We start from the raw sequence: 72089 nt of genomic DNA, 5'->3' as shown, positions 1-72089 counted from the left end.
CTGTACCGTTGCAGAGCGACTTGAGCAGTTGGTTACTTGAACCCCAACTGGTGCATCCGGCGGCTCTATAAAAAAAGATGGTTGATCCCTCTGTCATAGCAATCGGTATAACACGAAAGTGAGAAGTGTTGTCACAGAAGTAGTTGATTGCATTAGTGCATTCGCATATCAAAGCTTGTATAATGTCTATTCTTGTTTGGCAGATGTAGCACAACCTGATGTGGACGCACTCACGTTGACGCCTAGTGGCACATCTCCGTACCGACGACTAACACACATGATCATAATTTAAGCCTTGCGGTAGCTGAAGTTCTTAACATATACGTGGACACCGCATATGGTGAATTCCGCGCCAATATGGCCTCAACAAGCACATAATAAACACTGATACTCGGTATGCACTCCTACAAAGCGGCGTGAAACGCGAAGAGAAACTCTACGCGCTTTGTGTCTTCCCTCTAGCCTGGCAGTTAATTCTCACGGTGCCAGCGGGGAACGCGGTGCGACAGCTGGGCGAGCATCGGAGCGCTATTTTTCGATATGAATGGACGCTATGACCGAGGCTTGCGCTGGCGCCACCACCTCGCGGTGTGTTTAACGAAACTACACTTCCATTGGAAACGCGCCGAATGGGACGGTCGCAGCTATAGTGTACTAGAATAAATTATTCTAGTACACTATAGTCGCAGCCATACTTTCCTAAAATTAACTAGAGGGAACTCTGGCGCTGCGGTCGTTCAGCCACCATGGGAATGATGGGTAGTACACGGATTTGCCTAGTCTTTGTACTTGCGGGCTTCGAACGCACTTGCGGCTTTGTTTATTGCTGTGTTTTGGTTTTCTTTCAGATAAAAGAATGGATCGTTGTGAACTTCGTGACCAGATTTGAAATGGTGAGCCTAAAAAAGTTAAGTGGTGAAGTGGAACTGTTGAACGTTTGCTGAACTTCATCTTGCGACAAAACGGATGCAGGCGACGCCCAGCCAAACGGAGCCGAAAGTACGAAGTTTAGACAAATCCGTGTACTACCGATCATTCCCATGCTGGCTGAAGCGCCATGCGTTGCAGCTCCCATAGATACTAGCGCCAGAGTTCCCTCGAGTAAGTATTGTAGGAAACTCTATGGTCGCAGCAACGGGGCGTTTTTTTTGTATTTTTTTAGCCTGATGGTACACATGGCACCACCCCGTTATAAAGAGGACGCTCATAGCATCCATCCATCCGTCCATACAAGAATACTGTGAGAGGAAAGCGTGCAAGATAAAAGGCGCGTTCATGTAGCCTCCGTTATTTGTGTGGCGGTAGCTCAGCGGGCTAAACGCCCACCAGCCATCGTCGCCGACCAAGAGGTCATGGGCTCGACTCCAGTCAACGGAACGTTTTCTTATAGCTTTTTGTTCTTTGCCGTTCGATGGCGTTCATTTTGCTGACGTATTTCTGTGACGGAAAAGCGTAATGAAAATTTTGGCGGACCCCGGCATAAAACACTTTCATGTTTAAAAAGTTCCAGTGATGTTTCACTACGCGAACGCGGGCGGTGCGTAAGCGAATCGATGTTATCCCCGTGTGCATTACCCGTAAAACGTCGCTTTACCTTAACAAGGATGGCTTTCACAGAATTCACGATGGACATTTGACCAATGGTGCATTGCTTGCGCGTCATTGGAGTTCACCGGTTACGCGCTGACCTCAGCCCCGGGAAATGAAATGCTTGTTGTAATTGAGTGAAACGCTCGTGTTTGATTGTGCAAACAGACACCATGGCAGTTAATGTAATCAGTATGCGAATGTTTTTCCGCCTACCTGCATTTTGCTATTGGCTAACAAGCATCACTTGAGCTAAACTTCGTCGCTTCGTATTTCTCACTCTCCCGCTTTGCCTCAAAGTGGCACTGCTTGTGGGGACACACTGCGCGACGGCGATTTGACATACAGACGCTGCAAGCAGCCTTCACTCGGTTGGTGACATGTCTCGGACTAGCTTGAGCGACCTCAGTGCCTGGAACTGCGGCCTGCGTAAACACGATGAATCGAGCAAGCTGCAAATTTCATGGAACCTCGATCAACACTTGATCGTATTTACGTAGAAACGCTTTGTATTAAGGAACGCGTAGCGAATTTGCAAGCGCAAACATAGACGTGCTAACAAGTTTTGCGCTGCGAAACTGGCGCGACAGTGTTGAAATAGGGAGGCCTCACTGCAAGGACTGCGCGTGCGCTGTTGTAATTGTCATCACACTTTTTGTATCAATTTTTTTTCCAACCACGTGACGTCACAATGGAAGCGTAGGACAATGGCATATACGAGAAAGAAGCGGTGCCATTGTAAACGTTCCATCTTCACGGCTTTGGTGTTTCCGAAATCCCCAACTGCTTCGACTTATGAATTTTCCGCTTGCACCATTCCTTTACAGGGGCCAATAAAGCAAATTATCGATCATAACCTGTATTATGTGGGTTAATCTTTGTGCTTCCACAAATAAGCTGGCTAAATTTTAGAGCATTCGCTCGAGGGCCTAATTTATAATAAAATATTTCGCGAGTGGCCTGAGAGTAGGGCAACTACAACGCACTTAATGTTGCTTAATGTGCGAGCGTCTGTATTCCGGGAACGATTTCGTTACGCGGTCAGCTGCGGGAGCAATCGAGCTGTTAAGCTTTCTTTAGCTTGGGATTGAAATTAAACGATTTGCTCCGGTTGAAACTTTCGTAAAAGACGACGGCTCCACTTCATTCAGCACATGAAGTCACACACGCCATTGCAAAACGGCGGTCGCCGGTGGTGGGCTCACTTTATTGCCGGCGATTTTAGGGCTTATTTTGCACTTAACTGTTTTTCGTGCAGTCCATTGTTCATATATGTATAGGCACAATAGACCCTCTACTTCAATTTTTCTCTGAAAACCACACATTCTTGGCTGGCATTGTCATGGCCCCTGTAACGTGGCGGCTAATGCGAAAGAGGAACAGGAATGAATAAATCGAGATCCGCCGTCCTAAGGTAGGAAATTTGTGGGCGTGTGTGTGCGCATATGTCTTTGGTTGGCCACGGCAATCTCGGCAAATGTTGTAGTCGGGGTCTTTCATTTTCTCTAAGTGGAAAACCTCGCCGTAGAGAACTGAGCAGGCATCGATCCCACGGCATCGATCCAAGCGTTTCTCCTGCCTCGTGTTGAAGTAACGGAGCTCACGTTTGGGTATACGTATATTTCTGTCTGTCTCTTCCAATCTTTCCTTCCTATCTCCCCAACTTCCAGTCCTGTCCACGCAAAGCGCTTCGCTTCCCTGGCGACCTTTGCGTCACCTTCTTTAGTATTCACGTCTCCGCTCATTGTTTTCAATGCAAACAGAATCGCAGATCTGTCGGCGGTATGACCAAAATTGTTTGTACTCGCGGACTTGGAACGAGATTTCTACGCGGGCATAAAATAACGTTTATCACGAGAAAGTGTTCGATATTAATGAGATACTTGTTTGTTTAGTTGTTAGTCTCTTGACTGTTTTTTTTTTCTTGTTTATAAGCCATAATCCACGACTTTAGTTTTTGTGACTTTACTGCGGAATATCTTAACAAAGCGGGGAAGGCGCAGGCAGCGTCATTTCAACATTTTGCTTTCAATACACTCTTAATAAAGTCCTGCTTAAAGTGGCAGTCTATAGCCCGGAAACGAGACGAAAAATTTAACGCCTATAGACTGTTTGTTTAGCCGGCACAACCTGTAGGCGGCGCCGCCCGTAGCTGTCCCTCGGCGTAGTAGCATTCTCAGCGGCTCATCTCATAGGCGGGACTCAATATAGGCCGGAGATTTTTCGTCTCAAATCCCGGCTAGTTGAAGGCCGCCTATAGACATCTCCTCGTTCCACGTGACCAGGTGTCCTGGCTACGGGGAGTCCTACCTACGGTGCGTCCCTGCTGCGGCGCGTCCTAGCTATAGGCGGTATACGAAGCGGCGAAAAAAAAATTAGGCCACCTTTTAAGCTGTATTCGAGGCATTTGGAGACTTACACACATGTTTTATGACATACATAGTCCATACACACATATTACAATCAGAAGTAAATCACAGAAAAATTCACAATAAAGACACGCGGATTCGAACTCGCGAACACTCGATCAGCCAACGCGTACGCTAACCACTACACCACATCACGCCGCGGCCACAGTGATAAGAGGTTTATATGCACCAATGTGTCGCTACAGGCTCTGGCGTATTATTGCAGTGGAGGTCGTTATTATGCATGTAGCGTTCACTGATACGTAAGGAGACATTTTCTAAATGACATTCGTGAAACTATATACGGCGTCACTCAAGTTATTGCTGGGAGCATGCTTCAAGCGAATTTGCATGGTGCTTGGTGAAGAAGATAAAACTGTACTGCATACATTTGGCACTGGCGCCTCAGTGACATTTAAAGAATTTTGGCGTGCATAATATCCGAGTTCTATTCATGTTGGCCGTCACCCTGTTGCCTTTCGTGGACTGAACGAGTTTTCAACGCCAAGATTCGCTTGCGCTGGAACGTGTGCTCGGAATCCATCTACGGCAACCGCACAGCGACGTAGCCGATTACCGACGGAGAATCACCGTGTTCTCAGTAACGTCGCTGGCCGCTTCACCGCCGACGGTTACCAGGCCGGTAGCCGATATCGTCACTAAGCCTATTCAGTTTATTTCGCGCTCATATGCCACGATGTTTTACCTGTTGCCGTCGTTGGCTCGACCCTCTCCCCGCAATAATTACACACTGAGATGAACATGCGCTGATAATCGTGGTATTGTCAGCCATATATACAATATGCGAACACGCCCGAGCAGGTGCGGTACGCCGTGCACGCACTGCAGATGAACTTCACTTGTAAAGGAACTTCTCTTGGCTCTAAACGTTGGATAGTGCACGTCGCTACCCCTCAAATGAATGACACTACCCAGTAGACATAAATTAGCTTCAATAAAAAATGTGGGCGACGTTTGCGTCGACTATGGAAGCGAGGAGCTGGCGCTGATTGCATGCAGCTTCGCAGTCACTCGGCGGACTGCACCCCGGAGGAAATGGCGTTTAAGTTAATTGGAAGCCACTCGCGCGACATACGTGACTCGTGAATGCGGCTGTGCACGCTGGAGACGCGGCTCGCCGTTCGTCGTTCTCAGGCGCGCACTGCACAGGCAGGAATAGGACGCTAACATGGACTGGATCTTATATCCGGCAGCACTTATCGCAGGAATATTTGTGGCGTTCTGTTACGTCTCCATGAGTGGCTATATTTTTGAGAACTTCTAGATTCACGCTGATATAGCGGTACCGCCGCACTATTTAAATCACCTCATACTCGTCTCAAAGCCGAGATCGCGCTAAAATCACACTGGATGATGCTATATTTTTCAAATAAGTTTACTGAAACATTTTCTCGAAGCCCGAGTCCATGCAATGTACTAAGTATAGTATTGGTCACTGGTGAGAAAGACACTTTCATGGGCATGCAGTGCCTAACTGTGTACAAGTCTCACCTTTTGATAAATGTTTGACAAATCGCGCCGTGATTAATACGGCTTAACACGCAAACATTTACGAGCTACATCCAAACAGCTGCATTTGCATGCGCACGCGACTGGGGAGAGTGCATGGGATAGCCTTTTGGAGTGTTTTACGTATACACGCACTTAATTTTTTATGTGCGGATTACTGAGAGGCGTTGCGTACAGCAGAAATCCAGAACATAGTAGAGTGGTGCATTAATGGAAAATGAATTTGACACCATCGAGTAATAGGTTCTAGTGTTGCAGAGTTCGCGCAGATTTTTTTATTGCGCACATACAAAGCGGTTGCGCCTCAGTGTGGCAGTCGTTGCGAGGAACTGAAACTGCTAAATTATGACATATTATCGTAAGAAAGTTAACGTAGAGTGGCCATTTGTCGAACATGAGGGTGTTTAACGAATTCTGAACTTTTTTAGCCAATGCGGCGATGTTATTACGAGGTACACCCACAGGCGTGCGCACTTCGCGCTGGCACATATGTACGTTCCAGAGGATGGTAATTTAAATATGCAAATATTGTTTTCCAGACTTAGACATTGCCTACCGCGGATTTAGGAGAAAAGAGTGAATGGTATTGCGAAATCTAGAACACCTCGTGGAAGCTCTACTGCCTGCATTTGATTTCGACAGCATGCGGTTACTTATAATAGAGCATTAAATTAGATATATACATTTCACGGCAAACGATTCGAGCATTTGTCCAAGGAAGCATTTTGTTTTTCATCATTACTATAGCCTATTTCATGTCCACTTGAGGACGAAGGTCTCTTTTATAATCCCCCATTGATCCTATCCAGCGTCTTCATTACTATTTTTGTGTGTTTGTGGCATGCACAAGAACGAAGAATGCAGTCAGGTTGCGGTATCCCTAATGCGGACTCCCTTGACGTCAAGTGGCACGCCGTGTAGTGGTTGACTGTTGGCTAACAGAGTTTTAGAATTGTGTGCGCAGACGTTGCGATGGCTGGGCACGTACGCTATACTGTATTCGGAAAGTAACGTGCGTACACAAGTGTCTAGTCTTTGACAGATGCGCAGTGGCAACAAACACAAGAAATTGTGTACACGAAGCTCTGGGTAGCGTATTCTAATACTGCCTAATTTTAACCACGTGGATTTTTTAACGTGAACCGATCACATCACATAGCGTGTTTGCGCTCATTTACCCCTTGATGGGTACCTAGATTGACTATTAACAGTGAGCTTTGAAACTATAAGCATGCGGTGTGTTTAGACATGCGTGTAAAAATTCGCATCGTTTGTTTTTAGTAGCGGTCGTTAAAGCATGGAAGCACCGCGTTCCCCATAAATGTACCGTTCAGCGGAACCATTTGAGAATGACTTGACGGACCATACCAGCTTCATAGTTCAACAGTACCTGCTGTGTCTAGCGCGTCCATGCGAGAAACAGGTACTGCTCACGTGTAAAAATTAGTATTTATAAAAAAAATACAAACAGCGCCAAAAGCAATGCTCAGCGCTGAAGGAAACGATAAACGTGCCATCCGATGTGTTTTCGGACAAATATATTCTGGTGCTTAACGAATACCTTTGATCTTGTCAATGTCTTCAGCAGCTCCCTGCCGTTAAAACACGTGGGAAACAACTGGGTTCATTATACTCAGCACAAGACAAAGTATTGAGAATACACAGTTGGATATGTGAGGTCGTCAATATAGTACATCGTCAAGCACCAAATAAGGACTTTCTCTAGAAGTGTGCCAACCGAAAGTTTCACATTCTCTTGCACTTGATCGCAGTAGAACGCCTTGTTGTCGTACTTCCTCCAAATTCTGCGGTCAGGCGATGAGCGGGCTGCTGTCATGTCAACCTGACGGAAAAAAAGAAAAGCAGAGGATACATGCGACATTGTGTTCTTAGATCACCTGGTGTTTTCGCCCATCACACAAAAACTGTAAACGGACGTTTTCAATCTGGTATACACATTGACGAATTTTGTGTAGACAGCGTCACAGAAGTTACAAATATGAAAGTGTTTTCAGAAGTTGCCAATGAAGCCTTTAATAGTGTTTTAACCATAAACTTACTACAGCTATGAGAAAAAGCTTAGCATGATTTCCTCAGAAATACCCATCGATCTCCACGAAATATATGCGGGCACTGCACATCTGACCGAGTGTGACTTTGACCTTGTTGAACTTATTCTCCATGGAACTTCCAGTTTTTCTTAAAAGTGAAGCTGTGTTTCGAATGTCGTCTGCAAGTGAAAACCACAGCATAGTCGCAATTTGATGAGAATCACGTACAAGGAAAGCAGTTTTACAATAGACTCACGATTCATTCGTTAAGTAAATAAAGTGGCAGGCAAACGTGGCTTAAAACTTGGTTGCACAATATTGCACAATATTGCAAACGAATTTTCTTCAATACCAGGTGAATGACAGTCACGACGAATATTTGAATGGTAGCAGCCAATGCATGATTAAAAATTAATTCGCTGCTGCAGGTCAATGCTCGGCTGCGGCTGCGATGTTTAGATGGGAGTGAAAAGCAAAAAAAATGAATAAAGAGCACAAAAAGAAAGATCGTGTGCTCAGTTACGGCATTGTCAGCAACGCCACGGCCGGTGTTACTGCTGCTGCTGCTGCTGCTGCTGCTGCTGGAAAACCTGCAAGGTGTGCGCTCCTTGCCAGTTGCTCTACAAAACTGCGCCTGGCTCTTGTGTCAGACGGTTTTGTCACCTGGAAAGGTATTCATATTCTGTGTATACTATGACGAGGATGAACAACAATTATATCCCTTATTACGACTGCTGTATGAACCTCACTTCTCTGTAATAACATTAACGGAGCAATCCAACATAAATAATAGTCTGCCAACGAAAACAACAATACTTTTATGCATCCACGGTTATATATCGCTGTTGCATCGCATGAAATTATGGATGAGAGAACAAAAATGCCATCAACTAGTTAACGTCTAATTACATACGACGCATTTTACTTTACCTTCATCGAGATCAGCAGTTTTCACAGGCACCACAGCTGGTGCATGATGCACTGATGTAATTGTCCACACTTGACTTGGCACTGCATAAGACCAATGGGCAAATGTGACCCGAAACCACACAAATCATTGAAGGGGCACAGTAAATACGCAAGTGTATTCACGAGCATGAATGAGGCTGGCTTTAAAACTTGTTAGAAATTAGGCAGCAAAATTTGTTTTAAAGACTGCCGCTATTCAGAAAGTCAAATTGCTGATTTTTCCTGTAGTAGGATTGATCGGCGGGCGAGTTGGAACTTATCCATCTTTGCGCAGCGCAGGAAATTGACAAGGCGAGACAAGGTCCCGTCCTCTTCTCTTGTGTGCCTTGTCAGTTTCGTGCGCTGCGCAAAGATGGTTGATTTTTCCTGCTAAAAACAAGAGATGCCACTAGTCGTATCTATGAGCGCCTCATCCAATGAAACGGTACTAACGTCTTCGGTGCTCATAAGTGCAGTTTTATTACTTTTTGATTGCGGTAAAACTTTTCCGCTTCCCAAAGGTAATCAAAGAAATGTAAGTGCGAAGTATAACGACCTATCATGAAAGGACGTCTTAACATCATTAAACTGCGAGCAAAAATGTGCTTCCTTTGATTGCCGCATTGTATCGTTGGCCATAAATGCAGAGGACAGTTGCTAGCCGAAAGATAAGCCATGCGGGAGCTAAAATTACACAGCTTGTAAAGCAACACGAAGTGATTTTCTCAGTGACGCCTGTCAAGAGCGACGAAAGCCTCTGAACTGTATGAGAGTTCACAATAAATGCGACCAGCACGACAACACGTGCGCGACTATAGAGGCGGATGACGATTACAACAAAGATAAGTACTTGTATACTCGTATATTTACTCCTACGCATACTCGCATAGTTATTTCAAAAGCCGTCAAAAGAATATTCTGGCAGCTCAATACCGTCATTCATATATATAAGCGCAAGCATGCAACAATGTGAACGCTAACAGCACGAGCACGTATGTGAAGAAAGAAGAACACTCACCCAGGCGGGTACGATGCGCCGGGCTGTGTGCGCAGTGTGCGCATCAGCGAGACAGAAATGGCGCGAAAGAGTCGTGTAATCAGGGGCGTAGCCAGAAATTTTTTTCGGGGGGGGGGGGGTTCAACCATACTTTATGTAGGTTCGTGCGTGTGTTTGTATGTGTGCGTGTATATATACGCAAGCAAAACTGAAAAATTTCGGGGGGGGGGGGGGTTTCAACCCCCCCGACCACCCCCTGGGCTACGCCCCTGCGTGTAATCCTGCAACTGCTTGCGTGTAGCCATTTCACGTGCATGGGGATGTCGCTATGTCCTCGCAACACCCCCTTCATATTGAGATAAGAGAATTTTTCCGTGGCGGCCGAGTACCGGCTCACGCGGCACGCTCAACAAACCACACCAACCTATTAAACATCCGCCGCTCTCGTGGAATGCGCTAAAACTAACCACTCGCGCCAAAAACGCAACCCCCTTCCCATCGCACAATATCTTCGAACTCTCGTTTTTACCTCCTTCCTTTCTTTTCTCTGCGCAAGCGGAGTGCAACGGAGAGCGTAGCAGCCCCTATTCTCTCTCACGCACGCAAGAGAGGGTGCGTAATTAGATCCATGCGTATACCTCCTCGCAGCATAGCTCGCCTTTGCGGCTGACGCTATCGGCGCATGCGTATACACCGACGCTTGCGCCGACAAGTTATAACACGCGGGAGCATACGCTGAGCTGTAGCCAGGATTCTCACGCGGCTCACACCGACGCGCCACTAATACTGCAGGCCGTCTATAAGGCGGCGGTGAAGGGTGCGCGTTTTTTATATACACTTGTCACGGCTAACTCCTTTTCGAATCCCTACTATAGCCGGGAGTTTTCCTGAGTTTTGAAACGTCCCGCCTACAGGGCATGCGTTAGCCAGTACTTGATTAAGAGTATGTAAGAGATATGGTACTAAAGAAAAATAAGTTCACTCTATAGTCAGCGCTTTGTTCTCCAATCAATTTTCGCGCTGTTTCGGGCCCTGAGGCAGAGCCATGCATATGTTCATACACATAATAGCTAATATGGGCCCATCATAATCATAGTAAATTTACAGCGCGAAAAACGAGAGACAAAAGAAGAAATACTACACAGGAAAAGCGCTGACTGCCAACTACAACATTTATTGCGCATGTCATCATCATCATCATCATCATCATCAGCCTGTCTACGCCCACTGCAGGGCAAAGGCCTCTCCCATGTTCCGCCAGTCAACCCAGTCCTGTGCTTTCTGCTGCCACGTTATACCTGCAAACTTCTTAATCTCATCTACCCACATAATTTTTTGTCTCCCCCTCACGCGTTATTGCGCATAACCCATGCTTAAATAACATCGCTGCGTACCACGTGAACATGAGGGGGCGAAAAGGTAAAAACCTATTACAAAAACAAAACAAACAGAAACTGTAGTAACTATCATCGTATGCCCAGATAGTCTATCTCTTATTGAATTAAGCTGATTGAGGCCTGAGCAACGCACACTTCTGACAGAGAGCTTATATGCGCAGCCTCCACGATTTCCCGCTGCGTCTGCCCCCTGTGTCGATACAGAATGGCCGTGTTACCAAATAAAGGCACACAACCACATCATATCATATCCCTCCTCATATCATATCTCATATCATATCATACCATCATATCTCTCCTCTGCCCATGCTGTTAACGCGACATATATGTATATATATAAAAGCCACATAGAAAAATAAATGATCAGACAAATATTCGAAGTGCGCGACCGTGCATTCAAACCTCGCTCCGCAGTGCTGCACCACGTGCCACACATCCTCCAGCATACTAACGTGAGCTATTGATGTACACCATTTACCGCTGGCGAGACGCAGAGCTCGGAGGTGCTTCAGCATGTCCATTACCACCCTCGAGATGGTGGGAGGGGCGCGCTTTAAAGCAACGCTCTTAGATTGTCTTCTCAGTTTGAAAACCGTCCTTGACACGCGCACGAAAATTTGGCCCCTTTCTGTACCCACTCGCGATGTGGAACGCCAGGCAAACAATGCGGCGAACGCCACTGCTTGGCAGGAAACGCAGACTAAAGGCTCCACGCGCCTAACGTTAAAACAGCGCCTCCGAGCGGCTGGTTCCGATGTACTATGAAAACAGATGTTACGCGAAGTAGACGGCGTACAAGACACTCAAGTAATGGTATTCTTATCAGAACATGTCATTTATGTTTGTCATACACTCATGTCCTGCTATGCAAATTGTGGTATATACATAACGCCAACCACACGGCCACGAGAGTACAGACACGGAGGCGGCTAGATTATGGTTTACGTGGCCTGCGTCTCACGAGTTTCATGTTGTGACCTGTCATTTATGTTCGTCATACGCTTATGTCATGCTGTACAAGCTTTGGACTACAATAAGTTCACGAAACGGCTGCGGCAGCACAGAGACAGCGCTGAGAATCTGGCAGTTCGCGCTAATGATGCATCGAACGCGACCGCGCGGCAAGAGACACAAAGGTGCCACTCCGCGCGCCGCAGTTAAAAAAAATGGTGAAGCTTGCAATAAGCCGCGCACGGCTTGAAACAGTGAAATTGAACGAATCTGCAGGCTAATCTGGTTGCTTCTAGCTTATATCCAGGCCTTAGCTAGGAGATGCAGGTTGTTTCTACGTCGATTCTCAGAGCAGAGACGTTCGAGTTTACCACATATATTCACAGACACGACACGGACGTCCAAACTGCAGAGACAGAACCTCGAGCTGACACCACGTGCTCGTACCTCTGATAGACCTACGGGTACTTATTCGTTGGCGCAGGCCTTCCATCGCCTCGGAGTCTTCTCGTAGCTGCTGTTGCCTTCTTCATTTTCATTGCATTCATTGCTTCGCCCTTGCGGCAAAATTCTAACTTCTGTATGAAAGTGAAACTTTATATCGGATGGATACACAACCAAAATAATTTGTTAGCAAATGTATGATACAACTAAAACACACTGATAAAGAAGTATTAAATATCCTGTACAGAATCTTTTGAAGATCAGGGCCAGAATTGACAATGATTCTGTTTTGTATACCTTTTTGGCCCGCTTCTTTAATGATGTGGCCACTATCACGATTAGCTGAAGTATTCTCTATTAAACATTTTGAGCGTAAGACAGTGGAGTATTCGGGCAAAGAAATCTCTCCATGTCAGAGAACAAATCCAGCGTAAATCTATTCTGAACTCATTTTGCGAGCGTGTGCTTCGAAGGACCTCGTGTAAATTAAATCTAGCTCTGTAAGAAGGCTTCGTTAGCCACAGGAGCTTGAAAGCGCGCCGCGAAGCCCTCTTCCATGTTGATGTCGATATGCCGGCCTGTGAAACTTTTGTTTCTGCCAGACTTGTGATACGCAGATAAAGAAGCAGGTCGATTTTCGGCGCCACCTCGTTCCTGCCTGCGACGGCCAACATTTGGTGCTTCGATGGGCGCGCCTGTTTCTGAAAAAGGACCTAGGTCACTGCTGGTAGTACGTCACGGCCTGCTCTGCGATATGCTGTTGATAATTTTTAGTGACCATTGCTCCACAGTGCAGCATACTCTGGTGGTAACACACGCTAATCGCCACTTCCGCCCACGAATAAAATTGTTGGGACAGGGCGCCACAGTAGTACAGTGGTTGCGCTGCTCGGCTAGTGATCCAAACTTCGCGGTTTAGATCCTGGCCGCGGCAGTCACGTTTTCGATGGAGGCGAAAATGCTAGAGGTCCGCGTTCTTAGATTTAGGGGAACGTTAAAGAAGTGAAGGTGGTCTAAATTTTCGGAGCTCTACGCAGCGGCGTGCCTTAATCATATCGTGGCTTTGGCACGTAAAATCCCACCAATATTATATTACTGAAATAGTTATATATTACGAACGCTGCAGCATTATATTACTAAAACACTGCAGCATTCTGTATTTCCAATCAGTGAACTCATTCGCTATGACATCAGCGCATCCTCACTGGAGGTACTACGTCTTATATATAAGAGTATATTTTCGACCACGCATCCCTCTCTACCCCCTCCTTCCACGCGATTTGTGAACAGTGGTGTCCTGGCTTACCATAATTACTTGCGTGCCACCATGACTAATTAAAACGCGCCAGTGTTTGCTATATGCAGGCTGATACAGGCTAAATGTTGAATGAATAATAGCTGGTGTTGGCTAGAAAGGGCTAAAAGAGATCCACTCCTGAGTAATATTCGCTTTGGTGTTGCCATCTGGTGTTGCTATATGGCTCCTAGAGTATGACCTTGGTTGGCTATTATCACCTACTATAGCAGCAACATTGCCTTCATTCAGTCTCACCGAGTAATTCAGCTCTTGCAAGCACATATACGTGAAGTACATGAGTTGCACCTGCCTGAGGTTTTCTTCTTCACAAATTCCCTCGATCGCGAAACTAGCTTAAGTAAATAAAGCAAGATTCGGCAGCATATTATACTCTGTCACACTCGAAGGCGAAAGCATCTGGCGCAATTCGTAATGCACTAGGTAATACAATGGGAAACACTTTCTGCTAGACGTGATGAGCCGCAGTGTCAGAGGCGCAATAAATTTGACGTTCCTAGACGATTCCAATGTTTCGCCCATCCACTGAAGCATTCTACGTCACGCGTGATTCGCAGTGCTTCCTGGAGCCGCACAACTTTGACTAAGTGATGATGCGATGTGATGACGTCCTCACCTGATGTTATGTGTTGAAATGACGTCACGTGACGTAATCACGATGACGTGATGATGATACAATTTTCTGCGACATGTGATCTCAGAACAAGGCGTCATCACTGATGCAGGTCTAATGACTATTTGTACCATTTCATACGCCTTACGGTGCCACTCAACGAGATACTTGAGGCGTTCACCTTCGAATGAATTAATTGATTTAGAAACGGAATGTAGATACACAAGAACGCAGGAAATGGCCATGCGCGTATTGATGCGCGTGGTGGTTCTCTGTGGGGGACAGTTAAAACATTCGAAAGAAAACGAAAACCTACATATATATGATGATGCTCCTGGGATGATTGGCACCTACCCACTCAGGGGGATCGGCCAAGAGTCGGGCGGATCATAAAGTCTGAAATTTTAAGTGCTAATAGACGTTACAATATCAATTAGAATGAACCTTTTTTGATGAATTCCAGTTTTAGATTAGACCCTGTTGCATAACCTCCCAAATGTCCAAAATGATTATGTCATTATGACAATTTCAAAATTATTAGTGGTGGATGTGTCGAATAAGACGATTTGATTCGCATATGAATTTCTCTATGGCACTGCATATATTCCCGTCCGAGTGCCCCAGCACACAAGCCCCAAATGACAACATTATAGTTGAAGTAACTGGCAGACCAAGGTGCCGCATTACAATTTTGATGGTTCGTTTTCTGAGACAGGAAAAACGTCGGCATTCCAGCAAGAAATGTTCGATTGTTTCTGCCCCATTGCAAAAAGAACATGTAGGAAAGATCGCCAAACCAGCTCTGTGCATGTATAAATTAAGAGTTGGGATCCTAGATCGCAATCTTGTCATTGCTACTTCTGTCTGCCTTGCTTTACACCATTTTCTGCTCAGAGGGAACTGAACGTGCTGAAAATTTGGTGATGAAGCGAGACTTGGAGTAAGCAATGATAAAGCGTGCTTTCTATATCTCGCCGCAGCGACGAACGCCGTAACTGGAATAGATCAAGGACTGGGCCTGCAAGGGAAGTCTTTGCCAAAGTGTCCGCAACTTCATTCGATGCTATTCCTTTATGCCCCGGAACCCAAAAAAACCGCAGGTTTCGCAGATGCTGTGGACCAAGTAGGCGCAATAATCTCAGAGTATGTGATTCAGCTGGGGTTGTTAAAGCAGGACACAGTGATAATGAATCTGTTACTATAGCGACTGAAGTTATGGAGACGGGAAGTTTACGCACGGCCAAAATGACAGCTAAGACTTCAGCCAAAACTATTGCTGTATGATCAGGGAGTCTTACAGAAAAGGACCAGTCTAGCTGTGTGGAAAAAACTCCAACACCGGCCTTTTCCTCGCACTGCAAAGCATCAGTTGCTATCACAACAGTCATGCTAATCTGATTTATGTGATCTTGTAAATGTCCATTCAGTATATTCCAAGCAAGTAACTTCGCGTTGTTAGGAAATATTTCATCATATAAAATTGCCAATGAACTCAACCTATTATTCATTACCATTATATCATTAAGGTTTATCTTTAATGGGTTCAATAGCCGCTGTGTAAGAATCACCTGTGGGGTGTGAAACCGAGGCCGCGAGACATTAAAAACAGTCCTGGCTGGCTTAAAAATAGCATATTGCTATCGTCTTATCGGCGATTCATAGAGCCTTACGAATGTTTGAACGGTTAATATTTTGAATCTAGTGTTCAAAGATGGCAATTCGGGATTCCTTATATAGAACTGCATTTACTACAAATTTTGGTAACCCAAGGCACCAGCCCTGTGCTTGGCGTTCAAGCAAAACTAGCGGATTTAACTTCCGCGCTGGTGCGCCGGAGAATAAGGCACATCCAAACTCCAGTATAGGGCGTATATACATGCTGTAAATCATTATCAATGTGTCTCTGCGCATGCCCCTTCGATGATTGCTAATCCTTCTGAGTATTCCCATCGCACGTGATGCTTTAGTCGCAGTATCTTCAATATGCATACGCCAGTTAAGCTTTCCATCATAAATAGTTCCGAGGTACTTCACTGTTTGCACTTGGGGAATGTCTGCTTGATGGAATGAAAGGGACACATTTATGTTGTCTAGCGGAGAGAATGACAGAACTGCACACTTCTGTGCATTAATGGTCAAACGAATACTGTCGAGCCAATATTCCAAGGCGGATAAGTATCCTTGTAAAAGGCCGTACAGTGACTCAATGTCATCCGCCGAGGCAAAGAATGCTACTATCATCAGCATAAACATACGTGTTTACGTTTCGATGACATGGAATGGAGCTAAGCAAGATATTAAACAATAGCGGTGACAACACTGCTCCTTGAGGAACACCGCGTGTTTGTCTGAATGTTCCAGTTGAAATACCACTCTGTACGCAGTAAAACTCCCTGTCCAGCGAGAATTCAGTCGTCCACGCAATAAAATAGTCAGGCAAGCCAATCTCTTTCATCCTTCCGAGTAAAATCGGCTACTCTAGGCTATCGTACGCTTTAGAGATGTCTAAAGTGACTAGTGCTGCATACTGTTTCTGACGCCGTGCCAGCTGGATTCTGCTCTCCAGATCAACGTGTGCACACCATATTGACATCCCTGGTCTAAATCGAATTTGACAGGGACTCAATAATCCTTTAGCGGTCACAAATTTGGTTATCCGTGCGTGTAATTTTCTCTCAATTATTTAAAAAATATTGGATGTTAACGAAATCGGTCAAATGTTATCAAGAGTATACCATTTATTTTTATCTTTAACCCTTTCAGGCCCAGTGATTCCAATTGGAATCATCAATTTTCAAGGTCACTCAGCAAGCACCTGGTAAAGATAAAGCGTTGTTCTCTTCCAAGAGCTCATACTTTGCATCTGCTCTACGTATGGTGCCAACCTGGTACGTACAACGAAGCGAGGTCACCTGTGAACAAAGAAATTACAGAAGCGGTCATGCTGTTCGCGCATTTCGCTGAGGCAGCTTCTTCTTTCACCATGCAGAGATAATGCATTTATTTTAGTTTGACGTCGAAAACTAGAATGTTGGCTATGGGGCATTATGCTATCCCATCGAAATAATTGTTTGAGTAATGAATTAAGTAAAAATAATGGAAATAATATTAAACAATAATTATTATTTAAATTAATATCGACATTAATTACTCTTCATTGAAAAGTGTGAGCAAAGTTTTTTTCATTTTTTAATTACCATGATCATGCACATCTCAAAATTTAAAAACCGATTGCTTACATTTAAAATAAATTAATTTGGGACTGAAAGGGTTAAGCAGTGGAATCATCTTCGCTACTTTCCACACTTATGGAATCCAAGCGTTTCTTATCGAATAATTCTATGGTATCCAATAAAACATTAGGAGCGACATCGAAAAAAATTTTCGACATCTTTGTAGTGATGCCATCAGGACCTGGGGCTGCCGCTGGTGAACCTGATACCACTGAAGGATACTCAGTCAATCACAACTCTTCGCCATATTCGCGACTGTGCCTGTCGCACAAAAGTTGAAGGAATGCAGGAAGAAAATCTAACCTCCAAACTAGGGGCGTAGCGGGGGGGGGGGGCTTGGGGGGGTTCAAATCCCCTTCCCTCCGAAATTTTCAGTTTTGCTTGCGTATATATACACGCACACATACAAACGCACGCACGAACATACATAAAGTATGGTTGAACACCCCCCCCCGAAAAAAATTTCTGGCTACGCCCCTGCTCCGAACCTCTGGCCATTACATCTAGAGAGTCTCCTATTTCTCGGGTAGTGAGCACAATTGGTTCTATATTTAAGGAACGAGGAATTAATTTGATTGATCTTAAATACCGGAACAACGCGCTCTTATTTGTATACTTTGAGAGAAATTCAAAACTGGCGAATATTGTATTCGTCCTTTGCTCTCGCTACTGTTTCGTTTGAATGTCCCTGCAATAAACTTGTGGTTTTTCCAGTTTCTTGGAGACTGATTGTACATGAGCTGCTTCCACGCTACTTTCTGTCGCTTATAATCCCTCGAGCAGTCGTCATTCCACCAATTTCTAGAAGTAGGGTCTTTCGTTCCCTGTATTTCGAACTCCCTTTTCTTTCGAGAGGAGTCGAGAATAGCGCAAATATTACGCGCGCTGCACGGATTCGCAGCTAAAGGTATAAAGGATTTCCGGAAATTTATTTTAAATCTGGTATAATCAATAAACGAACGAGCATTAACCTGCGCAGAGTACTGTGAGCAATTGATCTCGAATACCACTGGCATGTGATCGCTGCTGGTCCCAGCCTCAAATGTCTCCCAGGGTAATACCGAAAAGCCTGGAGCCGAAAATCTAAGATCCAATACCGATCTAAACTGACCCCGCAGAAACGTTAAGGATCCAGTGTTATGGCAACTGAACTGATTGGATGCCACCAAGTCCCATAGACGATTTCCACATTGCTCTGTTTTGAATCCCCATGATATATGATGAGAGTTGAAATCTCCAGCTAGTACGATCTTTTTTCCACAACTTAGAAGAATTGAATCTAAGGTCCGTGTATCCAGCACACCGAGAGGAAAATAAGCATTAACCAATGAAAATGTGAAACCTCCTGTGAAGAGTTAATTCTACCGCCAAAATTTCACTTTATGCAGACATTAGCTGAAATGATATTTATTATCTGTGACAAAATCTATTCGATACAAAGGTAAGCAAACACCACCTCTGGATGGAGTCGAAATGATCGCCAAATACACAAACTGTAGAATTTGTCAGGAGATAACCAAGCTTCTTGTGGTAGGACTACATCCAGATATATCTGGGAAACTAAAACGTTTAAATCTGTAGAAGCAGCAAATACTGATCGGCAGTTGCACTGCACCACTCTCATCTACCTTCCGGTGGCGAAAGCACCGCAGAGGCTACTGCCTCTTCCAAAATATTAGCTGTTGCCTTGACCTGCGGGAAAATTTTCTATGATTTCGAGCTGGGAATAGTATCAGTCGCCTTTAGGGGAAGAGCCCTTCGTTTCTGTACGCGCGAGTCAACATCCATGCTTGCGTATTCCTGTGAATCTGCTGTGTAGGCTTGCGAGCCCAGACAGCTACCGTTTTTGTAGGAAACCTTCAAATGGGATCTTCATGAGAAGGAGTCGCATTTAAACCATCGACTTGCGAGGGAATAGCGTTTCGGCTGAGACCCGCTAACCGAGTAGTCCCCGCTTTAGCCATTAGTCCCATTTGAGATGCCAATAATCCACTAAGGCATTCCGTCACACTTTCTACGACTCATTCCATCATTTTCGCCATAGCTTTTTCTACAGCTCCTGCTATCATTTGCAAAATATTTGCATCAGTCATCGCCTGGTGTCGTGCAGTTACGCTAGCATATCCATGTTCTCTTACCTTTACAGCCGAAATAGCATCTCTTCGTGAGCACCGCCTTTCATCCATAATCTCTAAGACTTGGATTTCCTGCGCTCTAGCTGGAAAGGTGGGTTCATCAGCTTTGCGAGCACCTCCACATAGGCATCGCTTGTGCGACTGAGCAGTGCAGTCGTTCGGGGAGTGACTATCTCCACACATACAGCATCGCATGCCAGATTTGCAACCTCCCAAACTGTGTCCATATCGCCAGCAGTGCGACATTGTAATGGACGCGAGGCAAGCGGATCTACTCTAAAAATTAGAGGCCACACTTTGATTTCCGAAGCGCATGATGTACCTGTACACGTGGCAATCACGGACTCTGTTGGCACTTGTTTGTTGTCGACCATTCTGTTACACAGGTAAATTGCTATCGCACCAGCTGTGGAAAGCTTCTCAAGTGTCTCTGCTGGTGTTAAAGTAGCGCCTACTCCGCGAACAATTCCCTTGGTGCAGGCAAGGTGCGGCGGGATGAAAGCACTCACTTCTATTGATCCAAATGACGAGCATTTTAGATCATACACACAAGCCTGGTCCGGCGATCGGCAGGCAATCCCACCTTTGCCAAACTGTCGGACATCAGTAATGTGACGATAGTGGCGCGTATTCACCTGGAGTTCCGCCTGCACCGCTTGTGGGTTTGTAAGCCGAATGGATTCTCCGTGCAGGGGCACTAGCGCTACAGGAATACTGCTCACACCACTGCGGTGATCAGGTGAGAAAGGTGAGATTTGACCAGGTGAGAAAGTGGCTGGCCAAGGCGGAGACCGCCCCGGGCTTCTCCAGGAGAATTTGTCGACATCAGTTGTGCGAGCAGCCAATAAAACAGTAAATCACCTTCCAACCACTACGATTTAGATCCGCCCGCACGAGCACGGCGGACAAAGAAACGACGAAGACAGGCGCTAACTTCCAACTATCGTTTATTAAAGCAACACACACATATATACCTGTCACATGTGATTACACAGATATCAGTCAACGCAAAAGGGGACACTTATATAAATAAAAGCAGCAAAACTACGCAGGACCTACACGTGCGGGTGAATTTCAGTAATCTAGTTCCTTTTTTGTTAGTGCGATGGATGTTTGCTGATGCAGCTTCCATTAGCAATCGCTGCCGCCTCAATGAGAGCCTGATGCTATCCTTAGGGTGAGATGCCAACACTGGTGTAGTGGCAAATAAAGGCACGCATTTACATTCTTCGCAATGAGCCGCCAAGAAACCATCACTGCCTTTTTTCACTTTCTGATTGTGCTCGAGCAATCTCACATTCAGGCATCTGCCTGTCTGTCCGACGTAACTTTGACCACAAGACAAAGGGATGTGATACATTGCGCCCTTCACACATTCGACAATTCGTTCGACAAACCTTAGACAAAAACCTTGGGTGCTCACTCAGCTGTCTTGAGGGCTTCCGAGCAGCAGCTCTATCAAAGGCAAATAGCGTTGCCACACGTACCTTTCTTTTTCGTCTATGATATTACACGGGAAGTAGTGTTAGTAGGACATAGTTGAGAATTTGTCACACGAACTCCCTTTGCTACTGCCAGTCACAACGGGGTAACCATGAAGTCACCAGATATGTAATATGGAATTCATAACTGTAAACACGAGTGTCATAAGACGTCGAAGTTATTCACGTGACGATTGTAGATTCGTGCTTAGGAGCGAGAATTTCAATTCGTTAAACAACTTCCTATGCCAAGCGCGCGTGTTCATAATACCTTCCCAGGCGTTACCCACGCGTGATGACTTCCTTGTTAAATACTTTACTACTTACAGTAAACGCAATAATAAAAAAAGTTTGCCTATGTATGCATATTTATATTTGTAAAAAATACACTCCTGCGTATGTAAGTTGCAAGACATGCTTAGGAAAAGAAATCACCGCTCATGACGACACTCCATATTGCGACATGAGAGCGCAGCAGGATTCGGTCGTTGGCGGCGCTGAGCCATGGCTCGAGCAGTTCTTTTAGCAGCAACGGCAGAGGAACCACTTCTCCCGTTGCGTCCAAACTGCTCCACGCGGAACGTACCGCTAGCGTCGCCTTACAGTGATCGAATAAGTGAATGTGCAAGGCTGTATTTGCAGGTGTGTAACAGGTCGGGAACATGTCCCCTGAACGGAAGCTGTACCAGCGCAATCTCCCGCGTTACAGTGTTCCAGAAAACTACCCGCTCTTGGCGCTCGCTGCCTTCAATCCTCCCCACTGCCATCCATTCGCTCGGTTAAGTAAAAGGACGGCGCGAAAGCCATCAAAGGGTGCGTAAGAGCTGCGCGCTAAAAATGGGGCGCATATTCACTGACCTTGGACAACCAAATAGATGTGGCTTGTATCCACCCCGTGGTAGTTCTTGGCTTTACATGAATACACTCCCGATTCATCCCGTGTTGGTTCTAGCATATCCAACAGCGAACACGATTGTCCATCGCATCCTCCGACAGTTTTTACCTGGTACCTTAAGGCAAACAACCACGTGACAACTGCGCTTACACTTCCGTGCCATATACCTCCTATGAGGATAACAACAGGGTGTATGTGATAAGCGTTGTTGAAACGTAAAAACTTCATTTCAGAGCATAATAACATGAGTAGCACCCGGTATCGCGTTCATAGTAGTCGTTAGCATTCATAAGATGAATATAATTGTGACTGACGGCTTGCTCACGTGTGTGTCTAAATCTATTTTGGAAATCACGGCTGCGTACACTGCCTGAAAACACTGTCACGAAAGCGTAGTATCATCAATGCCAACATGTTCGGAGCATCCTCCACAATGGCGCTTCCACACAGTGTTCCGTAGTGATCCCTCCGCATTCGATGTTTCTGTTCTGTTACACCTCTCGACTAGAGGCATGGTAGCATATTTCGCCAGCACAACTTACATCCTACGCTAGGGAGTATTCGGCACAAATATGTTAAATACACTTTTACTGCAAACGCATGCGTGACGCTGAGCATCCATGCCGGCATGTGTTTGTGCGTGTGTGCGTAGTAGAAAAAAAAAACAGCAAGTAAGCTGAACTTTAGTAAATAAAGAAGGGTTGCGTTGGCAGTACACGCTTCTTTGTGTAAATAGGCTTCTGAATCTTCTCCTAGAAGTTGGTAGTCAGGGGATTACCGACTGCCTGATCGTGCACTTGGATGTTTTCACCTTTCTTCACAAAGAGTCTCCAATGTTTTTCTTTGAACTTGGCGGAACTGGACCGAAAAGAAATGAACGAAGCACTTGCGCAATTGTTCAGCGGCCTTTGTCATTCCCACACAAGTCGATATTAACAGCAGGCGCTAATCCTAAAATATTTTATATAAGCGAAGTAAGATTGACCCTTCAATGAAGGTGCAAGACGATTTCACAAAGTCATACAACTTCTGGAGCCAGGTCTCATTAACCCTTCACTTCCAGCCGACCACACTAACAATAAGACATACACCGATTTATAAAACAAAAAATTACGCATTTTATGCAGGGTTTACAAGAAATATCGCTCATTATTTGACACTAGCAAATGCAAAAGTTGAGAAGCTGAGTTTGAAGCAACAATAAGTACATTTCGTATAGGTATCATTTTACTTCGCATTTATTTCGTTGAACTCGTGCAACAAAACAAACGACTAAACGAAACTGAGTAAATGCTAAGTATTTGATCCATTCGCGGTGATTTTCGAATTTAAAATCACACCAGAGCCAAGGGTGGACTTGGACTACTGGGTGTCAGCAAGGTATCAATCTATACGAGTATTATAAATCACGGCATAGAGAAAACTACACGAGTCAGCTAACATCTTAGCCAAAGCCATCCGTATATACCTTGCACCTTTAGGTGGGCCAGTCTGCTGATGCCTGCTCCAATGCCGTTGTCTGCTTCGCATAAACAGAAGCCTCCGTAAGCTTCCTCCACCTCACGTATCAGAAGGCTACCGTTGTAGGATAGATGGTTGCGAAAGTTGTACTGTATGCGCGAGAAGTTTCGAGGGCAGCTTCCTAGAAACAAAAGAAAAGTAAAAATAACACTGCCTTTAGAAGCAGCGTAAGACCTATAGCCCTGTGTTAGCTGTGGATACATAACTCATATTGGTTTCTCTGAGGATTATTAACGTAAGGTTATGTAAGCAAAATGAATAGATTTCTTGTTCTGTAATGCAAAATGCACAAAAACTTTCTCACCTTATGCAGGTACTCAAAGTAAGCTTTTTGCCGATTTTAAAAACATTTCCACTGATTGGTAGATGACATAAACCACCACACTGTTTTTTGTAAAAATGCCCTTGATGTTTCTGGAATATAAACAAATGATTATTTCCACTGCTCTTTTACAGCGCACGCAATATTTTCAGTTATTACAAGTGCTCACAAGAAACACATCAAGGGGCACCTTGTCACTTCAGTCTTGACCATAAATTGCATGTTCGCCTAAACTGGTGTCAACGTTACACTACTCCGCTTTTTTATTATTGCTTGGAAGCAGTCTCTCGGCGGGATTTAGTTTCTTAGCGAAAATTCGTTATATGTGTTATCACCAAATACTTGATAAAAAAGTGACGTAGGCCCGCATTCATTAACCTTCTTACGCTAAAGACGTTCGCCAAAGAATATTGAAGCGAATAACGATGCTGTACATATAATTCACGAAGGGAGCTGACCAGCGGCAAAAAAAAATGAAATGAGGCCCGGAGACTGCAGCAACTCATTTCTTTTAATTACACATTTAACGCAACTTAATGTTATCAGTATCAAAATTTGGCAAATGCAAGGACAAACATGCAAATTTCAGCTTCCTTTCACCTTTTTCCACGTCACGATGGGTGGCGGATGACCATCGGCGGAGCAGTGCAAGATCACCGTCGACGTTAAGACGGCCGACATATTTTGCGGCTCTATTTTCCAGCGAGGGCTCACTATACCAGGAGGGGTATTGCGGAAATAAACCAGCCCATCATCAATTTATTAAAATTCACATATTAAACGCTCCACGTAAATATCTTGGTCCTTCACTAGTCGCTTTTGCTTAACGACAAAATGGCACCGTATTTATTACGTGGTGTCTTGAGTATATCTGAGAAGTTTTCGTAGGTTTATTGTAGGCCTTTCATGCTAGCACTCCAATGTACAGATTTCTACGAAGCACGCGGTGATGTTGTTTATAAGAGAAGAGATCATAGTTTGGTTACGGAATACAGTTTAGAATATTGGAACATAAATTACGTCCAGCGTCATACTCATCAAGGAGAAAACTTATGTGCAAGCTCAACGGTTTTATGCTTCACATGTAGCTTCGTGCAATACTAAAAAAAAACTGAGCTTAGATTTATGCATGATAGAACAAATAAAATGCAGGAAATATTGTTTTCGCTGTAAAAACAATTTGAGAGATCGAACTGATATAGCATGCTTCTGATAATCAATAATATGTGGTCTTTTAACAAAACTGACTACATCGCACATTCGTACAGCAACGTGAAGAATATAGTATGCAAGCAAATAACTTGCGTAGAAACGCACTTTACAGCAAAACTAACTATTACCGAAAGCACTTTTGTAGTACGCCAACAGGTGAGTTTGTTTCCACCTACTTTAACCTACGCGCCTATATTCTGTTGGAAAAGCATGGCACCAGCGTGCTTGATCAGACCAGCTCTGGTTGTTTATACTGGACGCTTCTCGCTTTAAGAAATGACCTTCATTGCTAGCTTTATTTCGTGATACCAACAACTTCAATTGCTCTTGACCAACCAGATGCCAAGATTGAAGCTGCTGGTATTTTTGCACTGAGGCGGTCCTCTCGGTTCAAAACTAACATAGTGACAAAGATTGATTAGCCTTTAGGCTACTGATTCCTGAGACATATTTTTTTTATTTTATAGTTGAAACCCTCGCTACACCAACTTTCATGTGAAGACTGTGCAGGCTGTGCCGAAAACTTGAGAGTCATAGGAAAGAAACGAAGCTACGCATGATGGTCTTCAAAGGGGTTTTAAACCAATTTTCCAGGTAATCATTGAATAACCTAAGTATCAGGTAATTCCTCACGAATGAAGTAGCGTGAAATTCTTCGATTCCACCAAGAACAAGCAGAGTTACAGGGACTTCTTGCATGTTTTACCACTTTCTGGCTTCTTTTGACGAGCGTGCCAAAAGCTACACAGGCCAAGATGACACGGAAAAAAGTCACAGTTTCGCCTCAAAGTCGAAACAATCATTGCGATAGCAAGAAACTAATGCTATACGAAGTGAGGCTCGCCAATGGATACTCTCAGTTTGAACAGCGCTCCTGTTGCAAAGGCGGCCGAAGCAGCGATGGAAACTAGCGTGCTTTAAAGGGGCCATGACACGGTCGCCGAAAGATTTGTGGTTTCCAGCGAAAACTAGAAGTAGAGGGTCTATTATGCCTATACAGATTTCAAAAGTGGGCCGTAAACGCATATTTCAGTGCAAAACAAGCCCTAGAAGTCTCCGGCAGTAAACCCCGCCCACCGCCGGCGACCGCCATGTTCCAATGGCGCGTGTGACGTCATGCCAGCACAGAACGAAGCCGTCGTCTTCTACCAAAGTTTCAGCCGCTACAAATCATGCAATTTCAGTGTCAAGTTGAAAAACGCTAAAATATCTGGATATCACGAGCAACTGACCACGGAACAATATCGTTCGCCGCAATACAGACGCTTGCACAGTGTTGTGACGTCAGTCGAGTGGCTGGCGTGTGTGCTCACAAGCTACTGATGCTTGCGCATGCGCCAAGAGATAGCGTGTGCATACATACAGGCCGCAGTATCGTGTGGGCGTATATTGTGCGTTGTACTTCTTGTGTTGAGGCTGCAGTGTGCGCCTCGAGAATAAACACGTTCTACTATGTGCCCGATGTCATGCTACAACAACTGGCGACGAGGGTGGGAGGCGCCGCAGGCCCCTAGGAACCCCACTCCATCCAGGTCGAACTGGACTATGGCGACTACTGTTGGAAAGTTGCCCGAGTTTCAGCAAGATGACGGCAACTTCGAGGTGTATCTGGAGCGGTTCGAGGTATTGGCCACGGCAAATGACATCGCCGAAGACAAGAAACTTCACATTTTTCTCACGGCTTACGAGACGCTACGGAGCTTGTTGCTGCCTAAAACACCAGCTAAGACGTCATTCACGGAAGTCGTTGACGTTCTGAAGAAACACTACGCTCCCAAGCGCCCCCTGGTCACCGAACGGTATCGCTTTCATCAGCGAAAGCAAGAGCCGCATGAGACTGTCGCAGATATGGTAGTCGAAATGAAGAAACGAGCTGCGACATGTGAATTCGGCACCTTTTTGACCGAAGCGCTGCGGACCGGCTCGTCGCTGGACTACGTTCCGAGGGAGTACGGTGCAGGCTATTGGCCATGCCAGACAATGAAGTAACGTGGGAACGTACATGCAGCGTAGCCCTGGCTATGGAAGCGGCCACGCAAGACACGCAGGAAATGCTGCAAACCAGTTCCAAAGGAGAACCGGTAGAAACCGAAGACATCCACTGGCAACAGAAAGTGGCACCAGTGAGTAAAGCACCGACTCAAGCCAGCTGCGCAAAGGCAAATTGGACAGCAAAAGAAGGAGCGAAAAGAATGTGTCATCGTTGTGGAGGACAGCATGCACCCGTGAGTTGCCGACTTTGGAACAGTACCTGTTATAGGTGTACGAAGAAGGGTCATGTTGCCAAAATGTGCAAATCTAAGCCTGTAAACAGAGTAGTGAGCGAAGAAGGCGAGAACGAGAATGCTAACGAGCTACTGTCTCTGTGTCACATGAACCACAAAGAGGGTATGCCTGCCATTTTAATCAACGTTCGCATAAAAGATAAAGTGATACCTATGGAGCTTGACACGGGCGCAGCGGTGTCAATAATGTCAGAAGCAGTGTGTGCTAAACACTTTCTAAATGCCTCTTACAGACAAGCAAATGTCAAACTAGCCACTTACAATGATACGCCGGTGCCTACTGTTGTCATTACGGATGTAAAGGTGCAGTACCAAGACCAGTGTTTCGAACTTCCACTGGTCATAGCAAAAGAGTCGCAAGGTGCTCGAATGCCCACTTTGTTTGGCCGAGATTGGCTTTCTAAAATCAAAATCAATTGGCCTCAAGTATTATCAGTAAATGTTGTTGCTAAGGAGGCATTGCTTGCTGAGAAATTTCCCGAAGTGTTTGACGCAGGTTTTGGCACAATTAAGGGTTTCGAATGCAGCATTGAATTGAAGGATGACGTGCGCCCTGTATTTATGAAAGCGCGACCAGTGCCATACGTTTTGCGCGAACGAGTTGACAAGAATGGTCAAGTTAGAAAAACCTGGTGCTCTATACAGGGTCAGGCACAGCACATGGGCAACGCCGCTTGTGATTGTTCCAAAAAAGAACACGCAAGAACTAAGATTATGTGGCGACTATCGCGTCACGGTAAACCCAGCAATCACGGCGATCAGTATCTCTTGCCACTTCCTGAAGATATATTCGCAAGCCTGCAGTGTGGAACAGTGTTTTCTATCATAGACCTCTCGAAAGCATACTTGCAGCTTGAGCTAAACATACAAGCGCAAGAATTATTCACCATTAACACCCACTTAGGGCTGTTTAGATTCCACCGCTTGCCGTATGGCGTAGCGTGCGCACCGGCTATTTTCCAGGCAGTCATGGACCAGATACTGCGCAATCTGCCGGGAACCGCCTGCTACATTGATGATGTAGTAATTGCGGGTGAGAACTACGAACAGTGTGTAGAAATAGTGCAACAAGTGCTGCGACGCCTAAGTAAACATCGCGTAAAAGTGAACGCTAAGAAATGCAGCTTCTTCCAGCAACGCGTCACATACTTGGGACACGAAATCGACAAACATGGCTTACACCCGACCGCAGACAAAGTGGAAGCAATCATAAGAGTTCCAAAGCCCTCTAACGTGACTCAGCTGAAGGCCTTTTTAGGTTTGATTAATTACTATGGAAAGTTTTCGCCAAATTTAGCCTCAATCATGGAACCACTACACCACTTGCTGCGAAAAGAAACAGCATGGCACTGGTCACGCGAATGTAATCAGGCATTCGAAAGATGCAAGGTACTGTTGACTGACAAGAGTGTGTTGCAAGTTGTATGATGTAAAGAAAGAAATTAGGATCACATGTGATGCCTCTGATTACGGATTAGGGCTGTGCTATCGCGCATGGTGAACGGTGAGGAAAAACCGGTTTCTTTTGCTTCGCGGTTATTATCAGCCGCCGAACGTAAATGTGGACAAATAGAAGAGGAAGCACTTAGTATAGTGTTTGCTGTAAAAAATTTCACAAGTACCTCTACGGGCGATCCTTTGACATAATAACCGATCATCAACCTTTGACCATTTTGTTTGATCCAAAAAGGCACGGCAGTGCGGTAGCTACGGCAAGAGTGCATCATTGGCTGGCGTTTTTGGCCGACTACACATGCAGAATCAAACACAAACCAGGATCAGCTATCCAACATGCAGACGCACTGTCCCGCCTACCGTTACCCGAAACGGGTTGCAAGTGCGAAGACATTTTTTACTTTTCAGCCTTAAATGACATACCTTTAACGTCAAATGATGTAAGCCGTGAAACGGGACGCGATGACGTGCTGAGAGCTGTGCGCGACATGATCTGGCATGGATGGCCCAAAGCCGTGTCTGAGGAGCTGAAACCATTCTGGGTACGCAGGCTCGACCTCAGTGTCGACAATGGGTGCGTGATGTGGACAAACAGAGTAGTAATACCAGAATCGTTGCAAAATGAAGTTTTGCAATTGCTGCACGAGCAGCACTTGGGAATAACCCGAATGAAAGCATTAGCTAGGTCAATAGTATGGTGGCCGGCAATGGACAAGGCCCTCGAAAACAAAGTGCGCAAATGTGGAATATGCCAGACTCTTCTCCCTGCAGCACAACATGTACCTTTAGCGTCGTGGCAAGTATGTCAGAATCCGCGGGAGCGCGTACATTTAAATTTCGCCGAGGAAAAAGGAAGGACGTTTCTTCTCGCTGTCGACACGTATTCTAAATTGCTGGAAATTAAGATAATGGGGGTAACAACCGCGGCGAAGACTGTTGAAGTAGTGCGTTCTTGGTTCGCAGCGCATGGCCTTCCGCTAGAAGTAGTGACGGACAACGGGCCGCAGTTTCGGGCAGCTGAGTTCAAAGAATTCCTTCAAGCTAATGGTGTGAGGCACACACTAACGCCCCCTCTCTAAAAAAATGGCAACATCACGTTCCGCTTTTAGACTCTTCTTGCCGCGCACTACTTCACAATTTGGCTGACCTGTTTATAGCACTGTCTGCTTTCCGCAGGATGTGTTTTTTTCACCACGCCGGAGCGGTGCTTCATCACCCCCCTAAAGTGCTGTCAAAGTTGAAAGCTGAATATATATGCCTTCACCCTACAGAGTCACGTCAGGCAGTTATATACCCTGCCTAAGGAACTATCTGTTCAGCACCTGGGACGCCGTTAATAATCACTCAACAGAATAAATAAGCGTTGAACCTTGTTGCCTAGGTTGCAAGGAAGAGGCCGGGAAATAAAAGAAAGAGCTCGCACCGTTATCAGGCGGCAACGTTCCAGCCAACCTCGAGTGAATTGACTCCTTCATTGCCAGATGCGCGCTAACAGGTGTGTGTAGCTTCGCTCAGAGCCCTCTTGGGTACCTTCATTAAGAGGAGCGCGCCGAATAAAGAAAAGAAAACTGCTGTGTCGGCCCTGTCTCTAATATCTCAGCACCAGCTGTTAACTGAGGGCGCCGACATGTTTGCTGAAATCGTGGGTAATTGCTTCCTGCGCGTACTCGCTTTTTTTTCCTCTTCTTATTACTTGCGGCAGCGGTAATTGCTTAGCCCGTGTTATCGGCTGCGTGCCAGCATCCAAGTCCAGCAGCACACCACAATAGATGGTTGGCTGGCCAGATATTGATGGTCTCTCGATCTTACGATTGCAGAAGCCTCTAGATAGAGTCAATGTCCGAGCACTGGGGAAAGTTTTTCGAAACGTGACGTCAAATCGTCTTAACAGATGACCCATGTGAAACGTTCGGTGACATAATGTTCAACCCCCCTCCACCCCATCTTCCCTGCCCTGGTCTTTAAGGGCATAAAGGTCGTGGCTGCCGCCCGCTAGCTCAGGGCCTGAGACCTCTGTACTATACACATGGTACAGCAAATACAACCCCATCTGTTCTTACAAATATGCAATAGAATATTGATTACCTACATATTTGAGTAGTGAGGTTGTTTTGTTGATTAATTTGTCTCGTGGCTGATAATGAGAATGCAACAGCGCAAGACACACGAGGACGGAGCGACTACACACGACAGGCGCACAGACTATATTTCCCGACTATATTTGCTATCCTGTACACGCGTCTAGTTTCATCTTTCTCAACGTTATATTGTGACACATCAGAGGCAGTGAGGAGGCTCATCAACCATGGCTACCAGTTTGATACCACGCGACGGCCTTCTCACCGTGCACGACGCGCTCCACGCTTCGGTTGACAGATGCCGCGTCATTGGAGACCAAACACGTGAACTGGCTGTGGTCCGCGAGTCGTACCCGACCGATCTTGATGATGGACGAATCGTCCGGGGTCTCGATTACCCGCTGCCCATGGCAGCTGATCCTGAGGCCGTTCTTCAGCCATAGGAAGCACAGTGGAGGGCCGCCGTTGGACACAGAGCACATGAGCCGAGACCGGCTGCCTTCTTCCACTTTGACCACGTCGGGAAAGAAGTGCTCGCCCATTGTTGGAGCCACTGCATACGGGAGAAAAGCGTGTGCAGATCCGTGGTGCACGATTCTTTTTAATTGTTTTATTTGTTCTAAGATGGATCGCTAGGCTTGTTGGTATAGTTGAAGTGAGCATCTAAAAATCCAGAGCGCTCAACAATGAAAAAAAAATTCTGTGTGATAGGGAAAAAGGACGTAGAGGAGGGCTATACATCCAATTGCTCTTTGTAAAGTATTGAAGCTTAAGGAAAGACCACATATGAAGCGAGTATCACACAACAGAAGCGTTCACGTTACGTAATACTCTATTCCTTTGTATTATTTTCTGCGCTTTGAAATCCTTGCGAGGAATGCTCACTTGTTCCATTCATAACATGTGGGACCGTTAAAACAAGTACGGCATCTCTTTGTAATTCGCTTGCACACAGCTTGAAACTAGTGTTATAGCTATTGTAACGATCACCTACTGATTTGAAAACGCCCGAAAATTAGCAGACACTCGCATGAATATATTTGGGCCGTAATAAAGCAGTAGTAGCTCCCTACACAAGTAAGGCGAGGATCATCGGCTGTATTTCTTATGCGACTGAAAAAAGAATAGCAGTTGTGGCCTGCGTCCCCCGCACGCACGTGTGCCAGGGTGCACCTGAAATCCAGCCGAATAAGTTTTTCGAGGTTGGAAGTAGAGTGCTGGAAGGGAGTGACAGGCAGCCCCGACGCCGTGAAGGAAACCCGCTGTGCAAACACGAGGGTATACGCGGAGAACCATGGCACCACCGAGCCGAGTCGGTAAATAAACGAGACCGGACAAGCTACTGCGAAACAGCTAGGCCATTTCGCACTTCAGGTTCCTAACACAAACACGCACGTAGACGCATGCACAAATATATTGGATGGCGGCACGATATGGAGTAAGCATAGAGCCTCCAAGGTGATGCTGTCCTCCCTGCAGACGCAATGCAGAGGCGCGCAGAGAAGAGATAAAGCGTCTAATTTGTGAATATCACAACGAGTATCAAAAGAAGAGACTTATAAGTGAGAAAACATGGACTTACAAGCCGCCAATTTAGTCCTTTATCTGCGTATCATAAACGTGAAGAAATCTCATGCACATCTACAAAGGCTACAAACGTCGTAAATAATGAGGGCCGTCGGATATCATTACGGTCGGCAGTTCGTTTCATGTGATGGCACGTACATTTTTTGCGTTGAATGGGCCAAAGGAGGTATAAGTAATATTTAAAAGGCGCATGCTTCTACAGTGGAAACGCTATAGGAGGCAGACACGTTTCGCCGACAAATCTCTTATGCCATTAATATTGTCCTGCTCATAATTATTGGACGCTCCATCTTAAGCGCACGATTCCAACGCGTGCTCTTTTGATATGTGTAGTCCTTAAATTTGTGTATTCTTTGCAATCGAGCTCAAAAATGAAATCAGCACCATTATATTTTTATTTTTTTGCCATGGTAATCTACTCGTTAAAAAATGGCAAATTGGGCGACTTGGTGCGCATTCATTTTCCAAGTAAATGAATGCGCACCAACGCACCTGATGTTAAAACGTGTGCTGTGAACCATAGAATTAAGCATATTGCATGCGCAGTCGAGTTGTTTATCGCATACCATTGTTACTTGATCTCTGATATATTGAACAAACGGACCATAGTGTTATTGAACGGCTGCGTTAGCATTTTCTGTCTTTGCAGAATGATTGACCTTTTCATTTGGCAACTCAGTGTGCCAGATGCAGTTTTACACCTGGTTCTTCAAGCCCCATTATATTATTTAAGCACTGTGACCAGTTCGCACGAGAAGTCTCAGAAGCTTTTCGCATTGGGAAGTCTCGTGAAGCTTGTGTTGGCCAACTCTCAGTGGTGTTGCACAAAAATAGACTTGTTTTATAGATGAGTGTATGACTTAATATTTGTTTTTTTGTGAAGCTGACACCACTTGACATTCGTGGTTTTACGCTCAGAAGTTCATGTTACCTTCCAATAAACTTTCATTTGCGAGTGCAGCGCTGTATATCTTCCCTCTATTCCTTTTCTACGTTTTGTTTTCGCGTGCTGTTTTTCTCCAAAAATGATAAAGCCTTAAGATCGGAGCGCGCAGGAACCGTGTCAATAAGTTTTGTGAAACAGAGAATTCAGTGACGACGGGTGTTTTCGTACATAGGTGCTGCTTTCCAGCGATAACTCCCATGTAAGGTGCACTGAAAACGACGACTGTAATCAAGACACGATATCGATGGCGTTCACAGCGCAATGAAGTTTATTCGTTACACCATGGAAATAAAGCGTTACCCATTAGCAATACCTGAATGATCGGGTTACCGAGAAGAATAAAGGAAAGTAAAAATCTTGAGTTATGTATCCAACATTCATGGTTCTACAAAAAATCTTCAGAATTGTAATCAGCCCGTACTTCCTAATCTTTGTGAATTATATATCGCTCTCTGAGTGCAACGATGCGCGGTTTGTGCTTTAGGCTCTCCCCAACATAACGGAAAATAGCTTGGATTGTTTGATTCATTTATCTTTCGGAATTGAAATAACTTACCGACCACAACTTACCGACCAACCACAACTTACCAACTTACCGACCACAGAGACATTGAGAATGTCCCGTGATGGCACACGTGTATTTGCCTTCGTCGACAAACTTGAGTGCCTGTTGCACAAGAAGGCACCCTCTGGTGTCCACCGACAGCCGATAGTTGACAGGAAGCACCATCCCGTCTGCAAGAAGGAGAAGAAGAAGAAAAAATCAGCAGATCCCATGTAGCGTGGGAATCGATGTTATGCGAAGCATGCGCGGGGTGGTGACTGTAGCGTAATATTTCATATTGAGCGAAACGTTACGCAATGACGCTAGAGAAATGTGGAAGTGGTATACGGACACTCATATGTTGAAAAGTCGCATATGTATTATATAACCAATTGTTAACAGTTGCGTAACGAGGCCAACAGCAACATGGGTGTTATCAACACCAGACGCGGTAAGCTGATATGTAGCGCTTATATTCTTCAATACTAGATAGCACGAATCCGAACAGGACACAGAAGGAACACAGATGCACAGGTCAGGCACTACTCGCAACTAAACTTAATTTAGGAAAGTTTCCCTAGATATATCGTACGCGGCTGAGTGGCACGCGCAGGCGCAACAGTTGCTGTTGTTAGAGTTGCGTTACAGTTGTGCTTTTACTTGTCCGTTATGACGGAGAACGCACGTACGTTTCACGAACCTGTGTGTATGTGTAGAAGGGGTTCTTGACAGTCCTTCACCAAGGTCATCATCACCGTGATCAGTGAGCACCAGCAGCTGGTCCGGACTTGTTACCGTATCCGTTCGTGATCGCAGCTACGAGGGGTCCAAGTGCAGTGAAGTGCGAGGTATAGTGCAGCTGACGGAAATCCTGGATGCCTCTTACGATGAAATGGGCCATGATGCCTCCTGCCCTGGACGTGGCAGCGAGGTCTTTTGATGCCCTGCCCACATCCAAGACGTCTTTCACGCAGTATAAGGACCAGGCATTGTTGGGTCTTGAATAAGTCAATGTTGAAGTCACCGGTAATGATCAGAGGCCTGGTTCTTTCGGCAGATTTATTGTAGGGTATCATTCACTCCGGTTTTTTTGTAATCCAGGTAGTCCACGTTGCGTACCACGTCGACGAGTGGATGGTAGTTCAGCCTCATCCAGGGGTGTTCTATCTTCAGCTTCCTCACTCTCCTTGCGTCGGCCGCGGTGGTGTAGCGGTTACGGTTCTCGGCTGCTGACCTGAAGCTCGAGGGTTCGATCCTGGCTGCGGCGGTCGCAATTCGATGGAGGCAAAATGATAGATGCCCGTGTACTGCGATCTCGTTGCACGTTAAAGAAAACCAGATGGTCAAAATTTCCGGAACCCTTCGCTATGGTGTCTCTCATAATCATATCGAGGTTTTTGGGCATAAAACCCGAACAATTAATATTATCACTTTCCTTGCGTGTCAATGTGTGTGTTCGCCGTTACTGTGTTGGTTGAGACTCTCTATCACCTGTGGCACATAACCGCATAACGTGAAATCTGATATGCGGGTATGTGCCACACGTGACTGAGAGAAAGGGTTTCGTGACGTACGGGACAGGTAATTTGCGTTATTCGTGTTATGACCAGTGAATCGTGTTCGTCATGCATTGATCCCCTGCTATGCCAATTTTGGTATATTACAAGTTATGGAGACGACCAGGAAACGCCCAGACGTAGGCGGATAGATAGATAGATAGATAGATAGATAGATAGATAGATAGATAGATAGATAGATAGATAGATAGATAGATAGATAGATAGATAGATAGATAGATAGATAGATAGATAGATAGATAGATAGAAACGGCCAAAGTGCCTGAGGTTCGCTAAGAAATGTTTCGCATTAAAAAAATGTTCATTGACCATATAGAGTCATCTATAAGGGGAAATAGCCTGCCAGACCACGTCTGCGAGGCACTGTTGACCTCGAAGAACGACATCACCACCTACAACCCAATCCCGAGACAAACGAGACCCCCCCCCCAAGCTGACCTGGCACCAGCTCCATCACCTGGCGCCGACTGCAGACGCATTCCTTCTCCTCCCCGTATGTTTACTCTCGCATCTACCCTGACCTCATTAGACCCCATTGCTCATTATGCGCGGAAATAGTCACCCTCTCCCCGCTACAAACACAGAGAGCACAAAAACGGAAGACAAGGAAGCGAAAGCTCAGGTTGCATAGCGTTGAATAGGCACCGCACGTGGTTTCGCCAAACGTTTGAGCGTTTTTCGATTAGAATCAGAGCAGAGTCGTGCGCCACGTTGTAAAGGTCTTGACAAGCTCGCGACACTCTTTAGGAAGCCTGTCTGTGGCAGAAATAGTGGAACACATAGATGGATCCTGCTTTTAGGGAACTATCGTGTCAATTGTGTGCGACGGGTGCCTTCCGTACAATAAGAAGAAGGGCAAAAAACCAGTAGTGCAACGAGGGGCGGTACTGTAGGCGTAGACCGCAGTGGTCGCACGAAGGGCGCTCCTTCGGCGTCCACTCTGGCCGAATGAGGAATTCACTCGTTATTATGGCGAGCAACAAAACTGCGCGTCTAGGGCGGCGTTCATACCCTTCATGCACAAAGAAGCATCCACTGCTGAGAGCCAATGAGAGAAACGTTGCATTAGGGCTAACGCTTATGCCGATGAAGAGAATCACATCATTATTTAGGAATCAGCGCACTAAATAACCTGGAGTTTTAGGCAAGGAAAAAAAAATATATATCTCGCATCGCTCTGCCAAACAGAGATGCCGAAAGGGCGACCAATGAAGGATAGTCTCAGTTTGTGTGAGATAAATGCGGGTGCAAGCTAAAAATTACACTCCGCGTTGTTTCAGTTAAAGAGTAGTGTTTTTCGTATGTGCCAACCTAATTCTGCTATGCTGTTCGCTTTTGTTTCGTCCGCTGTTCGGTGGGTTGCTGGCTAATGTAAAAAAAGATCTACGTGGGAAGCAACCCGTGAGCGGTGCTGCTATTGATGGTTTTTTTTTTCATTATAGCGATTATCTTCTCAGTGTGGCGATATAGCCATCTCAGGGATGACGTCGGCGCAACCTTCGTGTGCTCAACCTTTGCCTCACAACTTTCTTCCACTTTTGTGAAAAACGAGGACAAAAACATTGACCTTTCGATAATGATGATTCTTTTCAACTAGAGTAATACCAGTTCAGTTCTCCGGAATACCACAAAGCGACACATCAGGGAAGGCAGTAAATCATGTTTGACAACGTGCCGAATTGCATCATCAATGGAAAAAAGCAATTTATCTTTTACCGCAATGCTTGCAGCCGTTGACCTACTTGTGCATGCGTTATGAGGCGTGGATGCAATCGTGTTTCTGAGGAACAGCAACGTCATGGACTTACCAGTAAACATGGTTATAATTAACGTTGCATTACGATCACATGCTAGAAAATGCCCGTAATACTTTGTCTGGCAGCAAGCGCATCGTCGCCAAAAAAAGAAATCCAGCAGATCCCACGCACTGTGGGAGTCGATATACTGCGAAGCAGCCAGCAAAGAGCTGCATACATCACCTTGTTTGTCTTTGAGCCAAATGAAATCAATCATGCCATGGCATCTAGTCCACTATATATCGCATGTTTGCCATGCACGCATGCATGCACAATCTAATATACACCACGCCAATGAAACGCATATACTGGTATATACAATGCATGACCTGTCGTTTATGTTCATCACGCACTCGTGTCATGCCATACCAATTTTGGTATATATTCAGTTACAAAATTGCCGGAAGCGCACCATGACAGTGGCATGTAAAGTGCACCATACATGACATGCATAACATAATTCGCGTGTTAAGACCTCTCATTTATGTTCGTCATATAGTCACATCGCGCAATACCAATTTTGGTGTATATCAAAAGAGCGAAATGGCTGCGTGTGCACCATGAGTATAGCATGTAAATCATGCCATACATGACATGCATATCATGGTTTTTCATGTTACCACCTGTCACTAATGTTCATCATACAGTCACATCGCGCAATACCAGTTTTGGTGTATATCAAGCTAACGAAATGGCCACGAGTGCGCCATGAGCATGGCATGCAAATCGTGTCGTACATGTCATGCATGGCATGATTTTCATGTTACCACCTTTCATTTACGTTCGTCATTCAGTCGCGTTGCGCAATACCAATTTTGGTGTATATTAAGCTCGCAAAACGGCCGCGAATGCACAATGAGCGCGCCATGTAAATCATGATATACATGACATCATGTCACGGTTTTCGTGTTACCACCTGTTATTCATGTTCGTCATACAGTCGCGTCGCGCAATACCAGTTTTGGTGTATATCAAGCTAGGAAAACGGCCGCGAATGTATCAATAGTGTGGCTTGTAAATCATGTCGTACATGACCTGCATGTCATGAGTTCCATGTTACCACCTCTCATTTTCGTTCGTCATGCAGTTGAGTCGCGCAATGCCAATTTTGGTGTATATCAAGCAAGCGAAACGGCCACGAGTGCGTCATGAGCATGGCATGTAAATCATGTCGTGCATGTCATGCATGTCATGATTTTCATGTTACCACGTCTCATTTACATTCGTCATACAGTCGCTTCGCGCAATACCAATTTTGGTGTACATCAAGCTAGCGAAGCGGCCGCGAATGCATCATGAGCGTGGCATGTAAATCATGACATACATGACATGCATGTCATGGTTTTCATCTTACCATGTATTATTGATGTTCTTCATACAGTCACATCGCGCAATACCATTTTTGGCGTATATCAATTTACTGAAACGGCCGTTAGCGCACCATGAGCGTGGCATGTAAATCAGGCCGTACATGACTTGCATGTCATGATTTTCATGTTACCACCTCTCACTTACGTTGGTCATACGGTCGTGTCACGCAATACCAATTTTGGTGTATACCATGCGAGCGAAACGGCCGCGAATGCACCATGAGTGTAGCATGTAAATCATGACGTACATGTCATGGAATTAATGGGTTTCATGCTACCACCTGTTATTCATGTTCTTCATACAGTCACATCGCACAATACCAATTTTGGTGTATATAATCTAGCGAAACGACCGCGAGTGCGCCATGGGCGTGGCATGTAAATCATGTCGTACATGACATGCATGTCATGATTTTTATGTTGGCACCTCTCAATTACGTTCGTCATACGGTCGTGTCGCGCCATACCAATTTTGGTGTATATCATGCAAGCGAAACGGCCGCGAATGCACCATGAGCGTGGCATGTAAATCATGACATACATGTCATGGATGTCATGGTTTTCATGCTACCACCTGTTATTCATGTTCTTCATACAGTCACCCCACAAAATACCAATTTTGGTGTATATCAATCTAGCGCAGTGGTTCTCAGATGGGGGTCCGCGGACCCTAGGGGGTCCGCGAAGCCATTTTTATGATCCGCGAAACCCTCACCCGCTTTTTTTTTACATTTTTTGGAGTTTAGTCCGGCCGTGACTCATTTGGAGTTCCGGGACCTGCTTCCGGAACTGCTGCAGCGATCCGCAATCCGCACAAGGTCGTCTCGATCACCTCCTTTCCCCCTCCCCACACCTTCCCGAACCACGTGTCTCGGTGCCCCGCAGCCGCATTATCGTATCAGACGCTGCGCCGTGCTCCCGACCGGGCTGCAGAAATTAGGCGCCTTTTCCTCTTCAAACCACTACCATTATTATCATATTTATTTATTTTTTATTTATTTATTTGGATACCCTAAGGGCCCGGTGGGCATTACATAGGGGGGGATTAATTGGAAGTGAAAGATACAGTCACAATTCAGGCATACAGTAATTGGAAAGGTAATACTATTAATACAATGCGAAAACGTCTCATTTGGAAGTGAGAGATACAGTCACAATTGAGGCATACCGTAATTGTAGAGGTAATACTATCAACACAATACGAAAACGTAAAGATGATAATTCAGGCATACAGGAAAAAAGAAATAATATAAATACAATGCTAACCACATGATTTACAAATATCAGGCATACAGGAAAAAAAAGAAATACTATAAATACAATGCAATCCACATGATTTACAAACGTCAATAGCGTCGGGATGATTATTTTCCATGTTTGTACAGTTTCTGAGACCATCACAATGAAGGAACCCAATGAATATCGCCATTGTCGCCTGGCATCAGTGGCTGTGCCGTGCAGTCTCGAAGCTACGTGTTCTAGGTCGCCCAGGTCGCGAAGCTACGTGTTCGTCTGAGTCGCGTAGCCATGTCCAAGTTACGTGGCTACAAAGAAAGTTATGTGAAGTTTGGCTTTGCCAATATCGGCGGCAAACCGCAATGCGTTTTGTGCGGTGAAGTACTCGCTCTAAGCTCCATGGTGCCGACGAAGTTGACACGCCATCTCCGGACAAATCATCCAAGCTACCAAGACAAGGACATAGAGTTCTTCGAAACCAAGAAACGACAGTTGGAATCCCAAAAGCTGGATAACCCAAACAAGGTGAGGTCGAAATTATCATAACACAGTTTTACGTTAGTTGTGCATACGATGTTCGCTGCGGCAGCGAGCCTCGATCGGTCGCCAAATGCTTGTTCGACGTGCTTTACGTTAGTTGCGCATACGAGGTTCGCGGCAACCGCGACCATCGATATGCGTTATGTTCGCTGTGCGTAGGCTGATCGGCGAGGCTCCTGCCTCACGGTTAGCTGGCAGATTTTGTTGGTTCGCTTTAGTGCATGTGCCATCGACTTTCCACATGTATACAACGCGTCGCGGGGTGGGGAAGGCGACCGGTTAAGGCACCAGTTTTAGACTGTCGATGCAGTGTTTGTAGGTTCGGTTCAGCGTACAAAGTTAGAATTTCGTTTCAGCTGGCAAGCTCTGCAGATGCTATCAAGGCAAGCTACATGCTCAGCTACCACGTGGCCAAACAGATGAAGCCTCACACCATCTGCGAGACTCTGCTTATGCCCTGCATGAAGGACGTCGTCGGTGCTGTCATAGGGAAAGAGCATGTGAAAAAACTGGACAAAATACCGTGGTCGAACGACACCGTGGCACGGAGAATTAGAGAAATGGCGTCTGATGTGCAGGACCAAGTAATTGATAAATTGAAGTCCGCTGGGAAGTTTTCCCTCGCCGTCGATGAAAGCTGCGACGTATCCGGGAGTCCACAGCTTATAGTGTTTGTGCGCTTTGTGAATAACTCTGTCATTGCCGAAGAACTTCTTTGCTGTCTGGAACTCGAGACCACAACGAGAGGTCAAGATATTTTCGATGCCATTAACAATTTTTTTGTTTCGCGCGGTCTTCATTGGGACATGTGTGTAGCTGTGTGCACCGACGGCGCTCGAGCCATGGTTGGAAACTCTGTAGGTTTTTTAGGACTCGTTAAGAAAGTGAACAGTGCAGTAGCGTTCACACATTGTATGCTTCATAGGGAAGCTTTGGCATCAAAGGAGTTGAGTCCAGAGCTTGCGAGTGTTATGCAACATGTTGTCAAAGTCGTGAACAGTGTAAAGGCAAGGCCTAAGGCCAGTCGCCTCTTCAAGGTACTGTGCGAGGAGATGGGCGCCGAGCACCAACACCTGCTCCTGCACACCGAGGTGCGTTGGTTGTCGCGCGGAAAAGTGCTCGCAAGGGTGTTCGAGCTTAGAGAGGAGCTGAGTCTTTTTTTGGCAGAAGATAGGGCACTCGGAGATCCTTTTCAGGACTCTTCTTTTGTGGCAAAGCTTGCTTATGTGTGTGACCTGTTTGAGCACCTGAACCATCTTAACAGCAGCATGCAGGGGATGGGCACTAATGTTGTCTCTTCTGGGGACAAGGTGAGAGGATTTTGTAAAAAGCTTCAAAGTTGGTTGAGCCGGGTAAACAGAGGCGACTATTCTTCTTTTAAGCTGCTCGGCGGTCTTGCAGGCTCTGGGGTAGTATCTGGAAGTGACAGAGCCACAATCACAGCCCATCTGAGCACATTAAGGTGCCACATTAAGGACTACTTCCCAGAATCTGCCCCAGACACATGGCTTGTGGCCCCTTTTGAGGCTGACGTAGCTTGCTTTACATATGAATGTGTCGAAGCTGAAAATGAGCTGATGGAGCTCCAGGAAAACACAGTGATGAAGGCAAAGTTTGCCACTGTGAGCCTTGAGGCATTTTGGTTGGGGACTGCAGAAATGTCCCCCCTTCTCCATGAGATGGCTGTAAAGCTTCTGTTACAGTTTTCTACGACGTATGCATGCGAGCGTGCTTTTTCCAGACTTGCATACTTGAAAAGTAAATACCGAAACAGGTTGAATGTGGCTGCAGATATGCAACTCTGTTTAAGCGCGACTGTGCCACGTATTGATGAACTGTCCAAAATGAAGTGATGTGGCACGTTTGTTTGATGTTTTTGGTAGCAATAAAAGGCACCTGTTTCACGCTCCAGTTGTGTTAATTTACCTACGTAACCCCCCCCCTCCCTCCCCTCCGCTGCAAGGGGTCCCCCATCACTTCCACCAGTCCACAAGGGGTCCCCGACACATCCATGGCTGAGAACCACTGATCTAGCGAAACGACCGCGAGTGCGCCATGAGCGTGGCATGTAAATCATGTCGTACATGACATGTAGTCATGATTTTCATGTTACTAAGTCTCAAATGCAGAGATGTTACTTGTCTCGTACTTGACTCGTACTTGACTCAAGACAGCTTTGCCGCTCGCCATAAATCGTTCTCGAACTTGCGGACGACTTGCGGGCGACTTGGCTCGGTCGAAGTCAGGACGAGTTTCAACTCTGCTGCGGGGCTAGCTTGAAACAGTCTTGATGCGTTATTCCAACATGGCCGCCTCTCGAATGGACGTGGCGCGGAGGTTGTCCGCTTTTGATTTTGCTCGCTGCGCTATGGACATAGCATTTTCTGAGGTACATTGCCTGCCGAAGCTTCCGCGACCCGCCTTACGTGACCAAGGCAATCCGATGGAGTTGTACGACGAGGAACAATTCCACGCTCGCTACAGGTTCACCAAGAACGCCGTTCGCCAGCTTCTGGCCAGCTTCCCCGCTTTCCTGGAGCCAGCTTCTGGCTCCAGGAAAGCGGGGAAAACCGAGGACAGCCTGTGCCTCCCATGTTGCAGCTACTGATGGCGCTCAGGTTTTACGGCGCTGAAACACTCCAGACAGTCACCGGGGATCTCGTCCGCATTCCGCAGTCGACAGTGTGCCGCGCAGTCGGAAAAGTGACCCTGCTCATCGCAAAGCACTTGTACTCGATGTTGGTGCGCTTCCCGCAGGCAGCGGGATTTCCTAAAGTTATGCGGGACTTTTATGAAGTGGCCGAATTCCCTGGCGTTACAGCATGTGTCGCCTGCACACACGTGCGCATTAATAGCCCCGGTGGTGACGACGCCGAAGTGTTCCGTAACCGCAAAGGCTATTTCTCCTTCAATGTGCAGGTAAGCAATGAAATTTGACTCCTTGAACAGTGCAGTTCGCTCGTACTCTTTTGAGCAACTCGCGGGTCGTACACTTCTTTCCTTCTTGTGTTGAGCCACGGTTGTCATGCGCTGGTGGAATAAATAAGGCGAAAGAATAATGCAGCAGTTACCCGAGGGGCGGGGCGCTTGCGCCTTCGTGGAGTGTTTTGCAGCACTCGAGGTCAGTCGTTTTGTTTTAGCCCAAGTGGTTGCTCTAGAATTTTGTTCCTTATAATGTACACTACTACAGCGTTCTAATAAACTTTTCCTGGTGCTTGCTCTGGAAGGCAGGTTTCGCGAAGGTTTTCGAAGGAACAATACTGCCTGTATTTTGCAATCGAAATACCCTCTGTCGACCGTGACTTTATCCCGAACTCATGCAGTGAAAGGCGCCGTACAGTGACTTATTTATGGTTATTGGTATGTTGCTGTTTCGCTGCAGGCTGTGGCTGGACCACAACTCCAGTTCTTTGACGTTGTTGCCGGCTGGCCAGGATCTGTGCATGATAGCAGAATTTTCGATAACTCCCGCTTGCGGGTACTCTACGAAGAAAACAGGGTGCCCGGAGTGCTGTTGGGTGACGCTGGATACGCATGCCAGCCATTTTTACTAACACCGTTCTCAGAACCTGGCCCCGCAGACTCACCCAAAGGAAGGTTAGTTCACATGTTGTCAGTGGTGTTGCGTGACAAACTTGGGGCACGTTTTTGAGGTGTGACATTGAATCCAGTTGCTTATGGAGCAATGTATATTTTTTTCATTTGCACAGGTACCAGAAAGCTCAAATAAAGACTCGCAACGTCGTTGAAAGGGCTTTTGGAGTGTGGAAGAGGCGTTTTCCCTGCCTGGACATGGGGATGCAGCACAAGGCGAAAAACATTGTGCTCATTATTACAGCTTGCGCAGCACTGCACAATTTGGCCTGTTTATTGAAGGAACCGGAGCCTCCAGCTCAAAGGGTCCCACAACCTTCCTCCAACATTACAGCGGTAAACCGAACAGTGCACCTGCCACCTGTTGATCGCCTCAACGACAGCTATTCAGGAATGCAAGCACGGGACCTGCTCATCCGAAAGAGCTTCACTTAGGTAAAAAGTGCAGATATCTCCACATTCGGACAAACGTGTGAATGACTGCAAACTGCAGCCCGATGTGTTACAGACATCTTTTTTGTTAGAAGGTACTCGAAACTGCTCAATTTTTCTGTCAGCTTGTGAGGTTGTGCAGTAGAAAACCAGTTTTGCCTTACAAAGTTGCACTTGCTAGTGCATTCGCTTTAATAACATTTTTCCAGAATTGGGACTAGCGAATGTGTCTGAGAAAATATTAGCAGCGGTCATGCTATGGGGGCTTTGTGTCTGGCTCCGCTTGATTGTTACAAATTGTGCTGCTTGATCACTCTGTCTATGAATTGTTAAATACTTTCGGCATGCTTGACAGGCATGCCGAAACCTTTTTTTAGTATTGCTGCGCAAAGCCATGTACTTTAGCACACTACATGCATGCAAATAGACTCACATGGTTTCATCATCTTCTAAAAAAATCAATCTTTTATTTAAAGAGGGGGTGCATTACACTGCAGCCTGCGGAGCTGTTCTTTTTTTAGCTCCTTTTCAATTTCTAGCACTTCAATCTGAAGCTTTTGTTTTTCAAGCTCATTCTTTTGTTTTAGCAGCTCGAGCTCTCGCATTTCATTTTCAAATTTTCGCTTGTTTGCCCGTTCCAGGAACTCGTCGCCGTGGTCCTCCTGCAGTATGCGGACGCGAATTCGGTGCTCCTCTCGAAGTAGCTCCGCACGGACTTCATTTTCGGCGGCCAGCGTCTTCTCCAAGACGGACATCCGACCCCTTGGATTCCTGTATGGTTCAGCAGCGACAGTTGCCGCAGAAGTAGAGCCTGCAGAACCTGTGGTGACTTGGGGGCTGTTTGTGCAGCTTGGCGCAGCGGTGTTTTCGTCAGCCTCTGGCTGCGCTACGGAAGGCGGTCTAGTCTCCTCATCGGCACCTGTGCCTGTTGGTGGCTGGAAAGGATCTGGAAGGCTGCCAGCATCCCGCTGTTCATCTGCAATAAAGAAAAGGTGACATAACATCACTAACGGAGTATTGTATGACGCAAGTACCTGTGCACCACTGCATGCAGAGAGGATACATTTCTGGGAAATACACACCGTGAAACTCTTGATATTCTCAGTGCGTTTTGGATGCAAAACGCCTTACCTTGGCAATCAATGTCCGCTTCACTTCGGCCATCCATCATTGGCTGCAGTAGCCTTACGACAGGCAGACTTGCGACGGGTGGCAGGTATGCAGTGCCATCTGAATCAAAGGCATTCTCCACCCTTGTTGCCATGTGGCCAGCAATTGACCCCACCAACTGGTAGATGGGGGCCATGGCGGAAGGTGCCGGTCCTCCTCCTAATGAGCAATAAAGCAGTTTCATCACAGAATGAAGCCAGTTTTGACAAACTACTTCTACGAAAAAATTGCACTGTTCCACTATTCCTGTTTTTTTAAGTTAAATAGCAATGTATTACGCAGGGGAAACCTGACCGCGCTCGTATGTCTTGGTTCCATAGAACACTCAAGCACGTCAGTTGTCTACCGCTTTATCTAGCGCAATAGGCTGCTCGAAAACTGTTTGCACAGATACCGCATGTATACATGCCATCTTTAAGATACTGCTTCGTAGAAAGTGTGATTTGAGCATTTTTTTTTTCGTCATGCACTGCAAAACCTAACGGTCATGACTGTATTTACGCTCACCAATCACTCATCTTCCGAATACAAAACATGTGGATGATCACAAGAATAATAGCTCAGGTGAACCATTCATGCAAAAAATGTCGTTCTTACCAGTTTTGTGGCGCTCTCGCTTTTCTCTTGCAGCTTCCTCTTTCCATTTCTGCTTGAGGTTGTTCCAGCATTTCTTGAGCTGCAGGTGGTCGCGCCTGGTAATCCCGTGGTTGGCGTTGTAACGCGTGGCTATTTCTTTCCAAGTTTCATTTTTTTTCGCCACCGACGCAACATCAGTTTTTTACACTCGATAATGTGCTTAACTTGCCTCACGAGATCGATCAGCACACTTTTTTCGTCCTCGATGAAGCGCGGGGCCGCCTTGCGCTGAGGTGTCTCTTGGGACGACAACGTGCCTTGCTGCGACATCTCAGCGAATGGTCCTTTCTCCTCGACTCGACGACTTCGCTTCGAAAAGTGACGTGGGGGACGTAGCATAAGCCCAAAAATATTTTCCAAGTACACAACATTTTATGTCGTTTTTGTCCCGTTCGGTGCAGCTGTGTGGAATTCAGAAAATTGACAGGCATCCGTTTGCACCACAACGCTCGAAAAGTTCCTTAAGCTTTTCTCAGAAAAAAAGAGCTTCTCCTAGTGCGGGTTCAATCCACGGACCAGCACAATTTTTTGGTGACAAGGCGAAGCTTTTCTTGGGACTTCCTCGTAGCATTGTATTACAAGCAGGTGCTTTCGTACAAACAGGTGGATGAGCTCTTCGTTCACCTCGCAGGACGCACATGGCAGGCCTGTGTCTTTTTCGCTGTTCGCGACAAAGCTTCCAGCAGATCATATATCCTGACCATGTGCGTCCCCCCACCTCCCCTCACCAACATGCAGCGCGGCATTGCTGCACCCCGCGAGGCAAAATTCCGCCGCGGCCCATGATCCCGACCCCCGCTTCTTGTCTTGCTTACCAAAAATCAGAAGTTCAACGAAAGCAGACAAATAATAAGCATTTCCAGTTCTATTCTTTAGCTTCCTTTGTTGGGTGGCGGCACCCACATGGGCCTGAACAGGAGCTTTGTACATTTTGTTTCCAGAACTTGTTGCATTTTTTATTTCATATATAACTGCGACCTAGCTCGCTACAAGCATGTCCATAGGCGAATAGAAAGGCTAGTACCTTGAAAATTCGCGATACCTCGCTTTAAACTTGCGAGCCAGGGCAGCGCATATACACTCCGCGTTCGATAAGAAAAAAAAAAACGACGAAAGGACACAACGCAAATCATGCCTTGTTTCGCATCTTTATGGGAAATTCTATTAGCGCGCAGGCCAAAACAAACAAGCTTGGAGTAACGCGCGCGCGCTTGGGCGGCCACTGAAACCAGCGGGCGACGGACGCTTTACAGAAGCAACACTGCGCATCGCTGCGGCGGTGGGAACCACGTGCCGCTCGTTGACAGTAAAATGACAAAAATATGCTTGTAGCACTTTGATGGGATAGTTCTTTTCAAATATACGAACTTTTCTTGCTGTAACACGTGCCTTACGCCAACAATTTCATTATTAACCTCGGTACCAGGCGAGCAACGTGTTTCTGCATTGAAGCTCGTTCTTGACTTAACCAAGCAAGACAGCTTGAGCGTCAATGAAACGCGAAGGCCGACTTGGGGGTTTTCAAGTCCGCTGCTTGCTTCGGGCCGACTTGCTCAAGTCAAGTTGAAGGCACGAGCCAAGTAACATCTCTGCATTCGGGGGTAAGTGTCAGTTATGCTCGTCATACAGAAATATCCCGTCATACCAGTTTTCGTATATATTCGTTCATTTAAACGGCCGCGAGCGCCCCGAAACCATGTCATGTAAATCATGCTGCACATGACATGCGCGTCATGATTTGCATGTTAGGACCTGTCATTACGTTCGTCATGAGCTCTTGTCAAGCCGTACAAATTTTGGTATATATGAAATTAACGTGGAATGTAAATCATGCTTTTCATGACATGTGTCATGATTTTCATGATATGACCTGTCAGTTATGTTCGTAATAAGGCCATGTTATGACACACCAATGTTGGTATGCATCCGATAGATAGATAGATAGATAGATAGATAGATAGATAGATAGATAGATAGATAGATAGATAGATAGATAGATAGATAGATAGATAGATAGATAGATAGATAGATAGATAGATAGATAGATAGATAGATAGATAGATAGATACGGTCAATGTCGCAGAAGTTCGCTAAGAAATGCTTCGCATTTAAAAAACGAAACACTGACAGTAAGAGTAACACATGAAAGTGCGCTTTAATCTGTGCTGCCTCCAGAAATCCGCGCTGTTGGCATACCCGCAATTGAACACACATATACACACACCGCAACGAAACGTTATCCCGCACATATATTTGCATGACAGGCAGGAATGCTTAAGCCGTTATCTGCTAAGCCGGCGTGATTCGATGTTTGTATACTCTTTATCTGTCTGTCTGTGTGGTTCATAATGTAGCAGCGACGCCCATAAACACAGCCACTCTCAGAAAACACTCCATTTCACGCTGAATGCCGTCTGCGCCAGAATGCGCATGTTCGGAATAGAAGGAACATACAGATGCGGGGATCACGGTGGCACATTTGCGACACGACCCGCCATCACTTATCGCACTATCTGGGTGCCCCGAATACGCGACAGCGCATAGAATATCCGTGTGGCTGAGCCCGGTCTCGCTTAAATGCAGGCGCACGAGCGTGCTGCTGGGTTTTGTGGTTTCGGAACATAAGCACAGTCGTGTGATGAAACAATGAGCCGTTTCTCGCCGTTACAAATAACGTGTCGTTTCGCGCCCAGGAGGAAAAACTGTCAGCAATGCAGGGCTGATTAATGACGCAGTAGCAGCTCATCTGCATGACTCGTGCGGGATGGCTCCAACACAAGTAAACTTAGTGCACATTCGAGCGCTTTGTGTACCGAGAAAAGGCTCCATTATGTTCGCACGCTCCATTACGTTACACCCTCACTTTATCTCAAATCTTTATTCTTCTAACTTTTTGGATAGCAGGCTTTCGCAGCTTTGTTTTTTTTTTATTACCAGAGTGAAATGCGCACCCGCCGCCTAGAGCGGTTTACAAAGGCGTCCAAAAGGGACTTTTCCGCAGAAATGCAGCATGAAATGCGTTTCTTCCACTGCGTGTTGGTTTAGGGGTGAAAAGGCCCAGGCAGCACGCCGCCATTGGACCCATCTCGGCGCAACGTCGGCAAATGATGGCAGCAATATTGGCCCCACGTCGGCAAATCACGCTCGCGCTACTTTCACCCGCATCGGCCCGACGTCGGCTAGCCGCCTTTGGGCCGATGCGGGCTTGCCGGCTTCGGGCCGACGTGGGCTAGCCAGCGTCGGTCCGAGACGGGCCTGCCGTTATTCAGCCGATGATGGCAAGCCGTCATTGGGCCTATGTATGCTAGCCGATGCTGGCGCGGTGTCGGCCCCGCCGACGTCGGGTAGCCGCCGGCGTGACCGTTTACACCCGTTATTATGTTTTAGCAGTGGTGGCTTACCGTGCGTTAAGTACGGTAGTACTGTACCGTCGTGGTCGGCACGTAGCTAGTTTATATGGAGACACCGGCGGTAGTTGCTCGATGCGTAAAGTAACCTGATCAGGCACGCTGATACATGTGTTGTAAAGTAAAATGGCTGCGTGCCGACCACGGCAGTTCGGTATTACTGTGGTTACTGTACTGTAAGTCAGCAGCGCTAAATAGACTATTCGCGGCCCAACGACATTCATCGACTGCCATTGGTGCCATATTCGAAAAATGCTTCCTAATTAGAACGACTGCTCCACTGATGTCTTAGTGTACAATTCTGTCGAACCGTGCAAGGCCGAGAACGAAAGTCAATATTGTCTCAAACAAAACTAAATTGATGAAAGGCCTGCTGCACCAACTACGCATGCGTCTGAGAAATTAAGGAGCAACACATTTGCAAGGTGATAAACACAAATTTATTCACAGATATGAACACACGCCAGCAGTTCCGGAATAATTATGCCATCAAGGAATATCAAAACATCTATAGATACTGTAGCCAACATCTAAAACAACCCCACAGCCACCGTATTCCTCAAAAAAAGCAGTACAATCCTAATCGAGAATGGGATCAGGCGCAAAATCATAGGCGTGAGCAGGGTTCCCCTTCAGAAGGGGTGGGCGAAGGTTCATCGCGGCGCCCCCCCCCCCCCTCCCTATTAGGTCAATGTGTTTGGCAGACCTTGCGCCGCCCCCCTGCCCCATTGTGCGCACGCCTATGCGAAGAGTTACAATCACTTCAACGTTATGCGCGGCACATTCACTATAAATATTGAAAGAACTAGAACGGGCAAAAATAGGAATAAGGATTAACGAAGAATATCTTAGCTACTTGCGTTTTGCGGACGATATCGCGCTTTTCAGTAACGATGGTGCCGAATCACGAAAAAAATTCTGGAGATGTAAACGAAGGCAGCATTAAAGTAGGATTAAAGACGGACCCGAAGAAAAGAAAGATAATGTTAGGCGGCTTGCCGAAAAAGCGAGATTAAGAATGGCAACTAGACTAGAAGATTGTGTATACGCGTGAGCTAATTACGAGCACAGGAGCACTCCCCCACCTCCCCTCCCCCACGTTTATTAAGTTCACCAAGGAACGGTAGGCATTCGCAACACATGACTGGCAATTAAATTAGCGTTATCCTTTAAGCGGGAATTGCAATTTTTTCAGTGATATCTTAAGGCCAAAAAGATGGATAAACTGCTGCACGCGACGCGAGAAACATTGCGAGCGGTACCACAAGATCCCATGGACTCTACATTTAAACAAGATAGACACGCACGCATTCCTAATCTAAAGGTAAGATTGTAACAGAAAGGAATCGTGCATAAAAACCACTCACGTGTGCCCGTTCGATCGCTAAAAACACGAGCGAATAAAAAATGCAAGCGCAGCATATCAGAATACACAAAACACGATGGTCAATAGAGAATACGCGATAAGAAAACAAAAATCTGATGACACGTAACAGCAGTGAACACGCGGCCTTATATGAGGTGAGCGAGTTCAACATGGAAGCATGGGGCCACTGGTTTCTCGCTGCGGTGATCTCTGCCGAAAACAATGCCGGAATCCTGCCGCGTATCCGTCTCGTGCACGATTTTGACTTTCCACCACACATGTCCACACACCGCACTTCTTGAAGAATTCTGCTGGTCGGAGTGAAGAAAACCTGCTCCCGCAGCTACGATTGTCCCTCCGTCTGGACGGCTACCCTACCCTGCCTGGTCAAGCGAGTTTCGCGACAATGACGCTGAACGAGGGGAAGGGAGGGACGGGGGGGGGTAGAGGTTGAAGAAGACGAAAAAAAATGCGAATTCTCCCTTCTTGAAAGCACACCTCAGCCTACCACAATGGTGTGCGATCCCCCCAGCATGTCTATGGGCATGCCGTTTGAGAAAGGCGTTCGTCGAATTTTCAATGCATCACTTGTTGCCACATGTCGCTGCATGAAAACTTTGCGTACACCACGTTGGAGCCGCATTTTTCATCGTATTTCACGTGCCATAATAATAATTTTATGCGACTGTTTCTGAAAGCACGTGGGAAGCAATCGTTCAGCGAGATTTTTACTTGAAAAAGATATGGTATGTCGCAAAATGGACGGCAACGAAGTGCAAATGCGAACTGAGAAACACGTGGCAAACACGTGTTTGTCAGTTCGTTAAAGATGGTCAGCGGGCTAGTCGATTTGTAAACATTCAAACGACAAAACGTGTCTTCACTTCGCCCGGTCTTTTTTGCACCATACCTATTTTTCTCAAGTAATGAACCAACTAGCTCAGCAACACGCCTTGCTGAGCTTTCACTATTTTCATAAAGTAAAATTATGTGACATCACTGAAGCAAATGCGCTTGTTACGCTTCACCCAAACACGCGCGTGAGTAAATATGTGTAAACACAGAGATCGGAAACTGTCCGTGTAGTATATGAGCGCTGGCGCCACACATTCAGCGGCTGAAAGGATATAGCGCTATAAATATGATGACAGGCTCGATTTATGCACATAATTAGTATTCACATTAAACTTCTTCCGCTAAAAGCATTCGTGCGGGAATGTTTGGGTGAATTTTAATGCTGGATACATTAGCAAAGTCGGCCGACCAGTGGCAAAAACATTTACGTAACAGAAGTACTTCGAATTTGGCCCATGAAGTTAATGGTATGTGTTATAACATTTCAACATCTTTGATAGCGTTGAACAACTGGTCAACGAAGTGGCCATCTAATTTCAGTCAGTTATTCTTCTAAAGACCACCTTTTTTGGTAGAAAAGTGACTGTGCTAGTGATAGTTGTTAGTCATTGTCATAGCAGAAATGAATAAGAGAATGCAAGCTATTCAGTCGGCGATACTTCGCGCCCCGAGTCGTACGTGCGGCATTAGCACGGTACAATATTTGAACTTTGTTATTTGCGCTAGTACAGCAATCCATGTGGCGGTATTCTACAGCTTAAGCTACAAATATTCAAGCGCCTAATGCTCTATTGCTTTACGATTGTATCCTAGGCGAGCGAGCTGCCGGGCTTCTTCGGCGGGCTAAAGGTAGAGCGCAACGTCCAGGTTATTCTCGTCACTGACGGCCGGCAACACGGCGTCCAGCGTCGTTGAGGGGCTTCCGTGAACTAGTTTGAACGGCGTCATAGTGCGCCGTTTCTTACACTGCCGTGTTAACTTCAGGTTATGTGCGGAAGATATTATGGCGTCCCATGTCATGTGTTCGACGTACAGTACATTGCCGGCATGTCGGCGAGGGTTTCATTTAGCCGCTCGGTGAGGCCATTCACCTGCGGGTGATGTCCGTCGGTGACTTGTGTGGCTCTATTTCAAGATGGTTTGCGTTAGCTCTGCCGTAAAAGCCGTACCTCTGTCGGTGACGAGGACTTTTGGAGCGCCGCGACGCAGGAGGACGTTCTCAACAGGGCATGTATAACTGTCTGAAGGGAGACAAGAAAGTTCCAACATCATCGATAAGCCATCGGCTCCGCCGATGTCAGCTGAAGAACGGCAGAATGTCGGCATGCTCGGCCCAATGTTGCCGGTGAAAACCATCGGCTCGGCCGATGTCGGAGAAAGTACGGCAAAACGGCGGCTAACTCGGCCCAATGTTGCCGGTGAAAGCCCTCGGCTAAGCCGATATAGGCGGAAGAACAGCAAAACGCCGGCAAACTCGGCCCAATGTTGCCGGTGAAAGAAATCGGCTAAGCCGATATCGGCGGGAAGACGGCAGAAGGCCGAATAACTTGGCCCAATGTTGCCGGTGAAAGACCAACATCGGTTGAAAGGCGGCAAAATCGGCCCAGTTTTGCCGACAAAAGTCAACGGCTCCGCCGATATCGGCGCCAGACTGGCAATGCTGGCCCGAGGTGGGGCCGCGCACAGCCGCCGTAAAACCAATATCGGCCCGACGTTGTGTGCTGCCTGGGGGCAGGTCGGTAACCTCATTTGAAATGTGCACATAATAAAAGCACTGCAGAAATTCAGAACAGCGTCGCATTCAGCATGTGGCGAGGTAAAGTGAATGGTTCCCTGGGTGTCAAAACCAGACATCTGCTTGGAGGTGCCGCTAGGCGCCGGGACGGTTTAACCTTCCAGCCATTGCCCACATTCTTTTTATTTTTTGGCTTACAAAGCCGCGATGAATAAGCTGCGGGAATCTGTTTGAGAAATCGCAACCCGAAAAATATCTGCGTTCGATCGCAGTCGTGACAGATAGAGACTGTGGGAGAGATATTGCGAGACAGATAAAGAACGAAAGAAATATTGAAGAAAGGAATTCACAGACAAGGACGCTACATTGAAACTACATGAAATAAATTCGATTTCGAAACTGCCACCTCGGCAATTTGGTTTCAAACGATGCCGTTCAGAGTAAGCCACCATGTGCAAATACTAGAATGATCGTGACTGCGCAGTGAATGTGATAAAGCTGTTGAGAGCGGGTAGCCCTGGCATTATTCTTGCACTAATACGGCGATCTGGGAGAGTTGGTGTACTAACATCTTCGGGAAAATGTGCAGCGTCGCACGGACGAAGGACAAGAATTTGGCCGCCCACTGCAGCAGATGCAAATGTGAACCCTTGTTTCAAGAAACAGCCGTGATGTACAAAAATAAAGATCAAACAAACCGTGAGATAATCGATGCTGTGGATGTGGATGCCGCTCGTTGTATCAGCCAAAGCTCTATCGCACTGCACAAAAAAGAAATAGAATTTTTGAATGGCATGTTCCCGCGCTTCTCTTGTTTATCTGGTAATCACCATGTGGTTTAAATATTTCTGTTTTATGTTTGTGCACGAAATAAATTTCATTTGAGAGTCAGCGCTCGTGTTGTGCGTTTCTTGTCCTTCGTCCGTGCCGCGCTGCACATTTTCCCGAAGATATTATATTTCCCATGTGCTTGATACAATGATCGTGTTCCAGCAGCGCACTCTGAAACTGATCGCTTTGAGAAGAAGAGCACCGTCACAGGTGTATCAAAAAACAACAAAGAAAACAGGATAATCTTATGCAACACCTGAGTGGTGGCCAAAAATCATAATAATAATCAACAAGTAAAAAGATGTAGTCAAAGAAAAACGACGTCTCTGTTCCCGCGTGTGAGGGCCGATACGTCGTTTTCATTTGCATGCACGAGGTCTATTAAAAAAATTAAGGGCCGTTTGCTAATATTTAAATAATTACGCATTAAATTGAACATTAATTGTGCAACGCCATCTGTTATTTCTTTGCGAAGGTACTGAAGTTATTGTTCAGACTCAGTAGTCGTCTGCTTGTCGGGGAATGCAAACGACAATGCCTGCGAAAATCGTTGCTCGCGCCTGTTGTGAAATGCGAGCTGTAATACAATTTTTCCTTGCACAAGGATCATTATCTTCTCAAATTTATGCGTAATTGTGCCTAGTTTATGGACATGACGTGATGAGTCGAGGAAAGGTAATAAAATTGTGTCAAGAATTCACAAATTGCCGCACAAACGTGCACGACTAAGAGCGGAGTGAAAGGGCCAGAATCCAGACCAACGAAACTGTTCTATAAGTGGACCCGGCATTGCGATTAGATCGACGACTGACAGTTAGTCGTCTGTCGGATGAAATTCCTCTTGTCAGACGGACAACATTTTGCACGATTGTAACTGAAAAGCCCGGATATCACAGTGTGTGCAAAATGGGTACTAAAAATGCTAACCGACAAACTCAAACAGCAAGGAATTCCTAGGCGGCGAACTTCTATGCAGAGCAACTAATGAAACTGGTGCAGCGGTAACTAATTAGAACTTTCCGATGATTATGTGTAGAAATGAAGTAGTCTCGTGCTAAATTAACCAGGCAATAAAGCTTTTATTAACGAATATTTTTTTTGGGTATCAAGCAGCCCTTACTTTTTGAATAATCCTCGTATATTTGTTTGTTGTTCAGTTTTCTTCTCAGGCTATTCCTCACCCCGGCCATGCGAAATGCCGCATTACACTCGAATTCTAAATCTCAGTGACTCGCGTAAATGCGCCTTCAAAATGTCCGCCCAGAAGGGGGAGGCTGTCCATGGGATTTCGCTGCTACGTGGAATGCCGCGATTGAGGAGGAAAAAAAAAAACTAGGAGAGAGCGTCATATGACAGTCTTGAAGCGCGTTCGTAAAAAAAATCGGGGAGAAAAAGGGCCCAGTCTCGTTATAGGCAGTTGCCTCTATTGGTCAGCTCACTTTGGTTGCGTCTACTGCGGGCGCTGCGGAGGCCTAATCCTGCCCAGGAGGTACCGCGCACTGGTCGGGAGGGGCGTCGGAGGTTGGCTCGCCGAGCTAGCGGAATCACGTGAAGCACCCTCCTAGTTTCATTGCGATAGCAATTATATGGACAATCTCGGCTGGTTTTTGCCGTCACCGTCGCCATACACCGTATAAGTATGTGTATTTATAAAAGTCCCCCCAAAAATAACTCAGAAAAATGCTTCCGAAGTCCGCAATTGAACCAGCGGCCTCTCGCTCCGCAGCGCGTGCCGCTAACCACTACGCCACAAAACGCAGATCCTTCAGGTAGCTAACAGCTAGCGTTATATACACACCCTTTACCGCTGGCAGTACTCCGAGACAGCAGGCGCCTTTAAGCATTTCTTCATTACCAGCGAGATGGCGCGAGAAGCGCAACAAGCGCATTTAAAAGTCGTCGCCCATCTCGCTCGCTTCTTCTAATATTTAACAGGGAGATCCTTGCCCTTCCGCAGTCTGCTCACGCGGTTATCTCGTGCTGAGGGGAGGAGGGATGTTTCGAGCTTTTACCATAATGTCCGCGCTAATGTTACGGAGCGTACGAAAGTCACTAGAGCTCAAGGGACGCAACTAAACGAACAAACAGATGATGAGCGCGACTATCAAGTGTCACAGCTCGACACTTGAAGCATGCTAGTTTCCTTCGCTGGTTCGGCCGCCTTTGCAACAAGAGCGCTCTTCAAACTGAGCGTATCCATTGGCAAGCCTTACTTCGTATAGCATTGTGATGTTATTTGGGCAGGACCGCTCCAGAAAGAATCAGACAGCACGCCAGTGCACAAACACACGTCCACTTATATTGCACCCTTCACGCATGGAAAAAACATAGATAAGACATTGCTAACAAAACGCACGCGGACTAACTAATGAATAAATAGAACGTCCGGCCTACAGTTCAGGGCGTCGGGGTAGTCGCCTGGGCCGTCGTTGCTTCCCCGTCAGCACCTTTCAGTGGCGAAGACGACGTGGTTGCGGCGCCGTCACCTTCCGTGACGAAGTCGGAAGACGCAGGGTCGCCGCGTCGAACTGCAGTGGTTCTGCGACGAACTGGAGCCGACGACACACGGGTTCCGGCGGCAGGGAGTTGTGCCCTTGAGCACGAGCAGTACGCCTGGGAAGCCCACGCCAGCCCTCCTGGAACAGCGGGGCAACGGCAGGTTCAGGAACCCGGCGTCAGCTGTCCAAGACCAGCGGGGCACGGGCAGGTTCAGGCACCCGGCGTCAGCTCTCCTAGACCGGTCGTCTAGCGGAGGCTGAGCTTTGGTGGGAGTGTCGCGACGTGGCCGGGGTCGTACCTATGGGCCAGACGCCCAACGAGGTAGTCCTGCCTCGAACGACCAACCTCGCGCACTGCCAAAGGCACGGGCCACGCACCCTCGAGGCCGCGCCTCACGAGCTGCCGTTGTCTTCCTCGTCGGCACCGCACGGCACATACACGCACAAATCACACCCATTTTGCCACCGCACGGCACACTACATATTCAATTTTCGGTTTTGTTTTGTATCCGCGCACCACATATTATCACAAGCATTACAGTTTCTTGCTATCGCATTCATTGCGTCGCCTTTGCGGCGAAACTGTGACTTTTAGATGCGAAGCATCTTTTGCTCGGGAGTATGTCCCACGGCGTCGGCCTGGTATCCCGCACTCACACTACGCATGCGCAACTCTCCTCCTTCCCTCTCTCCAACAGCTACGCCTTACTCTCTCCACTTCCCTCCCAGCACCTGCTTGCGCTTCTGCGTTCTCGCTTCTGCTCTCGCGGCGCATGCGCTACTCTCCTCCTCTAGTCCCCTCTCCTTCAAGCGGGTAGAGTGCTGCGCACGTTGCCCAGCACTTGCTTCGGTTGACTCCTCTGAAATGCGGGCTCAACATGCCGAAATTCTCTCCTGCGCAACGCCGCGATGAGCGCCAACGCATGCGCGTCCCCTCCCCCCTCTCTCCTCTCCTACGCTTCCCCCTCTCGCGCGCCTGTCGACCGCGTACGCTGCTCGCCCTGTGAGAATTAACGGCCAGGCTAGAGGGCAGGCACGACGCGCGTAGTGTTCCTCTTCGCGTTCCACGACGCGAGGTCGATAGCATGCCCCACGAACGCCAAAGGAACGCGATCGTGCAAGTTCTCCGGCTTTTTTTTTTCTTTCTTTTTGTTGTTGTTGTTCGTTTTAATGCATGTCGCCCCTAAGTTGATTCTTGGACACGGCCTCTCGCGGAGCATGTCGGTAAACCGGATCTCGTCACGTAATTTTGGTGTCTCTAAAGCAGGTGAGAGGGTATAAACTATTGCGGCGGCCCGGCTCTCATACATCATGCGCTAGAATGGGACATTGACACTCATTAGTTACTGGTATACTTCAGTCCTTTAAAGGACGAATTTTTGCGCCATATTTGATCCGCCAGGGTCGATTTTAGCACAGTGATGAAACGTGACCAATTTCACCGGTAAACCCTACAGCGAAACGAGGAAAAATGCATATGTTGAATTCTTCCGAGACGCCAAGAATGAGCGAGCGTCGTGATATCAACATTCGATCGCCATCGCTTCGTCAGTGTGCGAGCTGCGCTTGAGATTATAGCACGTATGGAGCACGTACTGTCGGCGTCAAATAAAAGCCGAACAGCGGCAAGCCTTCGCACTGGTATAGTGCGCGCCATCCTGTCATCCCCACTTACAGTCGCGCGCATCCGGTTCGGCCGCACTGCGCATATGCGTGCCTGTCCATGCTGATAACTGGACGGCACGCACTATACCATTGCGAAGGCTTGCCGCTGTTCGGCTTTCATTTGGCGTCTATAGTACAGTTAACCGCAAAATATTACGGACCACGCGCACTTGTACCAGACTTATACCAGACTGCCTGTCCGCGCCACCTAGAGGTGCGCCATCTAAGGCCGAGCGCAGTGTTGGGCCGGAAACGGGACTTCTTGATATTCACTCGTATATCAATTCTCTATTGACTCGTAGTACATTGTCAGTTCGTTCTTTTCACGCAGAGCAGCAGTAAAGCTACCGCGGCGTGCTTCCAACGGTGTGCCGTTGGGTAGACAGCAGTTTTCGAGAAATATTGCGACTGAAAACAGCAGCACGCAGCCACGGCTGTCGAAGAGCGCGTAGTGTTAAAAAGTGAGAGGTGGGAAATATTCGTGCCCAGTGAGAAAATTGGGAGGCCATGGATTAGGGAAGGTATGCGTCTGGGGCATAGCGCTGCTGTTGACCGCCGCTTGCGTAGCGGAAACATCGCAAGGAGGCTCTTGGTCCGTAAACTTTGTGTTTCACTGTACGTTGAGGAATACAGAATTGACACCACTACAACCGTTGTCGTGAATGGCGACGACGTTCTGGTCTCATCGGCGCTTTGTTTTCGACTTAGCCGGTGAATTGTGTGGAATTTCATTAGTCTGAAATCATTACCAGAAGCCGCTGCTTGAGAATCTCGGAGCCGCAATGGGCTCTTCTCAGGAAGTAACTCAGTACTGAGACGACCGCCTGTCTCCACCGGTTAGAACTTAAATAATATAATTCTTATATATCATTTTCTGTCTTTGGTCATCTTAGGATATCTGCTGCTCGACATAATGTAATTATGAAATCAGCCAGGAAATATTCCATGTCGCTTACTTTTGCGGACTTTCTGACCGATATCTTGAAACACCATAGTGTATATACAGGGTGTCTCAGCTATCTTTAACCAGATTTAAACAATATGCCGACACACTCAATGATGACGCGATCAAATGAATGTTGCTGAGTGTTGCCTGGAGTACGCCAGACTATTTCTCGTGTTCGGATTAATTGAACAATTAGGCCACATTAAATAATTGCCTTTTGAAGCAGTGAAGCTGGGCAATAAACTCCAATGAGAAAGTCGGTTTGCAAAACGTCCGATTAGAAAGCTTCTAACGTTCTATCTGTTAAGTATTAGTGTTTTTCTGCTTACTACAGTTGCCCGCGAAGTAAAAAAAAATACCACGTGACATGTCCGCTTACGCGCCAATGAACGCCGTGATTCTAGTGATCCCTAACGTTCGGCGTACAAACAATATGCTTTCGCACACCACTTCATGACAGAGATAAGCAGGAGCTGCAGTTATCGCTTGTGTCGCCGCTAGCAAAACGTGTTCGACGCACAGCCACCACCATCGTCGCTGCCCTGTCGAGGCAATACAACCGGGCAAATGCTACGTAGTCGTTTGCGTGCGGAACGTTGTGGAGCACTGTAATCATCGTGCGCACTGGCGCGCAAGCAGGCATGTTACGTGGTAGTTGTTTAGAAGCGAAGCTCCTGAGTATAGTGTACTAGAATAATTTCCTAGTGACGCGTCCAGGAGGGAGGGACTATAGGCCGGTTGAAGCAAACGCGGACAACGTCAAACGCGCCGGTAGACAGCGGCCGGTCTACTAGAAAAAGGCGCAGCGGCGGCACCTGGTGGCGTCTACACAAACGGGCACGCGCGCTCCTTCCCGGACGCGTCACTAGGAAATTGTTCTAGTACACTATACTCTTTAGGCCCGCACCCCGCCGTCGCCATCTAAGCTCCCTTCTTTTAAGCATCGCTTTAGGTTGCAGTGGCCGGTGATTTAAGAGGACATGTTTAGGCCTTGAGCGATTTGGTTCTAGCGCACCAGAAATTCGAAGCTAAAAGAAATAAGCTTTGTGCACAACTGGTTACAGTAAAACCCCGGTGACACGAATCTCGCGGGGTTAGCAGAAATATTCGAATCATCCGATATTCGTCTCACCAGAAAACATGGAAATTTAGTATGCGACAAAAGAAAGTTGGCATACGTTTTGATTTAGTGTTTCCCAGGGCCGCACCGACGTCATGAACAGCTCCAAATGATTGCCAGTAAAGTTTTTAGACGCCAACGATCATACTTGTACTCCTAAATATACGGTGCGTACGCGTGTGTAATCAATGAACCAGATGTGTTGTGACCCGTGACCGATAGTAGCCCCTTCCTAATCTTACTACGCATTTGTGCATAACATCAAAGTACTGCGGCGAAAGTGACCTTAAAGGGGTCATGAACCACTTTTCCAAGTAGTGATCTAATGACCTCAGTATCGGAGTTTACTGCCTCCCGAATGAACTGCCGCAAAATTTCACAAAGCCGTCAAGAATGAGCGGAGTTACTGAGGTTTGGCGCACGCTCTCAGCGCTTTCTCTCTTTTCTCGTGGCGACGAGTGCACTGGAAGCTACACAGGGCGGGATGGCACGGGGAAAAGAAGTTACGTCAGCGCGCGTCATGAAACGCGATCGCTCTCCCGCTGTGATTCATGTGCGTGAGTGCGGCTACCGTGTACTGAGGAGTGCGGCACCGGCAAGTGGCGGCACCTCGTGGCAAGAAGCGCACCTGATCCGAACGCCGCTCTCGATATATGTCGGCTATCGGCCAATGAGAACGCTATGTCTCTTGCGACGTGAACGGGCAGATCCGCGACGTCAACGGGCAGACGCCCCGCCCACCGACGAGAGTGAGGACCGGCCTCTGTTTGAAAAAAGGGCGCCTGAGAAAACAGCAACTTCGCGTTCCGCTTGTAGCCTTTACGCGGTGCGCACGACTGCAATATTTGGTTCTGCAGTTCATAGCAGTGTCAGCTTTCCGCAGGATGTGCTTTTTCAACAAGACCTAGGGGTGCTTCATGACTCCTTTAAGAAGCGCTTTACACGCGATAGATGAAGGGCATAACATTTTAGAATCGCTGTTTGTTGCTGTTACCTTCTTGTCGCGGTGGTGTTGGCGTGCTTTCCGGGAGATTTACAGCCGTGCCCGCACAATCGAGAGGTTTGCTCAAAATACGGGAGTCTCCCGTGCAAATCGCAGAGTTAGCATGTGTGCGCTTACGCTGCGAGGCCTAGCTCCTTCGCCAAGACCGTACGCTTCGTCTCTTGTGGTCTTCGTCCACCTTTCAGGGGACTTCATGAACAACCCGCAGCCCAAGTTTCAGTCTTGTTTCATAGAACGTCTGATTGCGAGGACATGGCTTGCATCGACGTGACAGGCACGTGTTAACACAGTACAAAGACGCTGCTGCCTCGAGCACGGCAGCACACGTTAACTTGGAGAGAAAAAAAAGAAACGCTACGTCAACGCCACCTGTAATCTAAACGAGAAGGCGCATAAAGGCCTCCAAGATTCGAGCGCACAATCTCTGAGGCAACGACGCACCGATGACAGCCGTGCAGCGCACATGCCCGCACCCACCGCGACTGCCGCGTCTTTCGCGACAGCGCGGGCAGCCCCTGTTTGTACCTGTGCGTACCGTACGTTCGTATCAAACGTCACCGGGTGAAAATCGGTTCGCAACAACAGTACTGCCAATACATTGCAGGCTAGTGGGCCCCGGCCGGGACCACAGAAAAATTCGTATCACTCCGAAATTCGTACGAGCCGTGATCGTATCACCGAGGTTTTACTGTATAATGGTCCTCTTCACTTTCACCACCTTCATCGTGAATTGGGAAATGAGAAACATCATTCTGGCGCACTACGGACGCTTTGTCAAAGGTAGTAGCAGACGCTCTCCCCACCCGGCGGCGGTACAAAAAGACAATTGCGTGCCGAACGCCGCACGTGGCATTCCGTCGCCGTCGTCGAAGCTCCCGGCCGCATCACTGCACGCACCCCTCTCCCACCTGTCTCCCTCTCTCTGCGCTGCGCGCGCCACACACTCACTCGCTCAGTCCTTCCCGCCACCGAGGGCAGAAGATGCTCTCCCCAACCGCTCCGCAACCTACCGCCTTCTTGAAAGGCAGCAGCGAGGTCAGGCGCATAGTGATTTGCGTCCCATTTCTAAGGAGCTTTGCTCATCGGTTCTATTCGTACACGGAACAACTGCTTGTTTTTGTATTTCTCTGGCGTCTGTAGTAAGCAGAACAACACTAATATTTAATGGATAGAAAGTTCGAAACTTTCTAATCGGACGTCTTCTAAACCGATCTACAACTTTTTCATTGTAATTTTTTGTCAAGCTTCCTTGCTTCAAAAGCTGGTTAAAGTGGAATAATTAAGCAATTTATCAGAACACAAAAAATAGATTGACTTACTCCAGGCAATAGTCAGCAACATGCATTTAGTGCGTTGGCATATTTTTAAACTCTGGCTGAAGATAGCTGCGGTACCGTGTTTATTTATTTATTTATTTATTTATTTATCTAGTTAAGAAATTCCGAATAATGTTCCGTCAAATATTCCGATGAGACACACACATTATTGTTTAATACATAAACTAAGTTAGAAAGCGCTAACAACAGAACATATGCGTATCAACAAAGTTTCCAAGCCAGTCAAACAAGGACCATATGGAATAAAAACACACTGAAGTGAAATGGATAGGCATCGCCTTTCGTTTACGCACTATATTAAGAAGAAGAAACAAAATGCAATACACCAGCTACTCTCCCTGGGCTCAACTTTCACGTCGTTGATATGGTAAGTGCTATTGTCTTTTTTGATGGATTGAGAACGTTGAGAACAGGGCATGGCAGAAGAAACTGCTATCACAGAAAGAAAGGTTCCGGCGAATTCATGCCCTAATCTAGATCAGGGCATACCACACTGTTATGTAGAGCTAGAAACGGTTGCAAGAAACATCTCTGACTGCTCGCAAGAGAATAAACGAAGCGGGAGAGAAGTGAGTATGCGTCTTTAAATGTTTACAACAGCTTCATATGTGGCCCACCGTGTGCGCGCGTTAAGAGACAACGTATATATAGGTCGCTTATACAGCGAATCTATGAGCCCACTATTTATCCTTCCGCGTCGTTGAACTGGCAAATGTACCGTGCATCGGAATTGAATAGCGATGCCAGCAGATATCATCTCTTGAAAAGCGCGTTTTTCTTCAGGTCCTGCCTCTCCGCATCTCGGTGGCGATGAACATCGCATGTCTCATGTGGATCTTTGCTATGATTGGAAGGCCTATTCGCTCGTGAAGATTCTAAGCGCCTTATAATCTTGACACACAGGACTTGGCTCTACAAATGTTATGGCGAACACCATTCATGATCAGTGTAATTCGAGATGGTCTCAAGTAAACTCTACGTGTTATGCATAGAAGGTAGGAGGAGCAGCCGTTATATATATATATATATATATATATATATATATATATATATATATATATATATATATATATATATATATATATATATATATATATATATATATATATATATGATATATGTGTGTGTGTGTGGTGTGTGGTGTCACGCTATGAATGAGAGACGTTTTCTATTCATGCGCGGTTCTTCACCGTCGGCTTCTCCTGACTGGCCTCATACGTCACATGATTCCCCTTCCCCCCGAAAGAAAGCGAACTTGATATATGACACGACAAAGGAGGAATAGCGAGAGGTTCACATGTTAAAAATGCACAATCTCTGGGAAGGTCCATGTCACAACTGAGTTCTATAACCTCGCCAGGACTTTAAAACAGGGTTCAGCAGTGCGGTGATGTTCAGCACACAGCTCTGGTGGGCGAGGCTGGCTGTTCCACATCGGATAACATAAGCTTTTCCGGCGCCTGGATGCTGATGAAAGCACAGCTTCAGTCCTCGTGAGAAACGAACAAGGTTGGGATACCTTGTAGCTTCGGCAGGTAGGGTGTCGTAGGCGTTGGATTCTTTGTCGTAGCTTGTACTCACGCTGTGGTTCCAGTTTGCGTGTTGTTTGATCGAGGATGACAGGGTGACGTCCTTGTTCTTGTGGAGCACAGTGGGTAGCTTTGTGCTTTTTTTCGTTGTTTTCTAGAGGCAGAAGGCGTTCTTTCATGGGCAGATGCCTCACATCTCGAATTTGTCTTCGGCTTAATAATCTTGTTTTCGGACGTCATTCAGTCCGCGAGTACGCTTCGGATGAAGTTTTCGTTCGTCGTTGTCCTTGTCGCAGCATCTGCTGTTGTCGCCTAAGTTGGTCAGTTGGCTTGTGCTGGATTTGTTGATGTTGCTGTGGAAATTGCTGATGGTCTTCACCATTCGATGAGCCTACACTATTCGTGGTCTCAGCGTAATTCACTAGTGGTACGTAATCATGCTCCATGTCACCCGAAGTAAGCGCTGTCTTGACGTTTTGATCCTTGCGGCTTATATTGAATGTTCGCTCATCATTGCTTTGACTTTTGGGCGTTAGAGCACTGGGCGATGATATCGCGGAAGACATTGCTTGGGCAGATTGTGATTCAGAATACTTGTCTCTGCGGAACTATTAAGCTAAGCACTTCTGAATCATAAACACGTCCGTAAGGCTCGTGGCTTGGTAGAGTATTTTCCCGATTCATCAGCTCCTCCATTGTGAACGCAGCGAGCTTTCGAGGCGGCCGGTGTGCGTTATGAGCAATCGAATAGCCACATGATGTGAAACCAGGTGGTGGGCCCCGTATGTGAGGCGTAGATCAGGTGCTTCGGGTGGATCAGTGACACCTCGAGCTTCATAGTGCTGTGAAGTGGAAGAAAATGTCGATTTCTCTGTGGAAGAAAAACTTGGTGGAAGGCTCGGTCTCTTGGGGAAACGCAACGGATGCCTTTCAGTGATCAGATGCTTTACATTGTTAGTTGGGAACTGTGCGTTCACGCTGGGTGTTCGAATTCGTGAAGACTGCTTCTGACTCTGACAACTGAGTTCAAGTGTATCCAGATGGCGGAATATAGATGAGTCGCCATTGTATATTTTAACTCGAATGATCATTTCTTCTTTGATTTTTTTCCAAGATTCGTTGTCTTGGAAGATGTGCGTGAGGTAAAAGCGGATGGCCTCACCGGGGACGTAGTCTTTGAAGTTTTTGACCATCTCAAGTTCTGACGAGGAATGCAGCGGTAGCCTGGACCTCGAAAAGGTGGAACCAGTCCTCTACGGGTCCATCGTTTGCCGATCCAGCGTACTTTGGGATGTCGAGGTTTGCCGATGATGCTGCCATGATGGTGGTCACAGGTATGCGATGATGATCTGCTCAGGTGGTCTGTACGTGGTCAGGGCGTTTGTTGGGAACGTTGATGATGAGTGGCTGATGAAGTGGCTGCCAGGTCTTCATCCTGTGACTTGTGTGACGCTATGAATGAGAGACGTGCCGTGGCTCATACGCCATACTTTTATTCTATTCACGTGCACTTCTTCATCGTCGGCTTCTCCTGACTGGCCTCATACGTCACATATATACTGTATAAGTTTCCAATTAGGTGCTAGTTGCATTCACTGCTTCCACCTTGCGGCGAAACTGTACTTTTTCCTAATGCGTACACGTTAGTCAAGTCCGGCCGCGACAGCACTCGTTCAGACGAGTCATTGTCAAAAATCATGCAATTGCCGTCACTGAGCAGTGAGCCAATGATCTGTACGAGAGAGAGCAAAAAATGAGAAGTGAGAGGCAGGACAGTTAATTATTTATTTATTATTTATTTATGACGGGAGACTGCTTGTACTTGCTATTATTTAGTATTTATTTATGACGGGAGACTGCTTGTGCATGGAAAATGCTCCACCTTGTAAATATGAATGCCCGCAGCATTAAAAATAAAACTGAGTTATTGGAGGTACTCCTAATGCAGCACGATACACATATCACTGTTGTAACAGAAAGGTGGCTTCATTCTGAAATATCTAACGAAGATGTGTTTCCTCCTGCCTATACTGTTTTCCGCAGGGATCGCGTAACCAGGGGTGGCGGTGTTGCGGTACTTATTAGAAATCAAATAGATGCCGTCTTATTGGATGACATTGCCGAACTCGAATGATTGTGCATCAAGCTCTCTTTTTATAGCCAGACATATATTCATTATGCCTTATACAGGCCTCCTGATGCGGCTCCGGAATTTCTAGTCAAACTTCAGGTGCACATGCGCCAGCATAAATCCAAGAAAATAATCTTGGCTGGCGATTTTAATCTGCCTAGCATTAACTGGGATCGGCTTGACCCCGGAAATGACACGAATGTTATCATCGGCATAATGTTAGAGCATGATATCACCCAGGTCGTAAACCAGCCGACTCTAGTGCATGACTCTTGCAGTTATGTTTTAGACTTAGTATTCATTCCCCAGTGCATTCATGATTACACTGTACACATTGAAAACGGGCTATCTGATCACAAACTTGTCAATATTTCTGTGCCAATTTCTTGCCGTAAAGTGCGAAAAGAAACACATGTGCATGTCTACAAAGATTACTCGAATGCGGATGATGCATCAATTATTGATCACATCGAGGCTTGTCTTGTTGATTTTGATAGTGGCGACGTTGGCGTTTTGTGGGATCGCTTTAAGAGCATGTGTCGGTACTGCCTTGACAAGTTTGTCCCTAACAAACGAAATAAAGTACTCAAGGAAACGCCGTGGATGACGCGGGAAATCATACATTTGAAACGTAAAGTGAAAAGATTAGAAAAGAAAAAGGCATCACCACATGTCATAGCAGAGGTCAACGAAATGCCTTGCAACTGCATTGCATCGCTAAAAAGAACACTATTTCAGTTCAACACTGCCAGGTTTTATTAAAACCGACCCGACTAAATTTTGGAATTACTTAAGTGAAAAGAAGAAACCAGTGCCCCAGATTACTGCTAACGGCGTTATTATTAATGAACAAAGAGGCATTGCTGAATAATTCAACAGATAAGGGTGTTTCAGCTAGAAAGCACCAAGTATTAAGAAATTAAGAATAGGCGCTAGGCGTCTCCAATTAGCGCAGCACTGTTCTGAGCCATATAGAAGCACGTCATAATATTTTTTTACAATCCACCAAGCTTGGCAATTAACAAATATTGCTTAATGAACTTTTTGAATAGTAACTCTAGAGAAAAATTTTCAATACAAAAGTTGTAGCGCTTCTTCAGAAATATCGAATTTTTCAATCTGTGTTGAGATAACTACCCTGCCTAAATTTTTTCCAGCCTTTCTTTAAAGTGCGCGAATTTTAAAAAAAACATACCACGTGACTGCCGCCAAGCGCGCGGCGCTTTTAGTGCCCTCAAATGTAAGTTGAATGAATTATCAAAGGCTGCTTCGCGCACGAAGATCGATGGAACAGGCTATCGGTGACTGCGATGGACGTTAAGCGACAAAATGAGCATACCGTTTCAGCAACAACAACAAAAATTCTTCAACGAAAAAGCGGTAGCCACGGAGCAAACGCTACATGAGACCGTAGGCAGCATTTGATGCAGCGTAGGCTTTTTCCTTTTCTTTTCGCACCAATGAAGGAACACACTGGAAGGGGCGAGGGTTACAACGTGATGAAGGACCGAGATAAAAGATGCACTCACAAGCGTCGGCCGCTCTTTCGTAGTTTTTTTTTTAGATGGTACGGCTCCATCATCATTTAGCGTCCATCGCAGTCACCGGCAGCCTGCTCAATCGGCCTTCGTGCGCGGAGCAGCCTTTGATAATTCGTTCAACTTACATCTGAGGGCACTAAAAGCGCCGCGCTTCTGGCGGCAGTCACGTGGTATTTTTGAAAATTCTCGCGCTTCAAAGAAAGGCCGGAAAAAATTTAGGCAGGGGAGTTATCTTAACACAGATTGAAAAATTCGATGTTTCTGAACAAGCGCTACAACTTTTGTATTGAAAACCTTTCTCTAGAGTTGCTATTTAAAAAGTTCATTAAGCAATCTTTGTTAATTGCCGAGCTTGGCGGATTGCAAAAAATATTCTGACGTGCTCTATATGGCTCAGAACACTATTGCGCTGATTGGAGATGCGTAGCGCCTATGCTTAATTTTTTAATACTTGGTGCTTTTTAGCTGAAACACCCTGTACTTCAACAGTGTATTTTCTGGCTGCAACTGATGGCCACACGCAGGCCCAGTTGTCGGCGCTACAGTTACAAATTTTTCAAATTTTATTAGCTTTCCGGGAGTGCTCTCAGTGCTACTTAATCTGAAAACTAAAACTTCCTCTGGACCTGACAATATTCCAAATGTTTTTCTTCGCCGATATGCCGAACCTCCTGCAAAGTACCTCGTCATTATATTTCATGCTTCCTTGTCGTGTTCGAGTTTGCCGAAAGAGTTGGAACACAGCCAGACTGGTGCCCATTTTTAAGAAAGGCGATCGTCTCCTTTTAGAAAACTTTCGTCCCATATCACTAACGTCATCTTGCTCTAAACTAATTGAACATATTATTGCAAAAGCCCTGAATGAGTTTCTTGAAGAGAAAAAATACTAACCAGCTCTCAACACGGTTTCAGAAAGGGATATTCCACAGATACACAACTAGTCACTGTCATTCACACTTTTGCTTCCACTCTTGATAGTAATAGCCAAATTGATTTAATTTTTTTTAGATTTTAGTAACGCTTTTAATAGGGTACCTCATTCTAAACTAATATTTAAGCTAAAAACTATGGTCTTTCTGAACTACTTGTTTCTTGGATCGCTGAATACCTAAACAATCGTGAGCAGTTCGTGGACATAGGTGGGCACCATACGGCCTGTTTGCCAGTCGCTTCTGGGGTACCGCAGGGAAGTGTGTTGGGCCCTTTGTTGTTCCTCTTGTACGTCAATGACGTTGTTGATGTTGTTAAGCCGAATGTTCAAATCAGACTTTTCGCGGACGATTGTGCGTTGTTTAAAGATATAACCCGTGCTAGTGACCAAGATGATCTAAATGAAAGCCTCAGTCACATTTTCCGTTGGTGCAATCAGTGGGAGATGACCTTGAATGTAGAAAAAAGTAAGGTCGCGGGATTGTATCCCGGCCGCGGCGGCTGAATTTTCGATGGAGGCGAAAATGTTTGAGGCCCGTGTACTTAGATTTAGGTGCACGTTAAAGAACCCCACGTGGTCGAAATTTCCGGAGCCCTCCACTACGGCGTCTCTCATAATCATATGGTGGTTTTGGGACGTTAAACCCCAGATATTATTAATGTAGAAAAAAGTGTTTTTCTACCAATTTCCCGAAAGAAAATACCTCTAAATTTCTGTTAGATGCTGGGCGTCTCTGCGCTTAAAGAAGTCAGTGACTATAAATATTTAGATGTCACTATTTGCAACAACCTGTACTGTAACCTTCGTGTGCAAAACATATCTTCCTCTGCCTTCCAAAAACTGTTTTCTTAAATACAAACTTAAACATGCCCCAGCCTCTCTTAAACTTCTCGCTTATAACTACGTAATTCGACCGAAGATCGAGTACAATGTAACATAAAAAGCTCGAGCGAATTCAAGCACAGGCTCTCCGGGTTGTGTATAACAAGTTTTCAACATTCGACTTACCAATTGAACTAATGCAGTCTAATGATATTCCGACACTTGAATCGCGTCGAGAAAAATTGCGGCTCGACTTCTTTCACAGTTACTTACTAACAAACTCGCACTTGACCTGGCAGTTTATCTAAGTCCACTAAGAAGAGGCCTACTCGCCAACACCACCCAAACGCTCTAACCCCCTATTTTGCCCGAAGGAACTTATTCAAATACTCTTTTTTTCCCGCGCACCATTAATGATTGGAACAACTTACCTCTATAAACGCTGTATTATTCTTCTATTTTACTTTGACACTTTCATTGTTCAAGTAGTCACCTTACAATCGTGTTTTTTTTTTGTGGTTGTTTTTTTGTATGTGTGTTCAAAATAGTATTGTTCAACTTACAAGATTGTTTTACTTCTGCTGACATAATGTGTTCTACCCATCCTGCATGGACTTCGTGTCCGCAGTATGTATTAAATGAAATAAATGAAATTTATTTATTTACTTTGTTATTTATTTACAATACTGGCAGTCTCATGTCGAGGCCATAGCAGGTGGGCGCATCATTGTACATAAATGCATATTTGAAACAACGGGAATAAAAGCAAATACAGCAACTTTTCAGAGTCAAAATACAGAAACCTATATTACAGCAAACAAATGCGACAAACTGAAATAAACTCAAACTGGAATCTTCGACACTGAGATATGAATCAAACATGTAATTGAATTTTACAACAAACTAACATAAGCAACTCAAATGAATAATATAGTTTGGCTCAGAAAAGAGGAATTTTAAACAAACGTCATTAGTAAGAAGTCGGTTCAGACAAATGGACGTTGAGAGAACAGAATTACACAAAAGCTATCTTTCTAACTACGTATTACATCTTCCAATAACTTAACAAAATCGGACTGTGATACAGCGTTAGTTATGGATGCATCTAGGCTATTCCACTCATGGACAACACGCGGGAAAAAAGAAAACTTAAAGGTATCATCACTGCAAAATAATTCATTTAGTGTATATTGATGCTTATAGAGGGTAATCGAGATTGGTGAAGGGTACGTATTTTGTAGCGTCGAATTTTACTCGTTTGTGTATTATTTGGTGAAGAAATTTAAGACGAGCTCGCTTTGCTCGAATTGCTAGGGTTGAAATTCCTGACTTTTGGCTGTGTACGAACATTGGCTGTGTATGATTTTTATGGGGAACAGCAAACCTGTGATGGATTTAGCGCATATATGTTATGTACATGACATAGGTGCGCTAAAACCATCGTGCGTATGAGTAATCGTCTACGTTTATAGTATAATACATGGACTGGTACATTACATATGTAAAGTGGCCTAGCAGGGAAGTTTCCCATCGTCAGTTCGAAACGAAGTACTCCTAAAAGACTCGCCTCGTTCACTGACAGCGTAAGAGTACAGCTGAGGTCTTTTGCGGCGCTGACACCCTTTGAAATGGAGCATGATTGGTATTAGGCCGAACGGTCGCGATCATGTGGCTAGTACGATTGCAGTGACAGAAGCCGTGCGGTTGGTAAGGCGGTTGGTAAGGCGGTGCGGTTGGTTTCCTGACTTGAGTCTCCACAGAGATGGTCATCGGCAAAAGGCGTGCTTTCGATCCGCAAAGACCAGCCGAATGCGCCGTGAAGCACTTATTCGCTTCTTTATAGAGAACATTCTCAGGTCAAGAAGTTGACAGGAAAATTACACTCTGCGGTCCACTAAGGTGGCACGGTGGGCTTGATCACAATAATGTGTGGCGCATGCTACGTGGGACAAAGCTGATGCACCAACGAGAGACTGAATGAGCACAGGAACAAAGTTGGTAAGGCGCAACCTGACGGGTTCCTTGCAATTCACAGAGTGCGCATGCCAGTCTCTCTTCAATCAAACAAGCATTCTAGGAAAGAATA

General features: G+C 46.2%; 1 non-coding gene and 1 pseudogene across 1 annotated transcript; one reads left to right on the top strand and one right to left on the bottom strand.

The window, feature by feature from the left end:
• The first annotated feature begins 42759 nt into the window (after positions 1–42759).
• LOC119383842 (putative nuclease HARBI1) lies at positions 42760–45271 on the top strand (annotated as a pseudogene).
• LOC119382014 (myb/SANT-like DNA-binding domain-containing protein 3) lies at positions 44951–46595 on the bottom strand. Its single transcript, XR_007415247.1, has 3 exons — positions 46248–46595; positions 45612–45809; positions 44951–45456 (listed from the first exon to the last, which is right to left on the bottom strand). It is a non-coding gene; the product is annotated as a myb/SANT-like DNA-binding domain-containing protein 3 (transcript).
• Between the last annotated feature and the right edge of the window lie 25494 nt (positions 46596–72089).

This window comes from Rhipicephalus sanguineus, chromosome 2 (assembly GCF_013339695.2).
Source record: "Rhipicephalus sanguineus isolate Rsan-2018 chromosome 2, BIME_Rsan_1.4, whole genome shotgun sequence".
In the NCBI taxonomy this organism is placed as follows: Eukaryota; Metazoa; Arthropoda; class Arachnida; order Ixodida; family Ixodidae; genus Rhipicephalus; species Rhipicephalus sanguineus.
Note: the sequence above shows the minus strand (reverse complement) of the source record. Positions and strands in the feature narration are given on the sequence as shown.